Genomic DNA, 72,089 nt, shown 5'->3' on the forward strand with positions numbered 1-72,089 from the left:
TCTACGCACTCTTAACGTTCGCTTTACCTAGAACAAGTATAAAACTAGAAGTACTTTGTAGGTCTTTTTGGAAAGGTTTGCAAGATAATAAAGAGCGCATAAATAAAAAGTAGGGGCTGTTTAGATAAAGAAACAATAAAGTTGGTATAGCGAGTGTGGAAAAGTGGTGGTAGGAGTTGCGAAATTGTCCCTAAGCAATTTACTATGTTACTAGACCGATAGCAAGTTTTATGTGGGAGAGGCCACTACTAGCATGTCATCACTTACTTGGAATTCTATGCACTTATGATTGGAACTATTAGCAAGCATCCGCAACTACTAACATTCATTAAGGTAAAACCCAACCATAGCATTAAGATATATTGGTCCCCCTTCAATCCCGTATGCATCAATTTCTATGCTAGGTTGAAGCTTCTGTCACTCTTGCCCTCCAATACATAGTTCTATCAACATACAACTAACCCTATGGTGTGATCCACGCGCGCGCTCATATGATGGGCACCAAAGGATAGCAACATAACCAAAAGCAAATTAAACCAATCATAGTAATTTACCAATCCCCGATAGGACAACGAAAATCTACTCAGACATCATAGGATGGCAGCACATCATTGGATAATAATATGAAGCATAAAGCATCATGTTCAAGTAGAGGGTACAGCGGGTTGCGGGAGAGTGGACCGCTGTAGATAGAGGGGGGGGGGGAAGGTGATGGAGATGTTGGTGAAGTTGGCGGAGGTGTTGGTGTAGATTGTAGTGATGATGATGGCCCTCGGCGGTGTTCCAGCGCCACCGGAAGTGAGGGGGCGAGAGCCCCCCTTCTTCTTATTCTTACTTGACCTTCTCCCTAGGTGGGAGAAGGATTTCCCCTCTGGTCCATGGTCTCCATAGTGTGGGAGGGGCGAGAGCCCCTTCGAGATTGGATCTGTCTCTCTGTCTCTCTCTATTTCTGCGTTTTTTTATTCGGCCCTTTCACCGTTTCTTATATTCCCGGAGATCCGTAACTCCGATTGGGCTGAAATTTTAACACAATCTCTATCCGGATATTAGCTTTCTTGCGGTGAAAGAAGGGCATCAACTGCCTTACGGGGTGGCCACAAGGGTCAGGGGCACGCCTGACCCCCTGGGGTGCGCCCCCTGCCTCGTGGCCCCCTCGGGCGTCGTCTCGCGTTGATTTTTCTTCCCAAAAATCACATATATTCCAAAAAATTCTCCGTCAGTTTTTATCCCGTTTGGACTCTGTTTGATATGGATTTACTGCGAAACAAAAAACATGCAACAAACAGGAACTGGCACTAGGCACTGGATCAATATGTTAGTCCCCAAAAATAGTATAAAAAGTTGTCAAAAGTATATGAAAGTTGTATAATATTGGCATGGAACAATCAAAAATTATAGATACGATGGAGACGTATCAATCACCATGATCTTACGTGTGCGTAGGAATTTTTTTGAAATTACTACGTTCCTCAACAGTGGCATCCGAGCCAGGTTTATGCGTAGATGTTATATGCACGAGTAGAACACAAAGGAGTTGTGGGCGTGGGTACATACATATTTCTTGCCATCACTAGTTGATTGTTGATTCAACGGCATTGTTGGATGAAGCGGCCCAGACCGACATTACACGTACGCTTACGTGAGACTGGTTCTACCGACCTGCTTCGCACACAGGTGGCTAGTGGGTGTCTGTTTCTCCAGCTTTAGTTGAATCGGATTCAATGAACATGATTCTTTCTGAAGATCAAAAAGCAATCACTATATCGCGTTGTGGTTTTTGATGCGTAGGTAAGAACGGTTCTTGCTCAGCCCGTAGCAGCTACATAAAACTTGCAACAACAAAGTAGAGGACGTCTAACTTGTTTTTGCAGGGCATGTTGTGATGTGATATGGTCAAGACATGATGCTAAATTTTATTGTATGAGATGATCATGTTTTGTCACACAATTATCGGCAACTGGCAGGAGCCATATGGTTGTCGCTTTATTGTATGAAATGCAATCGCCATGTAATTGCTTTACTTTATCACTAAGCGGTAGCGATAGTCGTAGAAGCAATAGTTGGCGAGACGACAACGATGCTTCGATGGAGATCAAGGTGTCAAGCCGGTAACGATGGTGATCATGATGGTGCTTTGGAGATGGAGATCAAAGGCACAAGATGATGATGGCCATATCATATCACTTATATTGATTGCATGTGATGTTTATCTTTTATACATCTTATTTTGCTTAGATCGACGGTAGCATTATAAGATGATCTCTCACTAAATTTCAAGGTATAAGTGTTCTCCCTGAGTATGCACTGTTGCGAAAGTTCGTCATGCCGAGACACCACGTGATGATCGGGTGTGATAAGCTCTACATTCACATACAATGGGTGCAAGCTAGTTTTGCACATGTAGAATACTCACCAAGTCTCTAGGATATCTGAATATTCAATATTTCCTGCACAAGTCTCTGGGCTAATGGGCCTTGATGGGCCCTAGTGGAGAGAGAGGGGCCAGCCACGGCAGGCCGCGCGCCCCCTCCCCTTGAGTCCTAATAGGACAAGGAAAGGGGGGGGCCCTTGACTTTCCCGACTCCCACTCCTTCCTTCCCCCTCCTAGTGGGACTAGGAAAGGGGAGTCCTACTCCCACTAGGAGGAGGACTCCTCCTCTTGGCACGCCCTCCTAGGGCCGGCCAGCCTCCCCCTTGCTCCTTTATATACGGGGGCAGGGGGCACCCCATGGACACACAAGTTGATCATTGGTCTTTTAGCCATGTGCGGTGTCCCCCTCCACCATAATCCACCTCGGTCATATCATAGCGGTGCTTAGGCGAAGCCCTGCGTCACCACGCCGTCGTGCTGATGGAACTCTCCCTCGAAGCTCTACTGGATCGTGAGCTCGTGGGACGTCACCGAGCTGAACGTGTGCAGATCACGGAGGTGTCATACGTTCGGTACTAGGATCGGTCAATCGTGAAGACGTACGACTACATCAACCGTGTTGTCATAACGCTTCTGCTTACGGTCTACGAGGATACATGGACGACACTCTCCCCTCTCGTTGCTATGCATCACCATGATCTTGCGTGTGCGTAGATTTTTTTCAAAATTACTACGTTCCTCAACACCTTCATCAAGGTAACGACACAGAATGCCGCCATCGCCTGCCATCGGCTCGGTTTTCACTGGCAACTATGTCTTCCCGACTCGCAGCTGGAGCAAGATGATGGATCTCGAGATCTGCCCATCTAGCATCAGGCCGACCACCTCCTTCGAAGGAGATGGCCACCACTGCCACGTCCAGGGCTGGAGCCCCTGACGTCCTCGTGTTGCAGGTCTAACCCAGAAGCCGCTTGACTTCGCCGGATCAGCGGAGATGCACGACAGCGTGTGGAGCGGCCCGCTGAAGCCCATCTGGGCCCAGATCAGGCACCCTAGCCCCCGCCGCGGAGATCTCTCCGTCACCGTCTCTAGCACGCCGACCCTGGTCGCCGCGGCCCGCGCCACCTCCCTTGATCCGGCCGGAGTAGAGCGCTGCCACCCAGATCCAATCGCGGGCTGAGGAGGATTGATGCCGCCGCCGCTGCGGCCCACACACTACAAGAAATATGTCAACTTATGACCTTCTGTCAGTGACCCTCGAAGAATTGGTCATAAATTTATGACCATTTTAGACCAATTGGTCAAAAGCTGTTCAGGGGGCTCCAAACCCTAAACCATTGCGACCATTTTGGTCAGAAAGGTCGTAATTTCCTTACACGAAATGGTCACAAAGCAAACAGTGCTAGTCCGCTGCCTTATTTCTAGTTGTTAATGACCAATATAGATGGTCATAGCCTTGTAGATTGTGGTGGGTTGTGATGACTAGGCGCCATCTCATCAGTTTTGCCTATGTGTCATGTCCATGTGGCAGTTTTTGCCCTAGGTTGTGAAGCAACCTATATTTCTATCATTCCCAAAATTCCCAAAAAAATCTCATAAATTCTTTGGGGCATATCTTCATCAAATATATAAAAATCCTTCCTTGCCTAGTTCAAAACTAATTCAACAATATTCATTTTCCTATTCTGTTCACAACAACACTTTATGAAGGAAGTGCTATTTATATATTCTTGATTGCCCTCGGAATTTTTGGGCACTCTTTCCTATCCAAATCATTACCGCATGACAAAATTCAGCTCCATTTGCCTAGCAAATCTTCTTCGGCAAATTTCCAAAGTTTTTGTCCACCTAGAAGCATTGTGAAGGAAGTACCTTTTTTATCTCTAAATGACATGAAATTTATACAGTTCCTTCATATGTCCAAATTATCACCCTCCTCCAAATTGCAGCTCGGTCAAATCATCTATGTGAGCCCAGGTTCAATTTATATTTTATGGCCAAATTGGCACGTTGCAAAGCAAGTGTTATATAGACCCCTCCTATTAACCTCAAACTTTTCGGGCACTCTTCCATACCCAAATCATTGCCACATGATAATATTCAGCTCAATTTTCCTAGTAAATCTTTCTCGGGAAATTTCCAAAGTTTCTACCTCGAGAGAAGCTTTGTGAAGTAAGTACTAGCTAGGCTTACCCAAATGATCTGAAAATTTACCAGCGCATGACCATACCTAAGTAACTTACCTACACCAATTTTGAGCTCATTTCATTCATCCAATCTCTCTCATTAGTTTTCCCAAGTTTCTGTCCATAGAAGAGCATTGTGAAGGAAGTACTACTTTGGCATGTCCAAATGGTATCAATTTTCTACAATGCTTTCCTATGCCCAAATAACCATCCTTCACAAAATTTCAGCTCACTCCATTCATTATTTTGAGCCCAGCCTCAACATTCATATTTTTGTCCAGCGTGGTACTTTGCAAAGCAAGTACCACCTAGGATCCTCCTTTTGAGCTCAAAATTTGTGAAGACATTCTCCTTAGTAGATGATCATCCTCATCCAAAACTCACGCCCATTGGCCATGTACATTTCCCGTACCGCTAATCAAACACTTGGCTGCTAATTCATGTTTGAGCATCGATCGGTCTCCTCGTGAGAATCTTATGTTGTAATTTTCTTCCTAGCACCAACCTGGGGAGTGCCCAACCCACTAGACATGTCTAGGCCACCCAGAACACATGGCAACGCCACGGTCACGCGGTGACCACGCGGCGGGCATGCGAGTTTACGCGCTCTAGAGATGGGGCCCTCGACCACCGCCCAAACCTCGACGTATCGCCACCAAACCATGTTTTTATGATTAAATAGGTACTTATGTACCTAGAAATGATTTTTGGAAAAAATAAATAACAAACTATGAGGCAGCTGCAGTTCAAATTTGACCCGCTTCCAACTGAATCGGCGGAAATTTGTCTTTTTCACGAGAGGTGGATCAAAACTTTTTACACCCAACCATTTTTTCAATTGTGCATTAAATATGTCCTAGTATTTTAGAAAATTGATTCGGTCCAATTTTGCAACAATTATTTGGTAGTTCCTTCACAAAAAAACCTCCTTTCGGGCACTTGGAAAATGAAAAATGGTTTTTTCGTCCAAAGAAAATGAAAACTTCCTTAGGCAACATTGTTTGCCATTCCAATATGCACCCTTGTGCACAATATGAGATCATTTGAACAAACTATGCCACGAATGTGGCCATAAGATTGATCATTTGGCTTGAAAGCCATGAATCTTCAGAGATGATAGCTCATTTCTGAGAACACTTTTTTAAAATAATTGCCGTATTACAAGTTTGTTATTTTTCTTGGGAACTTGGCCACATATAATGACACAATGCGAAGGTTTCCCAATTTTTTGATTTTTTTGGAATTTTTTATGCCCGTTTCAAAATGCGGTCAAAACGGCGGGCTTGACCGTTCCTAGCTAGTGGTTGAATCTTGGAAAACTTTTGGTGTTTCTCTGATTAAATAGATACTTATGTACCTAGAAATGATTTTTGTAAAAAATAAATAGCGAACTATGAGGCAGCTGCAGTTCAAATTTGACCCGCTTCCAACTGAATCGGCGGAAATTTGTCTTTTTCACGAGAGGTGGATCAAAACTTTTTACACCCAACCATTTTGTCAATTGTGCATTACATATGTCCTAGTATTTTAGAAAATCGATTTGGTCCAATTTTGCAACAATTATTTGGTAGTTCCTTCACAAAAAACCTCCTTTTCGGGCACTCGGAAAATGAAAAATGGTTTTTTCGTCCAAAGAAAATGAAAACTTCCTTGGGCAACATTGTTTGCCATTCCAATATGCATCCTTGTGCACAATATGAGATCATTTGAACAAACTATGCCACGAATGTGGCCATAAGATTGATCATTTGGCTTGAAAGCCATGAATCTTCAGAGATGATAGCTCATTTCTGAGAACACTTTTTTAAAATAATTGCAATATTACAAGTTTGTTATTTTTCTTGGGAACTTGGCCACATATAATGACACAATGCGAAGGTTTCCCAATTTTTTGATTTTTTTTGAATTTTTTATGCCCGTTTCAAAATGCGGTCAAAACGGCGGGCTTGACCGTTCCTAGCTAGTGGTTGAATCTTGGAAAACTTTTGGTGTTTCTCTGATTGAATAGATACTTATTTACCTAGAAATGATTTTTGTAAAAAATAAATAGCGAACTATGAGGCAGCTGCAGTTCAAATTTGACCCGCTTCCAACTGAATCGGCGGAAATTTGTCTTTTTCACGAGAGGTGGATCAAAACTTTTTACACCCAACCATTTTGTCAATTGTGCATTAAATATGTCCTAGTATTTTAGAAAATAGATTTGGTCCAATTTTGCAACAATTATTTGGTAGTTCCTTCACAAAAAAACCTCCTTTCGGGCACTCGGAAAATGAAAAATGGTTTTTTCGTCCAAAGAAAATGAAAACTTCCTTAGGCAACATTGTTTGCCATTCCAATATGCACCCTTGTGCACAATATGAGATCATTTGAACAAACTATGCCACGAATGTGGCCATAAGATTGATCATTTGGCTTGAAAGCCATGAATCTTCAGAGATGATAGCTCATTTCTGAGAACACTTTTTAAAAATAATTGCCGTATTACAAGTTTGTTATTTTTCTTGGGAACTTGGCCACATATAATGACACAATGCGAAGGTTTCCCAATTTTTTGATTTTTTTTGAATTTTTTATGCCCGTTTCAAAATGCGGTCAAAACGGCGAGCTTGACCGTTCCTAGCTAGTGGTTGAATCTTGGAAAACTTTTGGTGTTTCTCTGATTAAATAGATACTTATGTACCTAGAAATGATTTTTGTAAAAAATAAATAGCGAACTATGAGGCAGCTGCAGTTCAAATTTGACCCGCTTCCAACTGAATCGGCGGAAATTTGTCTTTTTCACGAGAGGTGGATCAAAACTTTTTACACCCAACCATTTTGTCAATTGTGCATTACATATGTCCTCGTATTTTAGAAAATCGATTTGGTCCAATTTTGCAACAATTATTTGGTAGTTCCTTCACAAAAAACCTCCTTTTCGGGCACTCGGAAAATGAAAAATGGTTTTTTCGTCCAAAGAAAATGAAAACTTCCTTGGGCAACATTGTTTGCCATTCCAATATGCACCCTTGTGCACAATATGAGATCATTTGAACAAACTATGCCACGAATGTGGCCATAAGATTGATCATTTGGCTTGAAAGCCATGAATCTTCAGAGATGATAGCTCATTTCTGAGAACACTTTTTTAAAATAATTGCAATATTACAAGTTTGTTATTTTTCTTGGGAACTTGGCCACATATAATGACACAATGCGAAGGTTTCCCAATTTTTTGATTTTTTTTGAATTTTTTATGCCCGTTTCAAAATGCGGTCAAAACGGCGGGCTTGACCGTTCCTAGCTAGTGGTTGAATCTTGGAAAACTTTTGGTGTTTCTCTGATTGAATAGATACTTATTTACCTAGAAATGATTTTTGTAAAAAATAAATAGCGAACTATGAGGCAGCTGCAGTTCAAATTTGACCCGCTTCCAACTGAATCGGCGGAAATTTGTCTTTTTCACGAGAGGTGGATCAAAACTTTTTACACCCAACCATTTTGTCAATTGTGCACTAAATATGTCCTAGTATTTTAGAAAATCGATTTGGTCCAATTTTGCAACAATTATTTGGTAGTTCCTTCACAAAAAACCTCCTTTTCGGGCACTCGGAAAATGAAAAATGGTTTTTTCGTCCAAAGAAAATGAAAACTTCCTTGGGCAACATTGTTTGCCATTCCAATATGCACCCTTGTGCACAATATGAGATCATTTGAACAAACTATGCCACGAATGTGGCCATAAGATTGATCATTTGGCTTGAAAGCCATGAATCTTCAGAGATGATAGCTCATTTCTGAGAACACTTTTTAAAAATAATTGCAATATTACAAGTTTGTTATTTTTCTTGGGAACTTGGCCACATATAATGACACAATGCGAAGGTTTCCCAATTTTTTGATTTTTTTTGAATTTTTTATGCCCGTTTCAAAATGCCGTCAAAACGGCGGGCTTGACCGTTCCTAGCTAGTGGTTGAATCTTGGAAAACTTTTGGTGTTTCTCTGATTGAATAGATACTTATTTACCTAGAAATGATTTTTGTAAAAAATAAATAGCGAACTATGAGGCAGCTGCAGTTCAAATTTGACCCGCTTCCAACTGAATCGGCGGAAATTTGTCTTTTTCACGAGAGGTGGATCAAAACTTTTTACACCCAACCATTTTGTCAATTGTGCACTAAATATGTCCTAGTATTTTAGAAAATCGATTTGGTCCAATTTTGCAACAATTATTTGGTAGTTCCTTCACAAAAAAACCTCCTTTCGGGCACTCGGAAAATGAAAAATGGTTTTTTCGTCCAAAGAAAATGAAAACTTCCTTAGGCAACATTGTTTGCCATTCCAATATGCACCCTTGTGCACATATGAGATCATTTGAACGAACTATGCCACGAATGTGGCCATAAGATTGATCATTTGGCTTGAAAGCCATGAATCTTCAGAGATGATAACTCATTTCTGAGATCACTTTTTTAAAATAATTGCCGTATTACAAGTTTGTTATTTTTCTTGGGAACTTGGCCACATATAATGACACAATGCGAAGGTTTCCCAATTTTTTGATTTTTTTTGAATTTTTTATGCCCGTTTCAAAATGCGGTCAAAACGGCGGGCTTGACCGTTCCTAGCTAGTGGTTGAATCTTGGAAAACTTTTGGTGTTTCTCTGATTAAATAGATACTTATGTACCTAGAAATGATTTTTCTAAAAAATAAATAGCGAACTATGAGGCAGTTGCAGTTCAAATTTGACCCGCTTCCAACTGAATCGGCGGAAATTTGTATTTTTCACTAGAGGTGGATCAAAACTTTTTACACCCAACCATTTTGTCAATTGTGCATTAAATATGTCCTCGTATTTTAGAAAATTGATTTGGTCCAATTTTGCAACAATTATTTGGTAGTTCCTTCACAAAAAAACCTCCTTTCGGGCACTCGGAAAATGAAAAATGGTTTTTTCGTCCAAAGAAAATGAAAACTTCCTTAGGCAACATTGTTTGCCATTCCAATATGCACCCTTGTGCACAATATGAGATCATTTGAACAAACTATGCCACGAATGTGGCCATAAGATTGATCATTTGGCTTGAAAGCCATGAATCTTGAGAGATGATAGCTCATTTCTGAGAACACTTTTTTAAAATAATTGCCGTATTACAAGTTTGTTATTTTTCTTGGGAGCTTGGCCACATATAATGACACAATGCGAAGGTTTCCCAATTTTTGTTTTTTTTGAATTTTTATGCCCGTTTCAAAATGCGGTCAAAACGGCGGGCTTGACCGTTCCTAGCTAGTGGTTGAATCTTGGAAAACTTTTGGTGTTTCTCTGATTGAATAGATACTTATTTACCTAGAAATGATTTTTGTAAAAAATAAATAGCGAACTATGAGGCAGCTGCAGTTCAAATTTGACCCGCTTCCAACTGAATCGGCGGAAATTTGTCTTTTTCACGAGAGGTGGATCAAAACTTTTTACACCCAACCATTTTGTCAATTGTGCACTAAATATGTCCTAGTATTTTAGAAAATCGATTTGGTCCAATTTTGCAACAATTATTTGGTAGTTCCTTCACAAAAAAACCTCCTTTCGGGCACTCGGAAAATGAAAAATGGTTTTTTCGTCCAAAGAAAATGAAAACTTCCTTAGGCAACATTGTTTGCCATTCCAATATGCACCCTTGTGCACATATGAGATCATTTGAACGAACTATGCCACGAATGTGGCCATAAGATTGATCATTTGGCTTGAAAGCCATGAATCTTCAGAGATGATAGCTCATTTCTGAGATCACTTTTTTAAAATAATTGCCGTATTACAAGTTTGTTATTTTTCTTGGGAACTTGGCCACATATAATGACACAATGCGAAGGTTTCCCAATTTTTTGATTTTTTTTGAATTTTTTATGCCCGTTTCAAAATGCGGTCAAAACGGCGGGCTTGACCGTTCCTAGCTAGTGGTTGAATCTTGGAAAACTTTTGGTGTTTCTCTGATTAAATAGATACTTATGTACCTAGAAATGATTTTTCTAAAAAATAAATAGCGAACTATGAGGCAGTTGCAGTTCAAATTTGACCCGCTTCCAACTGAATCGGCGGAAATTTGTATTTTTCACTAGAGGTGGATCAAAACTTTTTACACCCAACCATTTTGTCAATTGTGCATTAAATATGTCCTCGTATTTTAGAAAATTGATTTGGTCCAATTTTGCAACAATTATTTGGTAGTTCCTTCACAAAAAAACCTCCTTTCGGGCACTCGGAAAATGAAAAATGGTTTTTTCGTCCAAAGAAAATGAAAACTTCCTTAGGCAACATTGTTTGCCATTCCAATATGCACCCTTGTGCACAATATGAGATCATTTGAACAAACTATGCCACGAATGTGGCCATAAGATTGATCATTTGGCTTGAAAGCCATGAATCTTGAGAGATGATAGCTCATTTCTGAGAACACTTTTTTAAAATAATTGCCGTATTACAAGTTTGTTATTTTTCTTGGGAGCTTGGCCACATATAATGACACAATGCGAAGGTTTCCCAATTTTTGTTTTTTTTGAATTTTTATGCCCGTTTCAAAATGCGGTCAAAACGGCGGGCTTGACCGTTCCTAGCTAGTGGTTGAATCTTGGAAAAATTTTGGTGTTTCTCTGATTAAATAGGTACTTATGTACCTAGAAATGATTATTGGAAAAAATAAATAGCAAACTATGAGGCAGCTGCAGTTCAAATTTGACCCGCTTCCACTTGAATCGGCGGAAATTTGTCTTTTTCACGAGAGGTGGATCAAAACTTTTTACACTCAACCATTTTGTCAATTGTGCATTAAATATGTCCTAGTATTTTAGAAAATTGATTTGGTCCAATTTTGCAACAATTATTTGGTAGTTCCTTCACAAAAAAAACCTCCTTTCGGGCACTCGGAAAATGAAAAATGGTTTTTTCGTCCAAAGAAAATGAAAACTTCCTTAGGCAACATTGTTTGCCATTCCAATATGCACCCTTGTGCACAATATGAGATCATTGGAACAAACTATGCCACGAATGTGGCCATAAAATTGATCATTTGGCTTGAAAGCCATGAATCTTCAGAGATGATAGCTCATTTCTGAGATCACTTTTTTAAAATAATTGCCGTATTACAAGTTTGTTATTTTTCTTGGGAACTTGGCCACATATAATGACACAATGCGAAGGTTTCCCAATTTTTTGATTTTTTTTGAATTTTTTATGCCCGTTTCAAAATGCGGTCAAAACGGCGGGCTTGACCGTTCCTAGCTAGTGGTTGAATCTTGGAAAACTTTTGGTTTTTTTCTGATTAAATAGATACTTATGTACCTAGAAATGATTTTTTTAAAAAATAAATAGCGAACTATGAGGCAGCTGCAGTTCAAATTTGACCCGCTTCCAACTGAATCGGCGGAAATTTGTATTTTTCACGAGAGGTGGATCAAAACTTTTTACACCCAACAATTTTGTCAATTGTGCATTAAATATGTCCTAGTATTTTAGAAAATAGATTTGGTCCAATTTTGCAACAATTATTTGGTAGTTCCTTCACAAAAAAACCTCCTTTCGGGCACTCGGAAAATGAAAAATGGTTTTTTCGTCCAAAGAAAATGAAAACTTCCTTGGACAACATTGTTTGCCATTCCAATATGCACCCTTGTGCACAATATGAGATCATTTGAACAAACTATGCCACGAATGTGGCCATAAGATTGATCATTTGGCTTGAAAGCCATGAATCTTCAGAGATGATAGCTCATTTCTGAGAACACTTTTTTAAAATAATTGCAATATTACAAGTTTGTTATTTTTCTTGGGAACTTGGCCACATATAATGACACAATGCGAAGGTTTCCCAATTTTTTGATTTTTTTTGAATTTTTTATGCCCGTTTCAAAATGCGGTCAAAACGGCGGGCTTGACCGTTCCTAGCTAGTGGTTGAATCTTGGAAAACTTTTGGTGTTTCTCTGATTGAATAGATACTTATTTACCTAGAAATGATTTTTGTAAAAAATAAATAGCGAACTATGAGGCAGCTGCAGTTCAAATTTGACCCGCTTCCAACTGAATCGGCGGAAATTTGTCTTTTTCACGAGAGGTGGATCAAAACTTTTTACACCCAACCATTTTGTCAATTGTGCATTAAATATGTCCTAGTATTTTAGAAAATAGATTTGGTCCAATTTTGCAACAATTATTTGGTAGTTCCTTCACAAAAAAACCTCCTTTCGGGCACTCGGAAAATGAAAAATGGTTTTTTCGTCCAAAGAAAATGAAAACTTCCTTAGGCAACATTGTTTGCCATTCCAATATGCACCCTTGTGCACAATATGAGATCATTTGAACAAACTATGCCACGAATGTGGCCATAAGATTGATCATTTGGCTTGAAAGCCATGAATCTTCAGAGATGATAGCTCATTTCTGAGAACACTTTTTAAAAATAATTGCCGTATTACAAGTTTGTTATTTTTCTTGGGAACTTGGCCACATATAATGACACAATGCGAAGGTTTCCCAATTTTTTGATTTTTTTTGAATTTTTTATGCCCGTTTCAAAATGCGGTCAAAACGGCGAGCTTGACCGTTCCTAGCTAGTGGTTGAATCTTGGAAAACTTTTGGTGTTTCTCTGATTAAATAGATACTTATGTACCTAGAAATGATTTTTCTAAAAAATAAATAGCGAACTATGAGGCAGCTGCAGTTCAAATTTGACCCGCTTCCAACTGAATCGGCGGAAATTTGTCTTTTTCACGAGAGGTGGATCAAAACTTTTTACACCCAACCATTTTGTCAATTGTGCATTAAATATGTCCTCGTATTTTAGAAAATTGATTTGGTCCAATTTTGCAACAATTATTTGGTAGTTCCTTCACAAAAAAACCTCCTTTCGGGCACTCGGAAAATGAAAAATGGTTTTTTCGTCCAAAGAAAATGAAAACTTCCTTAGGCAACATTGTTTGCCATTCCAATATGCACCCTTGTGCACAATAGGAGATCATTTGAACAAACTATGCCACGAATGTGGCCATAAGATTGATCATTTCGCTTGAAAGCCATGAATCTTCAGAGATGATAGCTCATTTCTTTGAACACTTTTTAAAAATAATTGCCGTATTACAAGTTTGTTATTTTTCTTGGGAGCTTGGCCACATATAATGACACAATGCGAAGGTTTCCCAGTTTTTTTGTTTTTTTTGAATTTTTTATGCCCGTTTCAAAATGCGGTCAAAACGGCGGGCTTGACCGTTCCTAGCTAGTGGTTGAATCTTGGAAAACTTTTGGTGTTTCTCTGATTGAATAGATACTTATTTACCTAGAAATGATTTTTGTAAAAAATAAATAGCGAACTATGAGGCAGCTGCAGTTCAAATTTGACCCGCTTCCAACTGAATCGGCGGAAATTTGTCTTTTTCACGAGAGGTGGATCAAAACTTTTTACACCCAACCATTTTGTCAATTGTGCATTACATATGTCCTAGTATTTTAGAAAATCGATTTGGTCCAATTTTGCAACAATTATTTGGTAGTTCCTTCACAAAAAAACCTCCTTTTCGGGCACTCGGAAAATGAAAAATGGTTTTTTCGTCCAAAGAAAATGAAAACTTCCTTGGGCAACATTGTTTGCCATTCCAATATGCACCCTTGTGCACAATATGAGATCATTTGAACAAACTATGCCACGAATGTGGCCATAAGATTGATCATTTGGCTTGAAAGCCATGAATCTTCAGAGATGATAGCTCATTTCTGAGAACACTTTTTTAAAATAATTGCAATATTACAAGTTTGTTATTTTTCTTGGGAACTTGGCCACATATAATGACACAATGCGAAGGTTTCCCAATTTTTTGATTTTTTTGAATTTTTTATGCCCGTTTCAAAATGCGGTCAAAACGGCGGGCTTGACCGTTCCTAGCTAGTGGTTGAATCTTGGAAAACTTTTGGTGTTTCTCTGATTGAATAGATACTTATTTACCTAGAAATGATTTTTGTAAAAAATAAATAGCGAACTATGAGGCAGCTGCAGTTCAAATTTGACCCGCTTCCAACTGAATCGGCGAAAATTTGTCTTTTTCACGAGAGGTGGATCAAAACTTTTTACACCCAACCATTTTGTCAATTGTGCATTAAATATGTCCTAGTATTTTAGAAAATCGATTTGGTCCAATTTTGCAACAATTATTTGGTAGTTCCTTCACAAAAAAAACCTCCTTTCGGGCACTCGGAAAATGAAAAATGGTTTTTTCGTCCAAAGAAAATGAAAACTTCCTTAGGCAACATTGTTTGCCATTCCAATATGCACCCTTGTGCACAATATGAGATCATTGGAACAAACTATGCCACGAATGTGGCCATAAAATTGATCATTTGGCTTGAAAGCCATGAATCTTCAGAGATGATAGCTCATTTCTGAGATCACTTTTTTAAAATAATTGCCGTATTACAAGTTTGTTATTTTTCTTGGGAACTTGGCCACATATAATGACACAATGCGAAGGTTTCCCAATTTTTTGATTTTTTTTGAATTTTTTATGCCCGTTTCAAAATGCGGTCAAAACGGCGGGCTTGACCGTTCCTAGCTAGTGGTTGAATCTTGGAAAACTTTTGGTTTTTCTCTGATTAAATAGATACTTATGTACCTAGAAATGATTTTTGTAAAAAATAAATAGCGAACTATGAGGCAGCTGCAGTTCAAATTTGACCCGCTTCCAACTGAATCGGCGGAAATTTGTATTTTTCACGAGAGGTGGATCAAAACTTTTTACACCCAACCATTTTGTCAATTGTGCATTAAATATGTCCTAGTATTTTAGAAAATAGATTTGGTCCAATTTTGCAACAATTATTTGGTAGTTCCTTCACAAAAAACCTCCTTTCGGGCACTCGGAAAATGAAAAATGGTTTTTTCGTCCAAAGAAAATGAAAACTTCCTTAGACAACATTGTTTGCCATTCCAATATGCACCCTTGTGCACAATAGGAGATCATTTGAACAAACTATGCCACGAATGCGGCCATAAGATTGATCATTTGGCTTGAAAGCCATGAATCTTGAGAGATGATAGCTCATTTCTGAGAACACTTTTTTAAAATAATTGCCGTATTACAAGTTTGTTATTTTTCTTGGGAGCTTGGCCACATATAATGACACAATGCGAAGGTTTCCCAGTTTTTTGTTTTTTTTGAATTTTTTATGCCCGTTTCAAAATGCGGTCAAAACGGCGGGCTTGACCGTTCCTAGCTAGTGGTTGAATCTTGGAAAACTTTTGGTGTTTCTCTGATTGAATAGATACTTATTTACCTAGAAATGATTTTTGTAAAAAATAAATAGCGAACTATGAGGCAGCTGCAGTTCAAATTTGACCCGCTTCCAACTGAATCGGCGGAAATTTGTCTTTTTCACGAGAGGTGGATCAAAACTTTTTACACCCAACCATTTTGTCAATTGTGCATTACATATGTCCTAGTATTTTAGAAAATCGATTTGGTCCAATTTTGCAACAATTATTTGGTAGTTCCTTCACAAAACAACCTCCTTTTCGGGCACTCGGAAAATGAAAAATGGTTTTTTCGTCCAAAGAAAATGAAAACTTCCTTGGGAAACATTGTTTGCCATTCCAATATGCACCCTTGTGCACAATATGAGATCATTTGAACAAACTATGCCACGAATGTGGCCATAAGATTGATCATTTGGCTTGAAAGCCATGAATCTTCAGAGATGATAGCTCATTTCTGAGAACACTTTTTTTAAAATAATTGCAATATTACAAGTTTGTTATTTTTCTTGGGAACTTGGCCACATATAATGACACAATGCGAAGGTTTCCCAATTTTTTGATTTTTTTTGAATTTTTTATGCCCGTTTCAAAATGCGGTCAAAACGGCGGGCTTGACCGTTCCTAGCTAGTGGTTGAATCTTGGAAAACTTTTGGTGTTTCTCTGATTGAATAGATACTTATTTACCTAGAAATGATTTTTGTAAAAAATAAATAGCGAACTATGAGGCAGCTGCAGTTCAAATTTGACCCGCTTCCAACTGAATCGGCGAAAATTTGTCTTTTTCACGAGAGGTGGATCAAAACTTTTTACACCCAACCATTTTGTCAATTGTGCATTAAATATGTCCTAGTATTTTAGAAAATCGATTTGGTCCAATTTTGCAACAATTATTTGGTAGTTCCTTCACAAAAAAACCTCCTTTCGGGCACTCAGAAAATGAAAAATGGTTTTTTCGTCCAAAGAAAATGAAAACTTCCTTAGGCAACATTGTTTGCCATTCCAATATGCACCCTTGTGCACAATATGAGATCATTTGAACAAACTATGCCACGAATGTGGCCATAAGATTGATCATTTGGCTTGAAAGCCATGAATCTTCAGAGATGATAGCTCATTTCTGAGAACACTTTTTAAAAATAATTGCCGTATTACAAGTTTGTTATTTTTCTTGGGAACTTGGACACATATAATGACACAATGCGAAGGTTTCCCAATTTTTATTTTTTTGAATTTTTTATGCCCGTTTCAAAATGCGGTCAAAACGGCGAGCTTGACCGTTCCTAGCTAGTGGTTGAATCTTGGAAAACTTTTGGTGTTTCTCTGATTAAATAGATACTTATGTACCTAGAAATGATTTTTCTAAAAAATAAATAGCGAACTATGAGGCAGCTGCAGTTCAAATTTGACCCGCTTCCAACTGAATCGGCGGAAATTTGTCTTTTTCACGAGAGGTGGATCAAAACTTTTTACACCCAACCATTTTGTCAATTGTGCATTAAATATGTCCTCGTATTTTAGAAAATTGATTTGGTCCAATTTTGCAACAATTATTTGGTAGTTCCTTCACAAAAAAACCTCCTTTCGGGCACTCGGAAAATGAAAAATGGTTTTTTCGTCCAAAGAAAATGAAAACTTCCTTAGGCAACATTGTTTGCCATTCCAATATGCACCCTTGTGCACAATATGAGATCATTTGAACAAACTATGCCACGAATGTGGCCATAAGATTGATCATTTGGCTTGAAAGCCATGAATCTTAAGAGATGATAGCTCATTTCTGAGAACACTTTTTAAAAATAATTGCCGTATTACAAGTTTGTTATTTTTCTTGGGAGCTTGGCCACATATAATGACACAATGCAAAGTTTTCCCAGTTTTTTGTTTTTTTTTTGAATTTTTTATGCCCGTTTCAAAATGCGGTCAAAACGGCGGGCTTGACCGTTCCTAGCTAGTGGTTGAATCTTGGAAAACTTTTGGTGTTTCTCTGATTGAATAGATACTTATTTACCTAGAAATGATTTTTGTAAAAAATAAATAGCGAACTATGAGGCAGCTGCAGTTCAAATTTGACTCGCTTCCAACTGAATCGGCGGAAATTTGTCTATTTCACGAGAGGTGGATCAAAACTTTTTACACCCAACCATTTTGTCAATTGTGCATTAAATATGTCCTAGTATTTTAGAAAATCGATTTGGTCCAATTTTGCAACAATTATTTGGTAGTTCCTTCACAAAAAAACCTCCTTTCGGGCACTCGGAAAATGAAAAATGGTTTTTTCGTCCAAAGAAAATGAAAACTTCCTTAGGCAACATTGTTTGCCATTCCAATATGCACCCTTGTGCACATATGAGATCATTTGAACAAACTATGCCACGAATGTGGCCATAAGATTGATCATTTGGCTTGAAAGCCATGAATCTTCAGAGATGATAACTCATTTCTGAGATCACTTTTTTAAAATAATTGCCGTATTACAAGTTTGTTATTTTTCTTGGGAACTTGGCCACATATAATGACACAATGCGAAGGTTTCCCAATTTTTTGATTTTTTTTGAATTTTTTATGCCCGTTTCAAAATGCGGTCAAAACAGCGGGCTTGACCGTTCCTAGCTAGTGGTTGAATCTTGGAAAACTTTTGGTGTTTCTCTGATTAAATAGATACTTATGTACCTAGAAATGATTTTTCTAAAAAATAAATAGCGAACTATGAGGCAGCTGCAGTTCAAATTTGACCCGCTTCCAACTGAATCGGCGGAAATTTGTATTTTTCACGAGAGGTGGATCAAAACTTTTTACACCCAACCATTTTGTCAATTGTGCATTAAATATGTCCTCGTATTTTAGAAAATTGATTTGGTCCAATTTTGCAACAATTATTTGGTAGTTCCTTCACAAAAAAACCTCCTTTCGGGCACTCGGAAAATGAAAAATGGTTTTTTCGTCCAAAGAAAATGAAAACTTCCTTAGGCAACATTGTTTGCCATTCCAATATGAACCCTTGTGCACAATATGAGATCATTTGAACAAACTATGCCACGAATGTGGCCATAAGATTGATCATTTGGCTTGAAAGCCATGAATCTTGAGAGATGATAGCTCATTTCTGAGAACACTTTTTTAAAATAATTGCCGTATTACAAGTTTGTTATTTTTCTTGGGAGCTTGGCCACATATAATGACACAATGCGAAGGTTTCCCAATTTTTTTTTTTTGAATTTTTTATGCCCGTTTCAAAATGCGGTCAAAACGGCGGGCTTGACCGTTCCTAGCTAGTGGTTGAATCTTGGAAAATTTTTGGTGTTTTTCTGATTAAATAGGTACTTATGTACCTAGAAATGATTATTGGAAAAAATAAATAGCAAACTATGAGGCAGCTGCAGTTCAAATTTGACCCGCTTCCAACTGAATCGGCGGAAATTTGTATTTTTCACGAGAGGTGGATCAAAACTTTTTACACCCAACCATTTTGTCAATTGTGCATTACATATGTCCTAGTATTTTAGAAAATCGATTTGGTCCAATTTTGCAACAATTATTTGGTAGTTCCTTCACAAAAAACCTCCTTTTCGGGCACTCGGAAAATGAAAAATGGTTTTTTCGTCCAAAGAAAATGAAAACTTCCTTGGGCAACATTGTTTTCCATTCCAATATGCACCCTTGTGCACAATATGAGATCATTGGAACAAACTATGCCACGAATGTGGCCATAAGATTGATCATTTGGCTTGAAAGCCATGAATCTTCAGAGATGATAGCTCATTTCTGAGATCACTTTTTTAAAATAATTGCCGTATTACAAGTTTGTTATTTTTCTTGGGAACTTGGCCACATATAATGACACAATGCGAAGGTTTCCCAATTTTTTGATTTTTTTTGAATTTTTTATGCCCGTTTCAAAATGCGGTCAAAACGGCGGGCTTGACCGTTCCTAGCTAGTGGTTGAATCTTGGAAAACTTTTGGTGTTTCTCTGATTAAATAGGTACTTATGTACCTAGAAATGATTTTTGGAAAAAATAAATAGCAAACTATGAGGCAGCTGCAGTTCAAATTTGACCCGCTTCCAACTGAATCGGCGGAAATTTGTCTTTTTCACGAGAGGTGGATCAAAACTTTTTACACCCAACCATTTTGTCAATTGTGCATTAAATATGTCCTAGTATTTTAGAAAATAGATTTGGTCCAATTTTGCAACAATTATTTGGTAGTTCCTTCACAAAAAACCTCCTTTCGGGCACTCGGAAAATGAAAAATGGTTTTTTCGTCCAAAGAAAATGAAAACTTCCTTAGGCAACATTGTTTGCCATTCCAATATGCACCCTTGTGCACAATAGGAGATCATTTGAACAAACTATGCCACGAATGTGGCCATAAGATTGATCATTTGGCTTGAAAGCCATGAATCTTCAGAGATGATAGCTCATTTCTGAGAACACTTTTTTAAAATAATTGCCGTATTACAAGTTTTTTATTTTTCTTGGGAACTTGGCCACATATAATGACACAATGCGAAGGTTTCCCAATTTTTTGATTTTTTTTGAATTTTTTATGCCCGTTTCAAAATGCGGTCAAAACGGCGGGCTTGACCGTTCCTAGCTAGTGGTTGAATCTTGGAAAACTTTTGGTGTTTCTCTGATTGAATAGATACTTATGTACCTAGAAATGATTTTTGGAAAAAATAAATAGCAAACTATGAGGCAGCTGCAGTTCAAATTTGACCCGCTTCCAACTGAATCGGCGGAAATTTGTCTTTTTCACGAGAGGTGGATCAAAACTTTTTACACCCAACCATTTTGTCAATTGTGCATTAAATATGTCCTAGTATTTTAGAAAATAGATTTGGTCCAATTTTGCAACAATTATTTGGTAGTTCCTTCACAAAAAACCTCCTTTCGGGCACTCGGAAAATGAAAAATGGTTTTTTCGTCCAAAGAAAATGAAAACTTCCTTAGGCAACATTGTTTGCCATTCCAATATGCACCCTTGTGCACAATAGGAGATCATTTGAACAAACTATGCCATGAATGTGGCCATAAGATTGATCATTTGGCTTGAAAGCCATGAATCTTCAGAGATGATAGCTCATTTCTGAGAACACTTTTTAAAAATAATTGCCGTATTACAAGTTTATTATTTTTCTTGGGAACTTGGCCACATATAATGACACAATGCGAAGGTTTCCCAATTTTTTGATTTTTTTTGAATTTTTTATGCCCGTTTCAAAATGCGGTCAAAACGGCGGGCTTGACCGTTCCTAGCTAGTGGTTGAATCTTGGAAAACTTTTGGTGTTTCTCTGATTAAATAGGTACTTATGTACCTAGAAATGATTTTTGGAAAAAATAAATAGCAAACTATGAGGCAGCTGCAGTTCAAATTTGACCCGCTTCCAACTAAATCGGCGGAAATTTGTCTTTTTCACGAGAGGTGGATCAAAACTTTTTACACCCAACCATTTTGTCAATTGTGAATTAAATATGTCCTAGTATTTTAGAAAATAGATTTGGTCCAATTTTGCAACAATTATTTGGTAGTTCCTTCACAAAAAAACCTCCTTTCGGGCACTCGGAAAATGAAAAATGGTTTTTTCGTCCAAAGAAAATGAAAACTTCCTTAGGCAACATTGTTTGCCATTCCAATATGCACCCTTGTGCACAATAGGAGATCATTTGAACAAACTATGCCACGAATGTGGCCATAAGATTGATCATTTGGCTTGAAAGCCATGAATCTTCAGAGATGATAGCTCATTTCTGAGAACACTTTTTTAAAATAATTGCCGTATTACAAGTTTTTTATTTTTCTTGGGAACTTGGCCACATATAATGACACAATGCGAAGGTTTCCCAATTTTTTGATTTTTTTTGAATTTTTTATGCCCGTTTCAAAATGCGGTCAAAACGGCGGGCTTGACCGTTCCTAGCTAGTGGTTGAATCTTGGAAAACTTTTGGTGTTTCTCTAATTAAATAGATACTTATGTACCTAGAAATGATTTTTGTAAAAAATAAATAGCGAACTATGAGGCAGCTGCAGTTCAAATTTGACCCGCTTCCAGCTGAATCGGCGGAAATTTGTCTTTTTCACGAGAGGTGGATCAAAACTTTTTACACCCAACCATTTTGTCAATTGTGCATTAAATATGTCCTAGTATTTTAGAAAATTGATTTGGTCCAATTTTGTAACAATTATTTGGTAGTTCCTTCACAAAAAAACCTCCTTTCGGGCACTCGGAAAATTAAAAATGGTTTTTTCGTCCAAAGAAAATGAAAACTTTTGACAACCAATCATTTTGTCAATTGAACATTAAATATGGCCTAATATATTATAAAAATGATCTGGTCCCATTTTGCAACAAATATATGGTAGGTCATTTAAAAAAACTCAATTTACGCACTCAAAAAATAGAAAATGAATTTTTTGACCAATTTAGATGGTGATAACGTCGTACTGTATTCTGATTGGTCCGTGGACGCATCACGCGGATCATGCATCGAATACCGTCGGATGATCGTGGATCCAACGGCAGTCATCAGCCCTTCCACACCATCCCCGAAACCCTACCTCTGCCCTGTTGTAATTTTACATCCACCCCGCCGCCTCCTTTCTTTCCCTCGCTCTCTCCTCCTCCTCTCCCCTTCTAGATCCGCCCACACACCACTCCTCCTCCCTTCCAGATCGCAGCCTCCACCTCCTCCTTTCTAGATCGCCGCCTCCACCTCCCTCCGGCCGAGCTCCCCGCCGTCCATGGCCTTCCCCATGCCCTCCTCCTATCTCCCATCCCCTTCCCTCACCGCGAGCCCTTCTTCCCCGCGAGCCCTCTCTCTCTCCCTCCCGCGACTCCTCTGCTCCACTCAATTCCGGCGAGTTGAGGCGGCTCTCGTCGGCGCGCAGCACACCCCGGGCTCCCCTCACGGAGCTCTTCCCCCTCCCGTCAGATCCGTGTCTCGCACCCTCTTGTGCAAGCCGGCAACATCACCCGTGGCTAGGGTTCCGGCCGCCACTTTAACTTCGTCGGGATCTGCCACATGCGACGACGGCGAGGCCAGAGGTGGCCGGATCTAGCACCGGTAAGCCCCTCCCCTCCTTCTTCGTGCAGCATCTCCTCACCTCACCTCGTCTCATGCTCCTTTTTGTAGATATGCGTTCACCGTGTTCCTGGTCTTCGGCTATGGTGAGGGGCGGGAGCATGCGCCGGAGTTCACCTCCTCCGGGCGGGCGGGCGGGCGGGGTGGCCTCCTCCTGCGGGAGGCGGCCGGGAACACTGGGCTTGGATCACGGACGTCGGCATCATCTTCTCCGACTCAGACTAGGGCACCGCTGCTCCCGTCTCCAGTCCCTTGCCATTAGAGCACGGACGCCACTGCTCCCGCCTCCAGTCCTGACAGGTGACAGCCGACGCCCTCATCTCCTCCAGCACTGGTTGTCCCTGTTTCCAGTGCCGATCCTGGCCTCGTGGGTGAGTTCTTGGAGAATCATTGCTTCCCGGTTTCCGCTTATACACTGAATCTCTGAACTTGTTGTCCATGTTATAGTGTGTGCTTGCTTGCACAGCTTTGTACTATCAAAATAGAGTGCGTGCTTGCTTGCTGTCCATTCAACATGGGAATCAGGCGGGTTAGCTTGGTTTATTTGGTTCTGTTGTTGCTTTGGGCTAGTTTGGTACGTATGGGTTCAAATGGGTGCTTAATAGGAACGGACTGGATTGGTCTATGTTGAACAGAAAATCGAACTGGACTGGGGTGGTTTGGTTTGATGCCGTACAAACTGAAATGGTCTGAACCCGGGGGTTCAACCGGCACTGCCGCACCAATCGCAACCCACATGAACAAACTAATCCCAATGCTCAAGTGTTTCTCTGTGTTGAGAGTGGATGTGTTGACGCCCAGGACATGTTAGTACTGTAACCTGTAAGCTGTAACTGATGTAATCCTGACGTAATGAAAATTGCTTTGAGGATCTGTCAATTATACAGAGCTCTCCATGCCCAAGCTGAGAAATTCTTGTTGTCAATCTGTTTGATGCCATCATTTTCTTACCATCATATTATATGTGCCGCTCAACATTCAACCTGCTTTAATCTGTACTAGTATTCAGTTTGTACCTCATCTAGCACACTGCCTAAAATTGCCACTATTCTTTCAATGAAATTAGTAGAATTACCTTGTGATTCCTCTGTTTGCTTCACATTATGGTTTCTCTACTGCTAGTGTCTTACTAGCTTGTTTTGACTCATCGTGTTCCCGCTTGTAGTTGATTTTCCATGTGCCTAAGTATATGGGTAGTAAACGTGCAAGCAAACATTTGAACTCAAACCCATCCATACTATGTACTATACTATACTGAAGAAGTAATGTAGATGAATATATATGCAGTTTTTGAAACCATCCTCTAATCTTTGCTTGTTTTTACAGTTTGGTGCTACAGTTTAAACCATCACCTAATCCGTGCCTTATCTAGAAATTTTGGCATGAAATTAAATCTGGCTGCTTGTTTACATTCAAAGTCCATATATATGATGCTGAAATAAATGAACACCATATATAGAGAACTAGTACTAATTTATGTTCTGAACATGCATGGTTTGAAATGTCTAAATCAAAGTCATCTTGTATTGTTTCTGGTTGATTTTGTTGTGCTGACTGCTCACAAAAAATATATATCTTTCAGACTCGATACATAAAGGACCGCAAGAGATTATATGGCAGGATACTGGACAGTAACCGTGTCAAGTCCTCCATTCAAGCAAAGTCCAAGGATCGGTCTGAGATGGAGTAGTTTGTCCTGCTTGTGCAATGTTCTTTCCAGCATCTCAGCTGTGTACTCTAATTACTGGAGTATTCTGTAGATTCTTTTCAATTAAACTACTCCAGAGATGAGTCTTTTCCATTAACTAAATCTAAATGAAACATTAGATGAAACTTGCCAGAGATTATTTAAATATTGCAGTAACTATTTGACACACATATTGTCATGCATCAGTAGTAGCATTAGTTGAAACTTTTATAGTAGGACTTGCTGTTATAGTGGGACTTATCTCTGTAATTTAGCCAAACTTCATGTCACATGTACTAGTGTGCTAAAACTACTACTTTGTTTTAAACAAGTACTAATGTTTTGGTAGGACAAGAAGTTTCAAATTCTTATGCTGGTTTATGTTCTCTTTTTAGGTTATGAGAAGATATGCTGTTGGAAATAACTTTTGCTGATAATCCTTTGTTTTAAACAAGTACTAATGTTTTGGTAGGACAAGAAGTTTCAAATTCTTATGCTGGTTTATGTTCTCTTTTTAGGTTATGAGAAGATATGCTGCTGGAAAGATGCTCTTAGTAAACTGGAAGGGTTGCAACCAAATCCAATTGACAACATGGCAGTGGTCTCTGAATATCTAAGCTAGTGATCATCTTTTCAGCGATTCCTTTTCTGTTTGGCCTTCTCGTAGGTAGTGTACATTAGTTGTCTGTTGGAGTTGTGATGGCAGTATATCTTCTTTGTTGCTTCGCTGTCGTTTGATATAGATGGCATTCTTTTAGTTGCTATTGCTTATGTATAGATAATCTGATGAAGATGTACATATGATATATGATTGTACGACGAAACAAATATTGCTTTGATAGCAAAATAAAAAAAACTCATATATTTCTCTGTTGTCCAGTCCTATGAATTAGCGGGCTGAAAATATTGATGGGTTGGAAGAGGCTTTGGCCCAAACAATGCTGGACAAAGATGGAACAAAAAAAGTCTCAAAAATAGAAAATGGACCGCAAAAAGGCTGAGGCCCAGAAAATGGAAAAGGCTTAGAAAACAAAAAACGCCATGTTGGGCTAGGCCCATGTAGCTAGCGAAAATTAACTGAAAAAAAACATAAAATGGGCTGAATTAATGGGCTCGGCCCATGTAAAACCCCCAATTGGACCGGGCTGATTTTAACCAACGACCTTTTCAATTCGTCGCAATTTTGCCACGTCAGATTGCCACGTCGGATCCGACATGGCCTGGGGAGAGAGCTAGCGACCAAAACAGAAGGTCATAGGATCAACGACCTTTTGTTAAAGGTCGCTATAGTTAGTTTACGACCGCCAGCTTTTGACCTTCTGTTTTTGGTCACAAAAAGGTCGTAAATGGAAATTTGTGACATTTCAGTGACCAATAGTGGTGGTCACAAGTTGACATATTTCTTGTAGTGACAGGCTTAGCCTGTGGTGCCCTCGGCGACGGCGGTAGGAGGTGAGGGTCGCTTGTGGCTACTGGAGGCGGCCGGCGGGGTTGCCCCGGTGCGGCACGACGCTGCCGCACGCGGGGGGGGGGGGGGGGGGGGGAGGTGCCAGATCAGCATATCATGTGTGAGTAATTGGCATGCCGCTTGTGTGGGGTGTTTTGTAAAACTCTAAACTCTATTCTCTCCTTATTTAATGGATGAAGCCAATCTTATGCCTCCGTTTCAAAAAAACAAATAGATAATTAATTTCCAAAATCATACTCATTAACCATTGTAGAATCTCAAGTAGTTGGTCACACCCCATAGTTTAATAGTACACTACACCTTCGGTTCCTTGTTTAAGATGATACGAAATCATATGTACTTTGGTAAGAGTTTCCGTTTTCTTGTCATTCCCATCTCTTCAGGGGATTGGTTGCAAGTCCCTGCCAATGCCTGAAAATCTCTCATCTCTTTTGGACATTATTATATATCAAGTGTCGATTAGATAGTGCTTGTTCTTTCTCATGCTCCTAGGTGGCTCCATCATGCACACGTGGGTGTTAGTACTATTTAATTAGCTGAGTCAACATACCGTTTAACAATCACAATTATACAAGAAAAGTTAGCGTGTCAATCTCCAAAATTAGCGTTGCCTGACGGAATCAGTTAATTATTATGTCCGGAATGTGGCGTGGCCAGCTGTACAACTCCCTCTAGACATGTCAGCTATACAGCTGGGGAGCTCTTTTGGTTCCTTTTTGGGATTATCCATGTCATCGTGTCGACTACTTAATGGCAAATGATTAGGAACCTTCGCAACGAAAATAGTTAGATTAAAACAGTTTGATCGAAACGATCAACGGACATGCCGACTGCATGTGTGCCTAATGCATGTTATATTAGTTAGGATGATTCTGATTAAGCTCTTCAATTAGCTCTTGTAGTCATGATTTATCAAAGCTCTCAATCCTTTACCAGCCTAAAACTTGTGTAACACTACATTGATCTTGTGGTAACTTTGGCTGCTTTTTCCTTCAAGGTTCACAACACCTGTTGATATCACCAAAACCTTTCTGGAACCGATTCTAATTCCAAAGCAGCAAGCTAAAGCTACACCCTCAACACATGCCAAGTCAGACTCACAAACTAACCTGTTTTAACTTATGCACTAGTTAAACAATGGTTCATATAATACTAGCGGTTGCGAGTGCGTTATCAATCACACTTTCTTGGAACGGAATTCGTAACCTGAAATGTATTCAAGTCATTGTTAATAGGTCGTTGGCGCCCGAATTTTCAACGTCGGCATCTCACGGGTGAAACTACTTTGACTACAAAATTTAGGGGGGCGTATTTGTGATGTATGACCATATGTTTAATATGGAAAGCTATTGCAATCGGGTGCATCCGCGAAGTGTACGTTTAAGTAGGTGGCACTGTCATACTTGTTGCAGATAGGCTACTTATAGCCAATGAGCTGAAGGTACTTTTTTTGGTGATTTAATTAACTAAAACCCTGAAAATTGAAAAAGACTCGGTCAGCAAAAAATCACTTTGTATATGCAGTAAAAACCGAGATATATTTGTCTCTTCACACTTGCATCTAGGAAGGAATATATATGTGTAGTGCATGTTTTGGTTAGTGGTTGCATCAGATTTCCGCAGTTTGCTACGGATGTGCATTTTGTCCATTGTTGTTGGGGCCTACTTCCCCACTTAGTTATGCTAAGCAGTTTCCCATTCCATTTGCATAAATATGTGCTTGCTTTGCTAAACCAAACAAGGGCTATCAATGTTACATATTTGGGTGGAAGGGTTGATCAGTTTTAGTTATATTCTTAGGGCTAGTTATAGGAACGTCCAAGCAGTAAGCCTTTTAGTTTTTTATGAGTGTTAATTCTGTTTTGCGACAATGAGCGAATTTTATTGACTCAACATGAGGCATCAAGCAGGAGATACATACACAATGGGCACAAACCCAACTTTTGCATAGCTAGGATGCAGACAACCAAAACCAGCGCGCGCACACACACACACACACAAAAGAACGCCAGAGAAAAGCCAAGTCATACCAGAACAAAGCTATGCATGAGTGTTAATTCTGCTCTACGCAGCAACACTCTTGTACATTTTCTAATGCTGGTAGCTGGCGCAGCTTCAGTTAAGTTGAGCAAAGTATTGACCATATATATGCTATAAGATGTTCACTCGCAAACAGTTGAGCAAAATATTGACCATTTGTACATGTAAAGACAAGACTGGAAGGACCAGTATTATAGCAACTAATATATTCACAGGTTTGACTTTTTTTTGGTTCTGTAATCTAGTCTCCTAAATGCTTCTATGGTTCATGTTTTCTCCGGTCTCCTGGAAAATCGTTGTAGAACCCATTTTGTGAATATAAACTGTTCACCCTTCTACCTTTTGTTCTGCAAGTACAAATTGAATGTACCAGTGAAGGACAGGACACCGGACACCCCTTGGAGAGCGCATGCGTTTTGCTTAGTTACATGTGTACATCAAACGTACGTAGCAGTTAATAGTGCAGAGCAACATCCCTGCAGGCCACATGGTGATGGTCACATTTACGGCGCAGAGTGCATATGCATGTACCGATCTACTGTTCTCGCTCACCTCAAGATATGCATGTTACTCCATACCACCCATACAAAACGAACAGTGGGCGGCATGGAACGCTTGAATGCATCCCATTTCTGCAGCACATCCCATGCTGCAAAGGTTTGCAGGTTTTGGGCTTCTGCTCTGCAGGATGCAGGCAGCCAACCACCTTCCTTGTGTGTGTGCTAGCTCATTGGCCATTACTACGGCTGCTGTTTTTGTGTATGGCTGTAATGGCTGGGATAGAACGGTTTGCCCTCTTGGGGGTGCACCCAGATGTTGACCATAACAACCTCTCTCAACTTTTTCATCTGGTGTAAATGAGATGCGTACATATGGAGGAATTATTGTACTACATGGAACATAAGATCATAAGAAAAAAGTCCCGTTTGATCTGTGATGTAATATAAATAGGTGTCAGAACAAACGGCATACGTAATTGAAAAGAAGCGTCAAGAACACGTACAACAGGGCAGGGAGTTGTTTAGATAAGATCGTTTGTTAAGAAAGTTGATGATGTCTTTGCGTTGCATATGGAGGAGGGGAGGGGGGAGAATATTGTTAGGGAAGTTAGAGAAGAAGTACAAATATTGCAGCTGGAAGTAATCCGGCCGGGGATAGGTTTGTGTTGGATGGGGGCTGTGAGAGGAGTGGTCTCTGGCGAATAGCCAAACGGGGCAAGTTGGTGGGAGATAGAGATGACATGGACACACGGTAGCTAGCCCTACACACACGCACGAGAGAGAGAGGGAGAAAGAGAGATGTTGAATACTCCATTAGCGGTGTATGTGAGCGTGCATGCATCATTCACAGCCCCCCCCCCCCCCCCCCCCCCCCCCCCTCTCTTGTCGTGTAAAACTAAACTAAAAGGACCTCTTCCCCAAACCCTAGCCCAATATGCGTGTCATTACCTGCGTGCGTGTGTGTGGGTAAAGCTAACACACACACCATAGCCTTCTCTCTCACTCTACCTCTATATACATACGCGCCTCTGACTTGTGGCCATTAGCTCATTACGGACCAAAAACGCATTAGCTTCCTCTCTCTCAAGCGCAGCTCGGAGCTCTCTCGTCGGCCAGGCTTCGATCCTCCGCCTTTTCTCCGGCCGGCAAAGGCCGATGGCGGCGTCGTCGTCGACGACCAACACGTCGGAAGGCGGCGGGAAGCCAGCGTCCTTGTGCCCGAGAGGCCACTGGCGGCCGGGGGAGGACGAGAAGCTGCGCCAGCTCGTGGAGAAGTACGGCCCCCAGAACTGGAACTCCATAGCCGAGAAGCTCGAGGGCAGATCAGGTGGGTGAAACTGCCGGCCTATCTCGTTGATCGTCGATCTGTTTCCAACAAGAAATGTTTCTTAATTTCCTTTTTCAGATGACGTTGATGCATATAACCTTGATGAGAAATTGACTTTGGTTGATGCGATTTGTGCTCAGGAAGTAGATGATCTACGCACCTTGGTTCAGTTTGCCATACTTTTTTTTTGAGGGGGGTTTGCCATACTAATTTCTGCACGGGCAGCAGGTTGTTTTAGCTGCTTGTGCCATCTACCAAGAAAATCCTTCCTCGAGGGGAATGATATTTGCGCTGGGCTTAGTTTTTGGGTATCTTGAAAATAGAAGATTATTTAGATATAAGTTAATTAAAATTATGCCTCGTTAGTGAGTTTTTGTGTTATACCCAAAAAACAGTAGGATCATATAAGTTGTTCGTTAATGTGCACGATGACGAGTTGAATCTGTTTTGCGGTACCTATATAGTTCTCTTGCTGTGCTTATGGATGTAACTTTTTCTATCTTTCAAGGCGCTTCAATGGAATGATACACAATTCTCCTAATATTTTCGGAAATTTGGAAAGATTAGTGTTACTTTTCTTAGACCAAAGATAAATCTAGTCTGATGGCCATAAAGGCAAACAGGTACGATTAAGTGATCTTTGTCTAATTGATAACATACAAATTTTTAGCAGTTCGGAATTAGTTATATCTCTGAAATACTTGTTCTAGATTGAAGAAGAAATTATGAACACAAGGTTTTATTTGCATGACTACTAGCTTGCAAAATTCATGAACAAGGTGAAATTAGCATGCATGCAACTTTATTCTAAATCTCCTCTTTTAGTTTCACTTAACTAATTTTTTCCCAAAACATATACAGCTGCATAATATTTTTCACAAAAAAGTTACATAGTATGAGGTAAAGGGAAGCAACAACATAACTAAAACCCTGTACAGTTCCTTAATGTAAAAGATGCGGTAGGGTGTGTTCTTACTAGCAACACTGAGACAGCATTATAATTAGATAATCACCAGGCAAAGCACGGTTAGTTTTATGTTTATACATGTGAAAAATCCATGTATATATGGATGCATGTGTCAAGAGTTGATCACCTACACGGCTTAGCCTAATGAGAAGATTTCTTCACTCGTCTCTCTCAGGCATGCATGCAGGTTGATGCAACTAAATCGATTTGTACGCAATAACCTTTATGTGCCCTGACCTACTCTCTTGAGTGCGTTAATTATGTAATTACTCGCCCGATTAATTTGTCCCACAAATCCTACAACATTACAGTGCTATATCAGAATTTCACGTCCTTGCAAAATTGCACTACTTAACCATGAATTCCCCATATTGGCCAAAATAAATAAAAAACTACGAATTCTTCATTCGTCAATGAATTGCACTGAATTATGATTTCTTTCATTATTAATAATTGCTAGAATGTATTTCCCTGACGTGCTAAATTTTCAATTTTATTTCGAATATTTAAAACTAGTTTGTGGTAATTAATTGTAGGCAAGAGCTGCCGTCTCCGGTGGTTCAACCAGCTTGACCCGCGGATCAACAAGCGGCCGTTCACGGAGGAAGAGGAGGAGCGTCTGCTAGCGGCGCACCGAGTCCACGGCAACAAGTGGGCTCTCATCGCCCGCCATTTTCCTGGCCGCACTGACAACGCCGTCAAGAATCACTGGCACGTCGTCAGGGCCCGCCGCAGCCGTGAGCGCTGCAGGCTCCTCGCGAAGGCCGCCTCGTCCACCTTCCCGTCCTACTACAGCGGCGGCGCCCAGCTCGACTTTGCCGGCGCGTCGGCCGGCTCCTTCTGCTTTGGCTTCTCCAAGCCTAGTGGTGGCGGTTTCTTCGGCTCACCGCCGGCTGCGGCGGCAGTGGCGCCTTCTTCTACTCCAGTACTGTTCAATGGCTACGGCGCTTCAGGAAACCAGAGCTTGCTGTCAAGGTACAGTAGCTACCTGGACGGCGGCAAGCAACCGGCGGCGCCGTCTTCTCACTCCATCGCCTTCTCCTCCCCACCTTCAAGAGAAGCACTAGCGTTGGATGGCCGTGGCGGCCCTGACCATCAGCACAGGAAGGATTACCATGTCGACGGCGATGAACCACTGAAAACGAAGGATGCGCCACCGTTCATCGACTTCCTCGGCGTCGGCGTGTCCTCGTGAACCATGGCAATGGAACGATCGATCGCAGGAAGCAGCCGGCTGCAGCCTCCATCAACTTGTCGATCGATCTGTGTTGTTAGAGCATTGCATCGCCGTTAATTGGTAATTAACTGGCTAGATAGGCGCATGCATGCACTGTTTATGGCAGAGATCAAGGAGGGCCTTAATTAGAACTGTGATGATCATGTGTAATGTGTTGAACTGTTGAACATGATCATGTGTTGAACTGTTGATCGATCAAATAAGGTTTGTGGCACATCGTTGGTTTTTTCTGGTTAATAATTTGAATTTGTGTTGTGTGCTAATCGCTGCTTATTAAAGGCCGATTGTTGAGACGCCAATTGTAAAAAAAAAAGTGCTAATCACCATCAGACGTGTAAATTGTGATAAAAAAGGCAACAAGATCCCGTCAAAAAAAAGGCAGCAAGATCACATTCACATGGAATACACATTTTGCAAACTAAAGGGTGAATATCGTCGTCCCGCTAGTCAGAAGTAATTACTAGTAATTGGGAGGGACTATATATGGCTAAATTACCCAAAAAAAGACTATTTATGGCTAAATCGACTTAGAAACAGTTATTTCTAGACAACTACTCATAGCCATAAGATCAAGATTTTCTCATCATATATGTTCATGCATAACTCATGAAAGATCGAGCAGTCATCAACACTGACTTGTAATAAATAGTCACCTTTCTGAAATAACAAAATCGCTTTATGCAGCTTTTGTCCACACATAACAGTGAAAAAATGTTGGCCTGTTTTATATACATGCAAAAACTGCAACATAGAACTTCGATTGTAATTTCCTTTTTGAGTTTGTCAGTGAACAGTTTAAATTCCAGAAATATTATGAAGCACTTTTCATGATATTAAATCTAATTATATCTGCCAAAAAACTAAGAATATATTTTTATTAATAATCCAGTAATATTTTTATATATTAGTAGTCCATGATAAAGAATTTTACTGTCTGGTAGTACATGGACAAATCTACATTGTCGACTGAATGTTAAAGTTACTCTAGAAAGAAAATAGTGTGAAGTCTATTCACATGATGGAACTGCATGAACAACCTGCAAAAAATAGACAAACCATCCAACCGTTGGTTTAACTTATGTAGTGATCGCCTTTATTCCGTTTGTGCACCAACCTGCAAAAAATAGACGAGCATGTTAAATAGACGAGCATGTTAAAGTAAGGTATAAGTACACCAAGCGGTTGTGCAGGGAGTTCAAATCTGAAGCCTTTACTTCTTTGGCAACTAGACTGCAGGTTGTTGCAACTCCATGATATTCTTAAGCCTTAGCATACATAGTAACTGCATGGCTTTTGCAAGCAAAGAGGAAAGCTAGACTTGACAAAATGTGTAAAGATGTCTGCTTCAAATATTCGGCATTGATATGGGGATATAGAAATTGTGATAATGACATAGTATATTTCTATATCCCCATAGCCTACACACATAACCCAACATAGTATATTTGATGAAATATTTTTGCATTGGTTTAACTCTTTTTTTTGTGTGAAAAGGCTAAAGTCATATATATGAAAAATATAGACCCTTACAAAAATAACCGTACAATTTTTTTAATCATCCGAACCCTTGGGGTGCCGAAGTATCCTTTCCTCGTACATCCGCCCACGCGTGTTGTTGTCGCCTCAGAATCTCCATCTCAGCGTAGAAAACTTGTTGAAACCCAAAAGCTTGTATAAGTAGCCGCTAAGAAATCATCAATGTAGACAAGATGATGCCAGTGACCGCGATCTACGTAGCAAATCATCGCCCCGAAGAAGAAAAGCATAATCATTTCCATGCCTTTAGTTGTGTCCCACCCGTTTGATTTGCCATTAGTTTCAAAAAAATCATTGTCATGTCCAAGCCACTTTGCTACTTTTATGGTTTTGCCACTATGTCATGGTTTCGACCGGTCTGCGTCGGTTGACCGTAACCGGCGCTACACTTTGGGCATCGTTTGCCCCCACTTGACCCCTCTAGCTCTGCCAGTGGCGACCGATTCATAGCAAAATTCAAGCACTTGGTCGATGACGTAAGAGAGATTTGAGAAGCACTTGCTGAAGGAAATATGCCCTAGAGGCAATAATAAAGTTGTTATTTATATTTCCTTATGTCATTATAAATTTTAATTATTCATGCTAGAATTGCATTAACCGTAAACTTAGTACATGTGTGAATAAATAGACAAAACAGAGTGTCCCTAGTATGCCTCTAGCTACTTGACTAGCTCGTTAATCAAAGATGGTTAAGTTTCCTAACCATAGACATGTGTTGTTATTTGATGAACGGGATCACATCATTAAAGAATGATGTGATGGACAAGACCCATCCGTTAGCTTAGCATTATGATCGTTTAGTTTTATTGCTATTGCTTTCTTCATGACTTATACATATTCCTCTGACTATGAGATTATGCAACTCCCGAATACCGGAGGAACACCTTGTGTGCCATCGAACGTCACAACGTACAGGGTGATTATAAAGATGCTCTACAGGTGTCTCCGAAGGTGTTTATTGAGTTGGTATAGATCAAGATTAGGATTTGTCACTTCGTGTATCGGAGAGGGATCTCTGGGCCCTCTCGGTAATGCACATGTAACATCATTCAATGCATATCATATTTCTTTGCATTTTGGAGTTTTAAAATATTCAAATAATATTTTTCCACTTGAGAAAAAAAACAAATGAGAGGGGATAAGACGACTTCCTCAAAATATAAAAGAGTGAGAAATTTTATTTTGAATATTATTTGAAGTTTTGGAGTTTATTGGTATTTATTTTATTTGCAAAAAGTGCATTAATTGCATTAGGAAAATATTTTCAAAATTTTCCGTGCTGAAGTTAATGTTCATTAGGCTCTAAATATTGTACAATATTTTATAAATTATTGTGGTGTTTTTGCAAATTAGTTTGAATTTATTTAGGGCCACTTTAGTCTTCGGTTTTTTTAAAAACACGCACTCACCAGCCTGGACCGAAACTGGGTTTGGCCCAGGAGTGCCCCGACTGGCCCAGCTGGCCATTTGGCCCAAGGCCAGCGCCCTCCAGCGCCCCAGCGCTCGACGCCTCCGCGTCGGTCGACCGTCCCGCACGCGCCCTCGCTCACCTCCTCTCGCCGCCGCTGCCAGGCGGGCCCTGCTCGTCAGCTCGTCCCCAACCTCCCGCAGCCCGCGGGATAAACATCCTCGACGCGCCCCCGCAACCGCCGCTCGGCTCCCTCGCGGATGAGGCTTATCCGCAACCCCGTAGCGCTCCTAGCGGCGCCTATATAAAGGCCAGGACCCCCTCTTCCAACCTCGCCTTCCCGCTTCTTCCCACGCCGCCCCTACTGCTTGCTGTCGCCGTTCGCATCTCGCCGGAGCCGCGCCACTCCATCGTCCATTTCGTCGTCTGTGGCACCCCTAGCTCTCCTTCCTTTGTCAATTGGATTCCCGCGACAACGAGCATCTGTTTGACACGTTTTTTTGCTCCTAGGTACCGTCGGAGCCACTGCACTGTCGACGCTGGAGTCGCCGGAGCACCGAGCCCCGCCGTCTTCGCCTCGCCCCGTCCCGACGTCGCTGACGAACGCCGACACCACCTTCGCGATGCCCTCGACGCGCCACACCTCCCCGTATTCTTCCTCGATGCCGAGGACCGCCGTAGCCACTGCCCCGCCATCGCCCGATGTTGCGCCGCTGTCCTCTGCTCGTCGCCGACGTCGCCAGCCGCTGTAAGCCGCCGCACCTCCTCTTGTTAGTTAGATCGAAGATCCACGGCTTAGATTAGATTAGATTAGTTGTTGTTTTTTTAGTCGAACCGGTATGTGGTTAACCGCGGTTTTTATTTTAAAAACTACCGGTCGGTTCCCGTTAAACCGTGCGGTTTTATTTAAACCGAACGTTGGTTTTTCTTTAGTTAGCCGTCGCCGTTGTTTTTCTTATTTAGCGGCCATTCGCCGTATAGCCTCCGCAGCGGACGCTGCTCAGCCACCCGCAATCCGCCACGTGGCCAGGGACATGTTTGCGATAGTTTTCTTCTCTGTTTAGTCCCTATGATTAGCAGATTAGTCCCTGAACTTTGAGTAGCCACAACTTTTTAACCATAGATCCAAACTCGATGAAACCAACGGTAAATTTTTCGTCATGTTTAGATCTATCCAGTGGTATCCTTTCTGCAAAGTTTTGTCAGATTCAAATTTGAATTTATTCAGATTTGAATTTGAACTTCAAATGGCCATATCTCCCAAACCGTAGCTCCGATTAAGTTGATTCTTTTTACGCTTTGTCACCGTAGCCAAACCCTATCACCTGGACCTTTGTCACAATAATTTTTCACACACTAGAATCTGTCCAGTAATATTTTTACTAGTATGCATAGTATGCACTATAGTTCACATCACTTTTTGAACCATAGGCTTATGTTGTTTTGCATTTAGAATATTTTTGTGGTAGCTAAGTGTGTTGTATGTTCATTTGGTTTTTCTGAGACTTCTTTCTTCGCACGTTCTTCTTGGTTTTCTGAAATGTTTGCTTATGTTTGTTTATCTTCTTTGTGATAGATCGCACGAAGTGCGAAGCAGAATATTATCAGTCTTTAGAATTCAACCAGCAGTACCAAGGCAAGTTGCATCTTGATCATGTTTCATTACCTATGTTTTTATTATGCACTTAGTTCTTTGCGGTAGGACTGCATGGTAGGAATTGATGCCGCATGACTATGCTTTTCACCCTGTAGTTCATTGAGGTAGGTCTGAACCATATAACATTGTCGCCATCGTTTTAAATTATGTTGCTTCACTAAGTAGACGTGGATTGGGGAGTGATCATTGTAAAGTTTGAGTGAAAATGTAGTAAATAGGACCTAAGATAATTAATGAACTGCCTGGGCGGAAACTTGTTGGAATGTTGGCGAAGTACAGTGGGGCACGCATGGGAAATCCATGGTGGTGCACCACTAGTGGACCGTCCGCTCAGGCTCAAAGAGATCAATCGTATTCTTATGTCTAGAAGCTTATGTGTGCAGTCACAAGCCAATATGGGCTCTGGCTTAGTTGAGTAGTTAGTGTGACCCCTTCCGGGACGGGCTAGGAGATGTAGAATGAGTAGGTGTACTGGCCTATCCGTGGGTTAAGGGGGAATACTTTCGATAGACTATGTCTCGGTCACCCTGTTCTCAAACGCCAGGAAGTGCGAGAACTTCAAGGGAGGCGATCGAATCTTGTGGGAAAAGTGCGCAAACCTCTACAGAGTGTCAACCTAATCGATTAGCCGTGTCCCCGGTTACGGACAACTTGAGCATCTAGTAGTGGAAATGTCGGGAGATCTCCTCACCTTTAATCAAACAGTTGGGTTTTAAATGAAACTTGGGAATGGATGGAGTTGGGTTTGCCAACTCATCCTATGCAAATGTGTAGTAGTAGAATAACATCTTTTCTAATAGGGAAAAACTAGCTTTATGCAAAAACTAAACATAGAGCTTTCCACCAGCCAAATTGCATGTACAAGTAGGTTCATTACACTTATGATGTGACTTGCCAGTACATTCAATGAACTGACCTATATGGCTATAACTTATCACGTTGCAGACATATCCGACGAGGATTAAGGTGCGATAGGTCGATGTTCTACACTCAACCTTGCTGGTGGAGTTGGACTCATTTATTACTTTGCTTCAGTAGTATTTGCTTATTGGCTACATGCCCTATTTTGTAATAAATGTATTGCTCCTGGACTATCGATGTAATAAAGAGATGTGTGTTATTTCTGTTATGTCTTCGAGTACTGTGTGTGCTAGCAAGTCGATCCAGGGACTAGCACGGTAAGCACTGAGACTTCGACTCTTATCGAGTCGGGTCGCTGCAAGATGGTATCAGAGCACACGTTGACTGTAGGACGCGACCCCTAGAAAATGGAAAATCCATAGGATAAAAACTATGTTTTCACTTTCCCTATATATCCTTTGGTCTCGTACCTTCTCTGCTTCAATACTAATTTCTTCTCTCTTTCAAAATGTAGATGTCATCCGCCCTTGTTGAGTTCGAGCAGCCCGATGAGACCATGCCCTTTGGACGGCAGCTGGTGAAGATCGCGAAGCACCTGAAGATTGGGCTTCCCACATTCACTGGAACCTTCACAGCCACCCTGCCCGAGGAGACACGTTGGAGGATCGATGCTCATATCCCCGGACGCATCCTCGGAAACTGCACCAAGTCCATTGATTTCCATTTGGATACCGCAACATGGGGCTTGGGCAGGACCGGGGTATCGCTGCTCACATTGCTCTCGGACGCATTCGAGAGGTGTATGATTAAGACCTCAAGAGGACCTCCTTCGTGATGTACGGACGCCGCGACGCAAATGGAGATGTGGTTCGTACCCTGGAGGACGAGACGATAGCATCCCATATCCAGGACATGGAGGAGCACATTCGCATGATGGAGCTAGAGCTGTCCGACAACATGATCGTCATCAAAAACCTCATGACCCGCAAGGCCGAGCTCGAGGAGGAGCTCCAGGACGCTCGCATCGAGCATGAGGGAGAGCTGGATGCACTGCAGGAGAAGATCGACAACCTGAAGCTTGAGCTTGAGGAGGCCGAGGAGAAGCTGGATGAGGGAGAAAACATCCAAGAGGATCACTCGTACGGTGCCTATGTCAGCCAAGAGAGGGACCAAAATGATGAGCTCGGAGATGACGACACGGAGAGTGATGCAAGGACACCCGATGTTGACATGGTTGACTGGTCCTCATGTAATGAGAGTTAGATTTTATACCACCATGAGAGTTTAGAAATTTGATTTCGTTATCCGATTAGTTTATTTCATCTGTAAGACCTTGTCAAATCTTGTGACATGGCTTACCTTAGGTTTGATTATTCATGTGAACCTCTTTGTTTGAAATTGAATTGGAGTGATTTGAAATTTTATTGCTACCATGTGCATATGGGTAGTGTGATTTTACTCACTAGGCCTTATTCTATTCTAACTCCTCATCCACTCTAAACCCATCAGATGCCTCCAAGACGTGACCCCGGATTCAACTTTCCGCCGGAGCTCACGCAATTGATCCAGCAGCAGAATGCTCTTATGCAGATGCTCATTCAGAACCAGAACCATTACCAGAACAACAACAACAACCCACCGCCGCCACCCCCAGTTGACAGTCTTACCCGTTTTCTGAGGCTGAACCCACCCGTGTTCTCCAGCAGCACAGAGACGATTGTCGCAGATGACTGGCTTCGCAAGATAGGAAGGGAGCTGGCCACAGCAGGATGCAATGATGCTGAGAAGGTGAAGTTTGCTGCCCACTAGCTGGATGGACTGCAACTGCTTGGTGGGAGAACTACACCACCACATACCCCATGGAGAATGTGACTTGGACTCAGTTCCAGCAGGCGTTCCGCACTGCTCATGTCTCAGCTGGAGCCATGAGTCTGAAGAAGAAGGAGTTCCGCAACTTGTGCCAGGGAGGACGCATAGTATCTCAGTATGTTGATGAGTTCAGTAAGTTGGCCCGTTATGCCCCAGAGGACATGGCCACTGATGCAGCCAAGCAGGAGAAGTTTCTGGAGGGACTGAATGATGAGTTGGGAGTTCAGTTGACTGTGGCAACCTTTGCGGACTATCAGGAGCTGGTTGATAAGACTACCATTCTCGAAGGCAAGCACCAACAAATGGAGCATTGTAAGAGGAAGTACGGTCATGGGAAGTATAACTCTGGAGTTCAACAGAAACCCCACTACAGCCCGTACTCAGGAAGTTCTGGATCAGGCACTAGCAAGTTTGGAGGGAATCACCATAACCATGGAGGCCACATTCATCATGGAGGAAATGGATACAACCACCATGGTCACAAGCATGTCAATGGCAATGGAGGAAATGGCAATCAGTAGCATTTCAACTCTTCTACACCAATGAAGAAGGATCTGAGTCACATCACCTGCTTCAAGTGCAAGAAGAAAGGTCACTACTCCAATGAGTGTCCTGAGGCGCAGAATGGAAATGGAAATGGCAATGGGAATTCTGGAGGCAAGAAGCCCAACCCTTTCACTAAGGGGCATGTGAATCATGTCAATGTGGAAGAGGTTTATGAGTAGCCTGACGCAGTGATTGGTAAGTTCTTGGTTAATTCATTTCCAACACTCATTCTTTTTGACACTGGTGCATCGCATTCATTCATATCAAGGGGATTTGTGGATAAACATAAGTTGCCTACCATAGCTCTTAAGTCACCCATTCTAGTGAGTTCCCCAGGAGCCGAGTCTATGGCTAGTCAGGGATGTTTCCAGTTTCCTTTGAACATAGGGGGACATGTTTTTCCCACAGATATGATTATACTAGAGTCGCAAGGGTTGGATGTAATCCTAGGGTTGGATTGGATGTCCAAGTATGAGGGAAACATTGATTGTGCTAGTAGATCGATTTTTCTCACCACCCCAGAGAAAAAGAGGATCAAGTTTGTATCCAGGCTTAAACCTAGGAGGACTTAGGTGAACTCTCTTACGGAAGTTGTCCAGGAAGAAGTACCAATGGTGAAGGATTATCCCGATGTATTTCCGGATGAGTTACCGGGTATGCTGCCAGATCGGGAGATTGAGTTTTTGATTGAGTTGCTGCCAGGCACAGGACCTATCTCCAAGAGGTCGTATCGGATGCCCGCTAATGATTTGGAGGAAGTCAAGAAACAGATTAAGGAGTTGTTGGAGAAAGGGTATATCCACCCGAGTTCATCACCTTGGGGAGCCCCAATACTCTTAGTGGAGAAGAAGGATGGAACCTTAAGGATGTGTGTGGATTACCGCTCTTTGAACGAGGTGACAATCAAGAACAAGTATCCCCTCCTGATGATCAATGACTTGTTTGACCAGCTAGAAGGAGCTAGTGTTTTCTCCAAGATCGATCTTCAATCGGGTTATCACCAATTGAAGATCCGTGAGAAGGATATACCCAAGACAGCTTTTACCACAAGGTATGGGCTTTATGAGTATACAGTCATGTCCTTTGGTTTGACTAATGCCCCTGCCTATTTTATGAGCATGATGAACAAGGTATTCATGGAGTTCTTGGATAAGTTTGTTGTGGTATTCATTGATGACATATTGGTTTACTCCAAGAATAAGGAGGAACACGCCGAACATCTGCGCTTAGTTTTGGAGAAGCTCAGAGAACATCAATTTTATGCCAAGTTCAGCAAGTGTGAGTTTTGGCTCAAGGAAGTCAGATTTCTTGGACATGTAGTGTGAGGTGAAGGGATTGCAGTGGACCCTACCAAGGTAGAGTCAGTCACATAATGGAATGCACCCACCACAGTTGGCGAGATTCGTAGTTTCCTTGGACTTGCAAGATATTATCAAATATTTATTGAAAATTTATCCTAGATTGCAAGGCCCGTGACAGCGTTGTTGAAGAAGGACACCAAGTTCATTTGGACTGAAGAGTGTGAAGCCAGCTTTCAAGAGTTGAAGAAGAGTTTGGTTACAGCTCCAGTGCTAATCCTGCCTGACGTACACAAGGACTTTCAGGTGTATTGTGATGCTTCACGTCAGGGACTTGGAGGTGTTCTTATGCAAGAGGGAAAGGTTGTAGCTTATGCTTCACGACATCTTCGACCTCATGAGTTGAACTATGCCACGCATGATTTGGAGTTGGCAGTTGTAGTGCATGCACTCAAGACATGGAGACACTATCTTATTGGGAATCGTTCTGATGTTTACACGGATCACAAGAGTTTGAAGTATATCTTCACGCAGAAGGAGTTGAATCTCAGACAAACGAGATGGTTGGAACTTATAAAGGATTATGACATGAGTCTACATTATCATCTAGGAAAAGCCAATGTTGTGGCAGATGCTTTGAGCCGTAAGAGTTATGTTAATACCCTTACAGCAGGAGGTTTACCTCAGGAGTTATGTGATGAGCTTAGAGACCTTTAGTTGGAAATAGTTCCCAGAGGTTATGTTGCCGCACTCGAGGTGTGTAAGTGCACCTAGTGCCCCTTAGTGATTTTGGTGTATTGAAGACTTATAGGTTAAGGGACTAATGTGTTTATGAGTGTACACAGGTCTATAAGTCTATGAGGAGTTTGATATTTACAGAGAAAGTCGACCCCTAAAAATGAAGTTCTTCGTCTGAAGACTTTGGTATTCTGAAGACATTATGAAGACTTTGAAAGTGAAGAAAATGGTGTGACCTTGAAGACTTGGTATTCATTCGAGGAACATAAAGCGTGAAGACTTTTGTTTTCATAGTTTCATTTTCTCTTTCTTGAGTCATAGGAAACACCGTACTGTTAAAGGGGGTCGAGGAAATACTAAGGAAAAATTTCCATGTGATGCTCAACTCAAAATCCTACACCTACCAATCCCTTCGAGTGAAGCCATTGGAAATCTCATACAGTCCAGTCATATTCTTCACTGACAGAGACGAAGTTCTTCTGGTCTCTGAGGAATTTGTTCTGACTGAGGAGTTAGGAATTCGCCAGTGCGGATTTCCTACACAGTGAGGAACATGATAGCCCTGAGGATTTTGCTACTCAAAATTCCGACCGTTGCTGTGCTATGCGCTAGTTGTCCCAAAATATCTATCCACCTAACGGTCATATCATTGAAGGGCATTTATGTCTTATCATGTCGGGCTGCTCCCTAGGCTATAAATAGCCGCCCCTACAACCACTAGCTGGTTGGCTACTCCGAGAGAAACTGACACTTGTCATTTGAGAGCAACCCATCCTCCAAGGACTTTGAGAGAAAATCATCAAGTGAGGAAAAACCAAAAACCCAAAACCCAAACACCTACAAACCCCAAGTGATTGAGCATCACTGAAGAGATTGATCCTGCGTGGATCGGACGCTTGTTACCTTTGAAGACTGTGCTTATTCCAGACGGTTAGGCGTCATGGTCTAGAGCATCCAAGAGGAATTGTGGATCGCCGAGTGACCAAGTTTGTGAAGGTTTGGAAGTCACCTGAAGACTTACCACAAGTGATTGGACGAGGTCTGTGTGACCTTAGTTCAAGGAGAATACAGTGAGGACTGGGTGTCCTGAGCTGCGTGTTCAGGACTGGGTGTCCGGGACTGTGTGTCCTTGAGTTTAAATACTCAGCCGCTCCAACCAGACGTACAACTGAGACAACAGTTGGAACTGGTCTACCAAATCATTGTCTTCACCAAGCTTACTGGTTCTATTTCCTCAACTCTTTCATTTCCTCATAACTGTGTTGTTTGCTTGTTCATATCTGTGTTTGAAGACTTTGACTGAAGACTTTCTCAATTTCCTCAGTTCAATTTCTTCAGTCTGTTTGTCTTCATCCTGTGTTATCCTGTGTTTACGCTTCTGTACTCTGTGCCTGTCTTCATTTCATCATGATGACTATGCTTGTATTCTGTTATGTTTACTTTTGAGTACTCATTCCGCTGCTGGTAGTTCTTCGCTAAGGAATTTCCTCACCAGCAAATTCCTCAGTGAAGAATTTCATAAAAATCGCCTATTCACCCCCCTCTAGTAGATATAACGCACTTTCAATTGGTATCAGAGCAAGGTACTCCCTTGTTCTGTGTGATTTTGGTTTAACCGCCTGGAGTTTTAGTTATGTCGACCACAGGTATGATCAAGGTCTCTGCTGGGTGTCCTACCTTCGATGGGACGGACTACCCCTACGGGAAGAATAAGATGCGAATGCATCTTGAAGCAATTGATAACGATCTCTGGTATGTTGTGGAAAATGGTGTTCCCTTAGTCACACCTTCTCTGAATGCTGCTGATGTGAACAGATTCAAGCAACTCGACTCTCAAGCGAAGAATATCATATGTGGCCATCTGAGCAAAGGACAGTATGGCAGAGTGAGTGCTTTGGAGACATCGAAGCTTATCTGGGACAGGTTGTCCAAAGTGAATGAAGGAGTCTCAACTCAGTGTGACTCTCGAGTTGATGTTCTTCGCAATCTCTTCAACCGCTTCAAAAGACTCGACAATTAAAATGTTCCACAAACCTTCGATCGCCTCACTGACATCTCAAATGAGCTTCAAGCACTTGGTGCCGCTGACATCACCGACCATGAGGTGGTGAAGAAATTGCTGAGATCACTTGATTCCTCATTTGACACTCTGGCATTGATGATACAAGAACGTGCTAATTACAAGTCACTTGATCCCGCTGATATTCTCGAAAGGCTAAATACTCATGAGTTCCAACTTGCTGAAAAGAGAGATCTCTATGGTTCAAGCTATGGCAGAACACGTGCACTGAAGGCCAAGGCCGTATATGAGTCCGAAGATGAAGACTCTGGTAGAAGCCTTGGTGATCCTGAAGAACTAAGCCATGATTTGGCTCTGCTTGTGAAGAAGTTCCAAAAGTTCTCAAGACATGGTCGCTTTGGGAGACCCTCAAGGAGCAGTGATTCCTCATCAAGTGACTACAAGAGGAGGCTCTGCCACAAATGCAAGAAGCCTGGACATTACATTCAAGATTGTCCTCAATGGGAAAAGGAATCAAAGAAGAAGAAATACAAGGATTACAGTTCTGATGATGCGAAGAAAAAGAAGAAATCCACAAAATCCTCATCATCGAAATCCTCAAAGCCTTCATATCACAAGAAGAGCAGCTCCAAGAAGGCCAAGGCATTCATTGGCAAGGGAATGGACTCTGAGGCTGAATCTGAAGAAAATGAGGAAGAGGAGTCATCTGAGGAGTCCGAATCCGAAGTGGCGAGCCTAGCTCTCGCTACTGCATTCGTCAACAAGTCTATCTTCAACACTGAAGAAAATAACCTCACCAACAAAGCTGATGAAGGGGATGATGACTACGCTCCCACCTACTACTTCATTGCAAAGGGTGCCAAGGTACTCAAATATACCTCATCTGAATCAAGTGAGAATGAATCTGATGAAAATCTTAAGCCCAGCTATTCTAAACTTGCTAAGATTGCTGTAAAACAACAAAGGGCTTTAGAAAAGGTTCAAAACATGCTAGACAAAAGTGATGATATGTTGGGTGAAGAATTGGATCGCACTAAAGCCCTGACTGAAAATCTTCAGAGGTTTCAGACTAGGTTTGACAATCTTCAAAGTCATCATAACACTCTCTTATCTGATCATGAGAAGCTTTCTTATGAATTTCTTCAAAGAAAGCAAGACCTTGAGAAGCTAAGAGTGAGTTATGAAGATCTTCAGAAGGAGCGAGATTCATTACTTGCTCAACATATCGGCGCTTCTCAGGAAGAATTTGTTCCTCCATGCTTGAAGTGCATTGAACGTGAATCTGCTAATTCTTCACCTAAATGTTCAAATGCTGCTAATGTTTCAAATTCTTCACATACCTCTGCTATCACTAATTCCTCATCTGAGGACATTGCTAGTATCACTGATGATGCAGGGTTGAAGGAATTGTACACGACAGGCATGTACAAAAGCCTCAAAGGGCATCAGGCTCTTTGTGATGTGCTTAAAAAGCAGATCCTCAACAGGAACCCTAGGAAAGAGGGTATTGCCTTTGAGAGGAAACTCAATGTTGATGGTACATATTGGAAGCCTGAGCAGTACCCCAAAACTACATGGGTTGCTGCAAAGGGACCTCCAGTTGATCCATCTAACTTATCTGGATCTGCATGTGAATCTCCTCATTCTGATGATGAGTCAATTGACTCCAACTATAAACTGTTCAAAAATCAGAATGGTGAAGTATTTGCTAGATATGTTGGCACTAACTACAGGAACGGCTCCCCTATGAAGAAAATCTGGGTTCCCAAAAGATGCCTTGAAAATCTTCAGGTGAATGTCATCATGACACCACCTGTGAAGAATAGGAACCCTAGAACAAATTCTTCATATGGACCAAATTCTTCATATGGATTCAAGTCCTCGTACGGACCAAATTCCTCATATGGATCAAAGTCCTCATATGAACATCATCGCGCTAACCTGTAGGATCAAAAGTATGTCTAGAGGGGGGGGGTGATTAGACTACTTGACCAAATAAAAACTTAACCTTTTCCCAATTTTAGTTCTTCACAGATTTTAGCTATTTTAGGACAAGTCAAGCAATCATCACATAATTTAAGCAAGCATGCAAAGAGTATATAGGCAGCGGAAAGTAAAGCATGCAACTTGCAAGAATGTAAAGGGAAGGGTTTGGAGAATTCAAACGCAGATGGAGACACGGATGTTTTTTCCCGTGGTTCGGATAGGTGGTGCTATCCTACATCCACGTTGATGGAGACTTCAACCCACGAAGGGTAACGGTTGCGCGAGTCCACACAGGGCTCCACCCAAGGGCAACGGTTGCGCGAGTCCACACAGGGCTCCACCCACGAAGGGTCCACGAAGAAGCAACCACCCACAAAGGGTCCACGAAGAAGCAACCTTGTCTATCCCATCATGGCCATCGCCCTCACAGGACTTGCCTCACTAGCGGTAGATCTTCACGAAGTAGGCGATCTCTTTGCCCTTACAAACTCCTTGGTTCAACTCCACAATCTTGTCGGAGCCTCCCAAGTGACACCTAGCCAATCTAGGAGACACCACTCTCCAAGAAGTAACAAATGGTGTGTAGGTAATGAACTCCTTGCTCTTGTGCTTCAAATGATAGTCTCCCCAACACTCAACTCTCTCTCATAGGATTTGGATTTGGTGGAAAGAAGGTTTGAGTGGAAAGCAACTTGGGAAGGCTAGAGATCAAGATTCATATGGTAGGAATGGAATATCTTGGTCTCAACACATGAGTAGGTGGTTCTCTCTCAGAACATATGAGTTGGAATGATGTGTGTGTTCTGATGGCTCTCTCATTGAATGAGAAGAAGGTGGAGGGGTATATATAGCCTCCACACAAAATCCAACCGTTACACAGTTTTCCAATCTCGGTGGGACCGAATCAATAAGCTCGGTCGGACCGAAAATGTAAACCTAGTGACCGTTAGTGATTTTCGGTGGGACTGGCATGCAAATCGGTAGGACCGATATGGTTATGGTTTGGGCATAGCGTAATCTCGGTGAGACCGATTACACAAAGTCGGTGAGACCGAATTTGGTAATTAGCTAACCAGAGAGTTGGTCAGGCAAACTCGGTGGGACCGATTTGCTCTTTCGGTGAGACCGAGTGGAACTCGGTGAGACCGAAAAGTTACAAAGGGGAAACACTGAGTTTACATTGCAATCTCGGTGGGACCGATTCGCGCTTTCGGTGGGACCGAAAAGTTACGAAAGGGAAACAGAGAGTTTGCAACCCCATCTCGGTGAGACCGAGATCCCTATCGGTAGGACCGAATTGCTAGGGTTTGGCAGTGGCTAATGCCAAGTGAAACTCGGTGGCTCCGGATAGGAAGAATCGGTAGGACCGAGTTTGGCTTAGGGTTTAGGTCATATGTGGATATGGGAAAGTAGTTGAGGATTTTGGAGCATATCACTAAGCACATGAAGCAAGAGGCTCATTAAGCAACACCTCATCCCTCCTTAATAGTATTGGCTTTTCCTAAAGACTCAATGTGATCTTGGATCACTAAAATATATAAAATGAAGAGTCTTGAGCTTTTGAGCTTGAGCCAATCCTTTGTCCTTAGCATTTTGAGGGTTCCACTTTCACATCCATGCCATGCCAATCATTGAGCTTTCCTGAAATAATCATCTTGGAATAGCATTAGCTCAATGAGCTATATGTTGTTATGAATTACCAAAACCACCTAGGGATAGTTGCACTTTCAATCTCCCCCTTTTTGGTAATTGATGACAACATATAGATCAAAGCTTCGACAAAAGATAATAATCATGAAATATATCGTCGCTTTGAGAAGTATGTGATAAGTAAGAGCTCCCCCTAAATTTGTGCATATTTAAAATTTTCTTTGGACTGCAAATGCACAAAGAGTTAGAGTCATGGGTTACTCTTCCATGTCACATACATCTTGGTGGAGCGCTTAAAATGATAAGAATGAAATACATGCACTCATCACCAAGAATAATGAATGATCACATAAGATAGATAAGATAATAGCATTAAGCAAGCATTAAGTGTAGCTTATGATCAAACACATGATCATCAATGTCTCACAAATAAGGACGTAGTATCTCAAGCACTCAAAAGCAAACAAGTTCGAAAAACCACCAAATAAAGCAAGAGAGAAAAGCAACACTCTCTCTCTCGAAGCCTATGATCTATACATCTTCTCCCCCTTTGGCAACAAGTTACCAAAAAGTTCCTAGAAAATGCATAGTGCTAAATCGACGCTCAGGCTTGATCTTCAGGTGGTGGTGGAGTCCGGATCACTCCAAGGACGAAGGCTTCGGTAGATGCTGAAGTATACGCTGGAGTTGGAGCTGAAGTAGATGCTGGAGCTGGTGGAACTGAGGCTGTGGCTGGTCCTGAGGTGGTGGCTCTTGTGTCAGCAACTGGCACGGCAGATGACCTCGGGCCTCGTGGCACTCTGGCAATGGCATGAGTGGTAGTCCTGCCTCTCCTCTCCTGCATGTCCTCCTGGAGCTGCTCCACTGCAGACTGAACTTCCGTTACTTTGACATCCAAGTCATAGAACTTCTGTTCCATGATTCTCTCTAGGCTCTGCTGATTTTGAGTGAGGGTGGCCAGACTTTGCTCAATCCTCAGCGTGGATGCAATCAAGTAACCAAGCTGCTCTTGTTTGGTCTTCAAGAAGTATTCAGATGCCTCCTCTTGAGTAGGCATCTTGGCAGCTTTCTCCTTCCTCGCCTTCTCCTTCTTTGCATATGCTTGTGCAGACGATGGCTCGTTCTCAGTCATCACAACTTCATTGTTCTCAAAATCTGGATGGATGGGCAAATGTTCCTTGTCCAATAAATATATGCCCGTGCCCATCTTGGAGTTGATGAGCTCCTGAAATCTGAGGGGCATATCTGCAGCTCCTCTTCTGGTCTGCTGCAGTCCTCTTGATTGTTTCCACTATGAGGCTCATCACCTTGAACTTCTGAGGCACATCAAACACATGTAGCAAGTTGATAGCATGGCCTCTGATCATCTTGTGATCTCCAGACTTGGGCAGTAAGGTGTGCCTTAGTATCCAATTGATCGTCGGCAGTCCTGACAGAAGGTAATGCACAGACCCAAATTTGAAGGTGTCAAGAGCTTCATTGGGAATTTCCTTGTACATATTGGACATGGAGTTATGGTCCATCTTATTCTTGGCATAGATATCCAAGTCATCATCTCGCTCCTCTGGGGCATTTATGATCTGTGCCCACTCAGCAACTGTGGATTGGTACCTTGTACCCTCAGACATCCATGTGATCCTCCCATCTGGATAAAAGTGAGCTGTGGAGTAGAACTGCATGATGAGTTCCTCGTTCCACTTTGTGAGCTTCTGCCCAACAAAGTCAGCTACTCCACAAGCATTAAAGCTGTCATATACTCCTGGGTAGTGCTCCTCCTTCTCCTTGATGTAGGTCCAGTCAACCCATCTCATGTCACAGACAATTGGCTTCTTATCTAGCAAAACAGTCTCATAAAAATCCTGCTGCTCCTTGGTGTGAAACCTGTAGTCTACGGCAGTCCTTCTCCTTGAAGCATACGGGTCTGCTTCTCTCCACTTTCTCATCCCTGAATCTCTCCTGAGCTTCATGTCCTCAGCCACAGGATGAGCATCGTTGTGGTCTGGGATCTTGGGCTTTAGCTTCCTTAGGACATTTTCTTCCTCTTCTTCAGCAACAGTCTCAGGCACTGGGGCCTTGTTCTTTTCAGCTGCAGGAATGCTTCTTGTGTTCCTCTTTGGCTTTGGCTTTGGAGCTAGCTTGGCCTTGGAAGCAGCTCCCCCTGATTTTATGGCATCTCCCATTAGCTTGGGTGCCTTGGGCGCTGGTGCAGCTACCTCTTCTTCCTCTTCCTCTTCCATGATGGAAGCTTTGCCAAGCACTCTAGCCACAGTCTTCTTCACCCTTTCCTTTCTTTTCTTGCCCTCAGCTGCAACTGGCTCTTGGGGAGTGGGCTTCTCAGTTGAGGCTCTTGCCTTTGACATGGGCTGCCTGCCTGCTGGCCTTTTGATTTTCAGACCTGGCTTAGTGCCTTGAGCTGGCTCAACTCTCTTGGAAGTGGCCTCTTCCTCTGCCACATAGTCCTCATCTTCGGAATCTGAAGTCCTCTTCTTCCTTTGTCTCGTGGCAGCCTTTGGCAAATTGCTAGGAGTGCTCCTGCTGCCTTCATCAGATGAACTGGAGGGACTAGTGCCCTCACTCATCACCACTTGCTGCTCTGACATATTTTGGCTATCACTCTGGTCTGACATGCTGCAAACTGACTGCTGACCCTGTGAATAGTTTATAGAAGAGATAGAGTGGATGAGCATCACAAAATGCAGAGATTTTTGCAAAAAGAATGATCCAAAAACTTAGTTTTAGTTTCCCACTGAAATCATCTCGGATCTACCGATTTTCAAACTCGGTGATACCGAAGCAGTTTTGGAACCTAAACTAGTGAACTCGGTAGGACCGAGTCACAGTTCGGTGGCACCGAGACTGCTAGGGTTTCACTGAGTTCAAAAATCGGTCACACCGATAAGTAATTCTCGGTCAGACCGAGTCTCACTTGTGCAATGGCATAAGCCAAATCGGTGGGACCGAGTTTTTCAACTCGGTGGGTCCGAGATAGTTTCGGCGGAAACCTAAACCTAGAATTTTCGAATCAAACCTAATCTATGAGCGTTTTCACTGGATAGAAGTTTATCAAACGTGGCTAGAATCAATATGATCACAATGTGCTAGGAATCAGATTGAGGAATAGCACAAAGATCAAGTCCATACCCTAGTTCGGCGGGGACTTGCTACGGCGGCAACGGCGGGGCAGAATTCCCGTTGACGGCGACGGAGACCAGCGACTGGAGGCGGCTGGCGGCGAGAAGACGATCCGGAGACCACGAGGGCAGAGCAGGCTATCGCGCGGGCGAAGGGGTTCGGAGAAATTTCCAAATTTTGCCCGTGACTATATATAGCCCGACCCTGTCGGTGTGACCGAGTGGAACGACTCGGTGGCACCGAGATTCATAACTGCGTGCAGTTACTGAAACTTGGTGTGACCGAAAGGTTCAAATCAGTTGCACCGAGATCAAAAACCTAGATCAACTTAATGATCTCGGTAGGACCGAAAGTGGAGTATCGGTCAGACCGAGAATCATAAAGAGGTTTTGGAAGTTTAAGTCTATGATGAATCGGGGACTCCGAGCGCTCCTCACACAGAGTGGTTCGAATCTAACTTGATCAAATTTTGTGATGCAGCATGAATAGAGTTTGAGACGAGAAAAGCATAGATAGCTAGAGGAGGTTCTTAGGCATTCTTGTCCATCCACTTGGCAAAAAGAAATAAAGCCGAACAATCAAAACAACAAGTGTATGTCCTCGAATGAGTAAAATATGCAATCAGCATGCTCACACAATAAGATGGCAAATGAAATATGTGACAAGGCATGCACAACCAATTCTAGCATCTATCAAGCAATTTGCGATGACTAGGTCATCTATATATGAGTATATTGACATAGGAGTCAAGTGAGATCACTTGATCATAGGTCATACTCATCGTTTAAGCTCAAGTGGGGTTACCACTTTTACATAAAGCATTGTTGTGTTCACATCTTTAGAGTTGCTTTAGCTCAAGTCTTAGAGTAAAGCTCCCCCTAGATGTGATATCCCCCCTAAGAGGGATGAACTAACCTTGGGTTTTGTCGATGATGACTTCATGTAGATATTGAAGATGTGGATGCTCAATGTTGATGTAGATCTCTTGGAGCTATCCATTTGAGTGAATTGCACTTTCAATACCTACATGAAGAAATGAACTTTCATTTCTCATGTCCTCATATTGCTTTATCAGTTCTTTTACTTGATGAAATTGATTTGATGAATTGATGTCATATTCTTCACTGATGAAGTATGAGTTTGTAAGCTGCACTAATTCATCTGCAGGATGATCAACCCAAAGCCACTGAGTGAGTTCTCGATAGTGGATGTACAAACCACATGACTGGTGACAAGAATCTATTGATGGATGCTCCATTATCTCCGTCGCATCTGAAGCATATCATCTTTGCTGATAAAGGCAAAAGTCAGGTATTGGGTCTAGGTAAGGTTGCGATTACAAAGGATCGACACATGGACAAAGTCATGCTTGTTGAGTCCTTAGGATACAACCTTATGTCTGTCTCAATGCTTTGTGATCTTGATACGGTTGTTGTCTTTGGCAAGTACCATTGTGTTGTGGTTATGGAAGCTGACAATTCCAAAGTCTTCAAAGGCTTTAGGAGAGGAGACCTGTATATAGTTGATTTCTCTACAGGACCACAACCAGCCATGTGCTTACTTGCAAAAGCTTTAGAAGGCTAGCTCTGGCATCTAAGACTTGGTCATGCAGGCATGAGGAATTTGCACACGCTTGCAAAGAAGAAGCACATCATTGGCATCGAGAATGTCAAATTCCTCAAGGATCACCTATGCGGAGCCTGTGAAGCTGGGAAGATGACCAAGGCCAAGCATCCAACGAAGACTATCATGACCACCACTCGCCCATTTGAATTGCTTCACATGGATCTCCTTGGTCCTAATCATTATTCTGCTATTTCAAATGAATCATCTCAATATGGCTTTGTTATTGTTTATGATTATTCTCGCTACACATGGGTACACCTTGTTACATACAAACATGAAGTGCAGGAAGTCTTCAAACGATTTTCCTCGAGGGCTTCAACCAACTTTGGTGTGAAGATCAAGCACATCAGAAGTGACAATGGCACTAAGTTCAAGAATTCTTGTCTCGATGACTATCTTGATGAGCTTGGTATTACTCATGAGTTATCTGCTCCTTATACTCCCCAATAGAACGACATTGTGGAGCGCAAGAATAGGACTCTTGCTGAGATGGCTCGCACTATGCTTGATGAATACAAAACGCCTTGTCATTTCTAGACTGAGGCAATTGATACTGCGTGCCACATCATCAACAGAGTATATCTTCACAAATTCTTCAAAAAGACTGCCTATGAACTCCTCACTGATAAGAAACCCAATGTAAGTTATTTCAAAGTCTTCGGTGCTAAATGTTGGATTAGAGATCCTCATCACAACTCAAAATTCGCACCGAAAGCACATGAAGGTTTTATGCTTGGTTACGGAAAGGACTCGCACACCTACAGAGTCTTCAACAACGTTCTTCACAAAGTTGTTGAAACTGTAGATGTGCGGTTCGATGAAACTAATGGCTCGCAAAGAGAGCACCTACCTACTGTGATAGATGAACCGGCACCTGAGGAAACTATCAAGTTCAAGGCTACTGAGGTTGTCATTCCTACGGAAGAATCTGCTGAAGAATTCATTCCAGAACATGAAGAACATCGAGCTAATGCACCTAAAGAAAATGCTGAAGAAAATGGTGCTGAAGAAAACGCTGATCAAATTCTTCAACGACAACCAGCTCATCCTCGCATTGCAAAAGAATTGCAAGTTGAAAAGATAATCAATGACATCAAAGCGCCAGGTCCTCTCACATGCTCAAAAGCTTCACATTTGTCTAAATTTTGTGGGCACTATGCTTTTGTCTCTATTACAGAGCCCACTAAGGTAGATGAAGCATTTCTGGAGCCTGAGTGGATTCAGGCCATGCAAGAAGAATTACATCAGTTCGAGCTCAACAATGTCTGGGAACTGGTCAAACGTCCAGATCCTCGCAAGCATAATATCATCGGCACAAAGTGGATCTACCGCAACAAGCAAGATGAAAATGGCCTTGTGGTGAGGAATAAGGCACGGCTTGTAGCTCAAGGCTACACATAGGCTGAAGGACTTGATTTCGATGAAACTTTTGCACCTGTTGCTAGACTTGAGGCTATTCGCATATTACTTGCTTATGCTAACCATCATGATATCACTTTATATCAAATGGACGTGAAAAGTGCATTCCTCAATGGTAAGCTTGAGGAAGAAGTATATGTTGCTCAACCCCCAGGTTTTGAAGATCCAAAGAATCCTGACAAAGTCTTCAGACTCAACAAGGCCCTCTATGGCCTCAAGCAGGCCCCACGGGCTTGGTATGATACTTTGAAGGAATTCCTCATGACGAAAGGCTTCAAACCCGGTTCACTCAACCCTACCCTTTTCACTAAATCTTATGATGGTGAATTGTTTGTGTGCCAAATATATGTTGATGATATTATCTTTGGCTGTACTGACCAACGTTATAGTGATGAATTTGCCTATATGATGAGTGAAGAATATCAAATGTCTATGATGGGAGAGTTGAAATTCTTCTTAGGTCTTCAAATTCGTCAACAACGCAATGGCATATTCATATCTCAGGAGAAATACCTCAAGGATGTACCGAGGAAATTCGGCATGCAAGATTGCAAAGGCGTCAAAATTCCTATGCCCACAAATGGCCATCTGTGCACTGATTGAAATGGTATTGACTTCGATCATAAGGTATACCGCTCCATGATAGGTTCTTTATTGTACTTATGTGCATCTAGGCCAGATATAATGCTTAGTGTTTGCATGTGTGCCCGATTTCAAGCTACACCGAAGGAATCACACCATAAGGCTGTGAAGCATATTCTTCGATATCTAGCTCACACACCAACACTTGGATTATGGTACCCCAAGGGCTCGGCTTTTGATCTCATTGGATATTCTGACTCTGACTATGCTGGTGATCGTGTGGACCACAAGTCAACATCTGGTACATGTCATTTCCTCGGACGATCTTTGGTCTGTTGGTCCTCGAAGAAACAGAACTGCGTATCACTATCTACTGCTGAAGCTGAGTACATTGCCGCTGGTTCTTGCTGTGCCCAATTGCTATGGATGAAGCAAACTCTCAAGGACTACGGCGTCAACATGAAGAATGTGCCTCTCTTCTGTGACAATGAGAGTGCCATCAAGATTGCTCACAACCCAGTTCAGCACTCGAAGACAAAGCACATTCAGATTCATCATCATTTTCTTCGTGATCATGTGTTGAAGGGCGACATTTCTATTGAGCATGTGAAGACTGAAGAACAGCTAGCCGATATCTTCACAAAGCCCTTGGATGAGAAGAGATTTAGCAAGTTGCGGTGTGAGCTAAATATCCTAGAATCTTCGAATGTTCTTTGAAAAGGACACTCATCCTAACACTTATGCAAAATTGATGACTTAGATGTGCAACACATGAAGAAACGTTTTTCTTCAATCAATGAAGAATAACACTCTTAGTGTGAAGAAATTAATGAAGAATTTGATTCTCAGAACCCTACGATAATTGTACGCGGTGTCTGAAATCATCATTCTTATACGATGGATCATGCCACCACCAAAAGTTGAAATTCCTCAAATTATTCATATTCTTCAACTTTGCATAGTCTTCACTGGTTCCGTCGTTTTTCTTCATTGGCTATATATATATATGAGTTTATGTCCTCTACATCATTCACTTATTGCTATTTGTTCAAGTTGGTTTTCTACTAAGTGAATGTGATCGGACCCTTCCCCTCTATGCTGTACTCAACCCAATCTGTTCACAAATTCTTCATGTGCGTTCTATTTGAAACTCGTTCAAAATCTTCACTGTGTCCTTGTCAGTTGAAGAAATTGCGAACGGAACTTTAAAACCTATCTTATCGAAATTTTCGGCTTTGCTGCTCAAACTGTTCCGCATCCCACGATACACTTATCCACTCACCCACGATCTAACATGATCTCCACCTCTCACTACGTGGGTGACACATGTCATGCGAGTGAGAAGGGTTAGGGGCACGTTCGTCCAATTTCTTAGGGTAAGCAGTTTTTCACCTTGGCTATAAATACCCCTCCTTCCCTCCCTCACTTCTTTTACTCCGTCGATCTCTCTCTAGCTAGAGCTTCTCAAACCCTAGCGCCCCCGCTACTTCATCGCCGCCGGTGAGGAAGAGCTTCACTGCCTCGACCTCGTCGCCGACGTACTTGCGCCGACCACGGAAATCTTCACTCCGCCGCCGCCGTAGCCGTCTTCCTCCGCCAAGTTAGGGCGTGGAAGATCTGCATAGACGAACTTCACATCTCCTCACTCCAGTTCGTCGTGTTCTTCATCCAGGGTAATTAAAAGTTACTTTTACTACCCTCGTTGATTCGAATGATTATCTTAAAAATCTTCAAAGGTATTTTTCTTCATAGATTCACACACCGAACACCTCACAGGTCATCTGTTCTTGATTCGTTTCTGTAAGCCATGTTTTTCTTCAAGATTCCTCAAATGTGTGGATTTTTTATCTACACATCTCTGGAACCTAAGACAAAGAATGCTTAGTGAAATTCTTCAAGACTCATCTGGTCAAATTCCTCTAACTTGTTCTTTTTACAAAACCTTCTGAGAACGCATATGGCCTCTCCAAATTCCTCGCAACTATACTCTGTTCACACGTACACATGTCAGCTGCTGAATCACTAGGTTCTCATCAACTTAACTCATTTGCAGCATTCCTCGAAGAAAAGTTGCATACTTCTTCAGAGAATTCAATTGTTCAAATTCCTCAACTGAAGAAAATGGCTGATGGTAAGAAGCCACAGAAGGGAGGAAAGAGGCCTGAGGTAAATACAGCGTTTGAGATCCCTGATGAAATATATGCTGGGTACTGCACACCTAATGAGGAAACCAAGAATGAGCACAAAGTGCGCATTCAGAAGATAGAGAGGAGATGGGCAAGAGAGTGGAGGGAATACAGATATGTCACTCCTAAGTACATGAAGAAATTCGCACTCAATCCTCCATGCCCAAGACCTCCATTGGCACCTGGCCAAATCGCTGATCCCACCAGCCTCAAGCACGGTGAGGACTATCCTGATGAATGGGCCAAGCGCCAAGCCAAGTTGTCTAAGCAAGCCAGAGAAGCAATGAGGAAATTCAATGAAGACTCTGCTGCTGCTGCTGCCTCTGCTGAGGCCTCTGCTATCAAGCCAAAGAAGGCTATGCCAAAGAAGCCTGCGCGCAAGCCAAGTGCTTCACCAACAATGCCCTCACGGCCAAAATCCTCAAAGCCCTCACAACCAATTCCTCATGCTGCTCCTGTTCCTCCAAAGTCCTCAGCTCCTTCACCAAAGCCCTCAGCTGTTCCGACTAAATCCTTAGCACCTGTGCATCTCGCCTCGTGCCAAAGGACTTCAGACATCTCCATTGCCTCAGGTGTCTCAGCTAGTTCCTCAGCTGCACCAAGTTCCTCAGCTGGCCCCTCACTGCTGAAGACAAAGGCCACTGCTGGACGAGGTCCTCGCCTAAGTCCTCAAAAGAAACAAGTCTCTTTCCAAGTAACGTCTGAAGAAGACAAAGCTAATGATGATGAACTTGCAGAAATCATCAAAGACAGGCAAGTCAGGGTCGCTAGAGCCAAAGGATCAGAGGTGCCACTGCTTTTGGATCCCAAGTTGATCCTCGACTACATTGATGTCTGGCACAAGGACCCCAACACTCCCTTGCCTAACTTCAAGCTGACTCCTGGCCAGAGTCACATGCTGACCCACTTCATTCAAGAAGAAAAGTGGAAATTTTAGAAGGCCAGGCAGACCAAGAAAGCGCAATACAAGAAAGAGCGCTATCTGAAGAAAAACGTTGTCTCTATGACAACTGAAGAACTTGTCACTATTCAGACTGATATTAAGAAACTCAGTGATGACTTTGACGCATATCGCGCTGATTGGCTTGGAGCCAAGGTTAGTTTTGTGAAACTTGCGGATAACTTCACTTCCAATCTTGCAGCCCCAACTTAACATGAAATTCCTCAGGCTGAAGCATCTGCTCAGCCAACTGAAGAAAATGCCAGCACCGCTGATGACAATCAGGCTGCTGAAGAAAATGTGAGTTCTAGGGCTGATGACTGCATTCCAGCCACTGAAGAAATTGCCAGGGCACCCACTAGTGGTCTGCCTGAAGAAACTAAAGAACTCAGGGCAACTGCATCAGTTGTGCCTAAAGAAAATCAACTAGATTCCTCAGCTGCTCCTGCACCAACTTCAACTCCAATCCTTCCATCTGCATCGTATGTGAAGAAGACCAAGGCTGTAGAGCGTGCTGCAGTGAAGAAAAGGAAAGCATCAGCAGCTTCAGATTCTTCAGCTCCGAAGAAAATGAAGCCTATGACAAGTTCATTTGCTAATCCAATTGATGATGTTCCCATCTCAACCAGGCCATCAAAGGACCTTGTTCCTTTTCATGAAGAATATGTGATCCCCAGCGGATCTGATGAAGAAACTCCTTCTGCTGCTTCATCTGAACCGTTGGATGAAGAAATTGAAGTGGATGCGATCCCTTCAACACCTATCATCTCCTCGCCTATGCCTCAGTTCACAGCTGAAGAGGCTGGCGTTGAAGAAATGGAAGATGAAGATGTGGACATTGGCTGCTCCACACCCGTAATCAATGATGAATTCTGGGAAAGTCAGCATCCAAAATCACCAATGTTCACCCCTCTACAGCAAATTCCTCAGTCCCCCACACAAACTGTACATATGGGCTCTAAAGAAACTCATCCCACTGCATCTGTCCATGAGGAAATTCCAGCCACTAGCGCTGAAGAAACTGCTGGTGCTGAAGAACCAACGACGCAGACTATCACTGAGGAGGCACCAGAAATTCCTCAGCCTGAAGAACCTGCGATTGAGATTCCGAGGTCGTGATGCAACTCACTGACACTCCTCTGCCGAAGCCAAAGGACCCATTCTCACGCAAGCAAAAGTTCAAGGCTGATGATTTCTTCGGCGAGCACGTATTCTTCAAAGATTACAACCCATATATCTCTGCTCGCATTAGGAAGAGGCGTTTCTGGACTGATAGTCAAGCCAATTTCTATTCCTCAGTGATGTTCAACAAGGAGAAGATCTTCTACCATGAGCATATTCCTCACGTGGATATGGAATCTCTGCCGTGCTTCTCACCAGTCCTCAGTGTTCTTCACAACGCTGGGCTGCTAAACTTTTTCTCTGACATCTGCGATTGGAATGAAGAACTGATTCTTCAATTCTATGCAACGCTGCACATCACTGGAGATGCTGAAGATGTGAATTCCTGGGTGTTGGATTGGATGTCTGAAAACACTCACTACACTGCACCAGCCTCTGAATTGCTTCGTGCTCTACCACTCAGTCCTTCCCTTGAAGAAGCTCGCTGCATCTACAGTGAACCTGAGCTCACACATCATTACATGCAGGTGCTAATGAAACCTTTGAAGCCAGGTCAGGCACCAAGAACCAAATTCCTCATGAAGGAATTGCTGTATGTGCCCAGAACTGTTTATCGTATTCTTACGAGGACAATCAGTCCTATCTAAGGCCACGACTCATCTGATGAGGAAATTGTTGGCATCATGAAGAATCTGGTATTCAACATCCTTCATGGCATTCCTATCAATTATCACGATTTCTTCATGAGGACTATGGCCAATGTTGCACTGTCTCCGTTTGAGATGAAGCCTTATGCACCTTGGATTATGAGATTCCTCAGGAGAAGGTCTTCACTCAACTACAAAGCTGATTTCCAGAATCACCTTAGCTACTTGCCCCCAATTGAAGTCCTCAAGCAGACATATTCCTCAGTTGATGGAAAGGGCAAGGAACCAGCTGTAATAGATGAAGGCATTCGTCCATTGGATGGTCAGTTTCGCAAAGCTGCATCTTATTCCACCAATGATGACTCTGCCACACATGACTCTGCCAATGCACCCAAGTCCACTCCTCAAGCCACTGCTCCGCGCGTGATGACTGACCGTGAACTTCTGCTTAGTCTTCACTAGAAGGTGGATCGAAATCACAAATGGGTTAAGCGTTAGTTTGGTTCACTTCTTCACAACATGACTGCCACACATAATGCAGTGAAGAAAAACCACTACTACCTCCATCAAGTCTTCGGTCACACCTGGGCAATCCTGTCACATCTGTATGGTGAAGAAGATCTGAAGAACATGGGTCTCAAAGAAGATTTTGACTGGTCTGCACCTCCACCGAAGAAATTCAAGAAGATCAAGGTTCCTTCTCTGGTGGCCAGCTCATATTCTTCATCGCGTGACACTGATGAAAATGAAGACTTGGACGACACTGCGGCAGGCCCTACTACAACGAACGACCCCAACAACGCTGGCGCTCCTTCATCAACTTGATATTATTCAGGGGCGTTAGTCCTCATATTCGTTCCTTTTGGTCATTTGATGACAAAGGGGGAGAATTTTGAGTTAGTCTTCAAGCGGGTCTTTCTATATGGGCGTTTTTGTTAAGTTACAACTCTCGTTCTTCTGCGACTTTATTGGATCGAGTTGTAAACTTAAACCCGATGGTGCTCTGATACTCTTGATACGTTTTTTTGCATGCTTATTCCTCGTTAATATTACTGCACGCATGCTGAATTACATCAGTCACCATATTTCATCATGCATTTCGAATTCTTCACTGTTATATATCAAATGCGTGTATGAATTACAAGATATAGGGGGAGATCTCCATGATTCAACTCTTCAAGTGTGCATTGCTTCAAAAGCAAATTCCTCACTATGCACATCTTCAGGGGGAGTTCTTCTATATCTTGCAATCAAATTCCTCAATATTAGTAGTTACACTTCATATGTTTATCCCCGTTGAAAACTTAACCTATATTGTCATCAATCACCAAAAAGGGGGAGATTGTAAGTGCATCTAGTGCCCCTTAGTGATTTTGGTGTATTGAAGACTTATAGGTTAAGGGACTAATGTGTTTATGAGTGTACACAGGTCTATAAGTCTATGAGGAGTTTGATATTTACAGAGAAAGTTGACCCCTAAAAATGAAGTTCTTCATCTGAAGACTTTGGTATTCTGAAGACTTTCTGAAGACTTTGAAAGTGAAGAAAATGGTGTGACCTTGAAGACTTGGTATTCATTCGAGGAACATAAAGCGTGAAGACTTTTGTTTTCATAGTTTCATTTCTCTTTCTTGAGTCATAGGAAACACCGTACTGTTAAAGGGGGTCGAGGAAATACTAAGGAAAAATTTCCATGTGATGCTCAACTCAAAATCCTACACCTACCAATCCCTTCGAGTGAAGCCATTGGAAATCTCATACAGTCCAGTCATATTCTTTAGTGATAGAGACGAAGTTCTTCTGGTCTCTGAGGAATTTGTTCTGACTGAGGAGTTAGGAATTCGCCAGTGTGGATTTCCTACACAGTGAGGAACATGATAGCACTGAGGATTTTGCTACTCAAAATTCCGACTGTTGCTGTGCTATGCGCCAGCTGTCCCAAAATATCTATCCACCTAACGGTCATATCATTGAAGGGCATTTATGTCTTATCATGTCGGGCTGCTCCCTAGGCTATAAATAGCCGCCCCCTACAACCACTAGCTGGTTGGCTACTCCGAGAGAAACTGACACTTGTCATTTGAGAGCAACCCATCCTCCAAGGACTTTGAGCGAAAATCATCAAGTGAGGAAAAACCAAAACCAAAACACCTACAAACCCCAAGTGATTGAGCATCACTAAAGAGATTGATCCTGCGTGGATCCGACGCTTGTTACCTTTGAAGACTGTGCTTCTTCCAGACGGTTAGGCGTCATGGTCTAGAGCATCCAAGAGGAATTGTGGATCGCCGAGTGACCAAGTTTGTGAAGGTTTGGAAGTCACCTGAAGACTTACCACGAGTGATTGGACGGGGTCTGTGTGACCTTAGTTCAAGGAGAATACGGTGAGGACTGGGTGTCCTGAGCTGCGTGTTCAGGACTGGGTGTCCGGGACTGTGTGTCCTCGAGTTTAAATACTCAGCCGCTCCAACCAGATGTACAACTGAGACAGCAGTTGGAACTGGTCTACCAAATCATTATCTTCACCAAGCTTACTGGTTCTATTTCCTCAACTCTTTCATTTCCTCATAACTGTGTTGTGTGCTTGTTCATATCTGTGTTTGAAGACTTTGACTGAAGACTTTCTCAATTTCCTCAGTTCAATTTCTTCAGTCTGTTTGTCTTCATCCTGTGTTATCCAGTGTTTACGCTTCTGTACTCTGTGCCTGTCTTCATTTCATCATGATGACTATGCTTGTATTCTATTATGTTTACTTTTGAGTACTCATTCCGCTGCTGGTAGTTCTTCGCTAAGGAATTTCCTCACCAGCAAATTCCTCAATGAAGAATTTCATAAAAATCACCTATTCACCCCCCTCTAGTCGATATAACGCACTTTCAAGGTACAGTCCACCTTGTTGGGAAGAATCAGAGAAGCCCAGAAGTTGTACGAAGGTATTGCTGAGATCAAGGAAATGATGAGCAAAGGGAAAGCAAAAATATTCCGTGAGGATGAACGTGGAACCATATGGTTCGAGCTACGGATTTGTGTACCCAATGACCCGGAGGTCGGGAAGTTGATTCTTTAGGAGGCTCATGACTCACCATATTCGATACATCCAGGCAACACCAAGATGTATTTGGACTTGAAGGAAAGTTTTTGGTTGGCCGGTATGAAGAGTGAAATTGCCAAGTATGTGGCAATATGTGATGTATGTCAGAGAGTAAAGGCAGAACATCAGAAACTAGCAGGATTACTTCAGCCGTTGCCGATACCTGATTGGAAATGGGATAAACTTGGTATGGACTTTATTACGGGGTTACCCAGGACTCGTTCAGGTTATGATTCCATTTGGGTGATAGTTGATCGTTTGACCAAGGTTGCTCACTTCATTCTAGTGAAGACCACCTATACAAGTGCTAAGCTGGCAAAGATATATATGACCAGGACCGTATGTCTGCATGGAGTTCCGAGGAGCATCGTATCAGATAGAGGAACACAGTTTACCTAAAAGTTTTGGAAACAGTTACACGAAACTTTGGGTACTAGGCTAGAGTTCAGTATAGCCTTCCATCCACAGACTGATGGGCAGACAGACAGAGAGAGTCAATCAGATTATGGAGGACATGTTGAGAGCTTGTGCGCTAGACTATGGGTCTAGCTGGGATGATAACTTACCCTACGCAGAGTTCTCGTACAACAACAACTACCAAGCCAGTTTGCAGATGGCCCCTTTCGAGGCATTGTGTGGAAGGAAATGCAGGACACCTTTGATGTGGAATGGAGTTGGAGATCGCAAGTTGTTTGGACCTGATTTGATCAGGGATTCTGAGGAGAAGGTCAAGTTGATTCGTGACAGACTTAAGATAGCTTAGTCAAGGCAGAAGAGCTATGCCGATGCTAAATGCAAGTAAGTGATCTATGAAGTGGGAGATAGAGCATATCTTCGAGTGTCTCCACTTCGAGGTATTGAGAGATTTGGAGTCAAATGAAAGTTAGCACCACGATTTGTGGGACCATACAGAGTTCTGGAACATAGAGGAGAGGTTGCATACCAGTTGGAATTACCAGAGGCTTTGTTAGGAGTTCATGATGTGTTTCATGTTTCCCATCTAAAGAAGTGTCATGCAGAGATGGCGGACATTCCTTTGAGAGATACAGTGCCACTGGAGGCAATCCAGTTGGAGAATGATCTGACTTATGAGGAGAAGCCTATTAAGATTCTTGAGACTGCAGAGAGGACCACTCGCACCAAGATCATCAAGTTCTGCAAGGTTCAGTGGAGTCACCACACCGAGGAGGAAGCCACTTGGGAACGAGAGGAAGATCTTAGACAGGACCATCCGCACCTTTTTGCTGCCCAACCCGAATCTCGAGGACGAGATTCATCTTAAGGGGGTAGGTTTGTAACATCCCAATTTTTTATTAAATTTGGATGTTAATAGAATCATTCAATGCATACCATATTTCTTTGCATTTTGGTGTTTTTAAAATATTCAAATAATATTTTTCCACTCGAGAAAAAACAAATGAGAGGGGATAAGATGACTTCCTCAAAATATAAAAGAGTGGGAAATTTTATTTTGAATATTATTTGAAGTTTTGGAGTTTATTGGTATTTAATTTATTTGCAAAAAGTGCATTAATTGCATTAGGAAAATATTTTCAAAAATTTTTGTGCTGAAGTTAATGTTCATTATGCTCTAAATATTGTATAGTTATTTTATAAATTGTTGTGGTGTTTTTGCAAATTAGTTTGAATTTATTTAGGTCCACTTTAGTCTTCGTTTTTTTTTCTAAAAACATGCACTCACCAGCCTGGACCGAAACTGGGTTTGGCCGAGGAGTGCCCCGACCGGCCCAGCTGGCCATTTGGCCCAAGGCCAGCGCCCTCCAGCGCTCCAGCACCCCAGCGCTCGATGCCTCCTAGTCGGTTGACCGCCCCGCACGCGCCCTCTCTCGCCGCCACTGCCAGGCGGGCCCTGCTCGTCAGCTCGTCCCCAACCTCCCGCAGCCCGTGGGGTAAACATCCTCGCCGCGCCCCCGCAACCGCCGCTCGGCTCCCTCGCGGGTGAGGCTTATCCACAGCCCCGTAGCGCTCCTAGCCGTGCCTATATAAAGGCAAGGACCCCCTCTTCCAACCTCTCCATCCCGCTTCTTCCCACGCCGCCCCTACCGCTCCCTGTCGCCGTTCGCATCTTGCCGGAGCCGCGCCACTCCATCGTCCATTTCGTCGTCTGTGGCACCTCTAGCTCTCCTTCCTTTGTCAATTAGATTCCCGCGACAACGAGCATCTGTTTGACACGTTTTTTTGCCCCTAGGTACCGTCGGAGCCACTGCACCGTCGATGCCGGAGCACCGAGCCCCGCCGTCTTCGCCTCGTCCCGTCCCGACGCCGCCGACGAACGCCGACACCACCTTCGTGATGCCCTCGACACGCCGCACCTCCCCGTATTCTTCTCCGACGCCGAAGACCGCCGTAGCCGCTGCCCCGCCATCGCCCGACGTCGCGCCGCTGTGCTCTGCTCGTCACCGACGTCGCCAGCCGCTGTAAGCCGCCGCACCTCCTCTTGTTAGTTAGATTGAAGATCAATGGCTTATATTATATTAGTTTAGTTGTTGTTTTTTTAGTCGAACCGTTACGCGGTTAACCGCAGTTTTTATTTTAAAAACTACCGGTCGATTCCCGTTAGACCATGCGGTTTTATTTAAACCGAACACCGGTTTTTCTTTAGTTACCACCACCGTTGTTTTTCTTATTTAGCGGCCGTTCGCCGTATAGCCTCCGCAGCGGACGCTGCTCAGCCACCCGCAATCCGCCACGTGGCCAGGGACTTGTTTGCGGTAGTTTTCTTCTCTGTTTAGTCCCTGTGATTAGCAGATTAGTCCCTGAACTTCGAGTAGCCACAACTTTTTAACCATAGATCCAAACTCGATGAAACCAACGACAAATTCTTAGACATGTTTAGATCTATCCAGTGGTATCCTTTTTGCAATGTTTTGTCAGATTGAAATTTGAATTTATTCAGATTCGAACTTCAAATGGCCATATCTCCCAAACCGTAGCTCCGATTAAGTTGATTCTTTTTACGCTTTGTCACCATAGACAAACCCTATCAGCAGGACCTTTGTGACAATAATTTTTCACACACTAGAATCTATCCAGTAATACTTTTACTAGTATGCATAGTATGCACTATAGTTCACATCACTTTTTGAACCATAGGCTTATGTTGTTTTGCATTTAGAATATTTTTGTGGTAGCTAAGTGTGTTGTATGTTCATTTGGTTTTTCCGAGACTTCTTGCTTCGCATGTTCTTCTTGGTTTTCTGAAATTTTTGCTTATGTTTGTTTATCTTCTTTGTGATAGATTGCCCGGAGTGCGAAGCAGAATATTATCAGTCTTTAGATTTCAACCAGCAGTACCAAGGCAAGTTGCATCTTGATCATGTTTCATTACCTATGTTTTTATTATGCCCTTAGTTCTTTGCGGTAGGACTGCATGGTAGGAATTGATGCCGCATGACTATGCTTTTCACCCTGTAGTTCATTGAGGTAGGTCTGAACCATATAACATTGTCGACATCGTTTTACATTATGTTGCTTCGCTAAGTAGACGTTGATTGGGGAGTGATCATTGTAAAGTTTGAGTGACAATGTAGTAAATAGGACCTAAGATAATTAATGAACTACCTGGGCGGAAACTTGTTGGAACGGTGGCGAAGTATAGTGGGGGACGCATGGGAAATCCATGGTGGTGCACCACTAGTGGACCGTCCGCTGAGGCTCAAAGAGATCAATCGTATTCTCATGTATAGAAGCTTATGTGTGCAGCCACAAGCCAATATGGGCTATGGCTTAGTTGAGTAGTTAGTGTGACCCCTTCCGGAATGGGCTAGCAGATGTAGAATGAGTAGGTGTATCGGCCTATTCGTGGGTTAAGGGGGAATACTTTCGAAAGACTATGTCTTGGTCATCCTGTACTCAAATGCCAGGCAGTGCGAGAACTTCAAGGGAGGTTATCAAGTCTTGTGGGAAAAGTGCGCAAACCTCTGCAGAGTGTCAACCTAATCGATTAGCCGTGTCCCTGGTTACGGACAACTTGAGCATCTAGTAGTGGAAATGTCGGGAGATCTCCTCACCTTTAATTAAACAGTTGGGTTTTAAATGAAACTTGGTAATGGAAGGAATTGGGTTTGCCAACTCATCCTATGCAAATTTGTAGTAGTAGAATAACATCTTTTCTAATAGGGAAAAACTAGCTTTATGCAAAAACTAAACATAGAGCTTTCCACCAGCCAAATTGCATGTACAAGTAGGTTCATTACACTTATGATGTGACTTGCCAGTACATTCAATGTACTGACCTATATGGTTGCAACTTATCACGTTGCAGATATATCCGACGAGGATTAAGGTGCGATAGGTCGATGTTCGACACTCAACCTTGCTGGTGGAGTTGGACTCATTTATTACTTTGCTTCCGCAGTATTTGCTTATTGGCTCTATGCCCTATTTTGTAATAAATGTATTGATCCTGGACTATCAATGTAATAAAGAGATGTGTGTTATTTCTTTTATTTCATCGAGTACTGTGTGTGCTAGCAAGTCGATCCAGGGACTAGCACGGTAAGCACAGAGACTTCGACTCTTATCGAGTCGGGTCGCTACAACACATCACTATAAGCCTTGCAAGCAATGTGACTAATGAGTTAGTTACGGGTTGATGCAATACAGAACGAGTAAAGAGAATTGCCGGTGACAAGATTTAACTAGGTATGAAGTTACTGACGATCGAATCTCGGGCAAGTAACATACCGATGACAAAGGGAATGACGTATGTTGTTATGCGGTTTTACCAATAAAGATCTTCGTAGAATATGTAGGAACAAATATGAGCATCCAGGTTCCGCTATTGGTTATTGAACGGAGATGTGTCTCGGTCATGTCTACATAGTTCTCGAACCCGTAGGGTCCGCACGCTTAACGTTCGATGACGATTCATATTATGAGTTATGTGTTTTGGTGACCAAAGTTTGTTCGGAGTCCCGGATGAGACCATGGACATGGCGAGGAGTCTCGAAATGGTCGAGAGGTAAAGATTCGGGTATCGGAATGGTTCCGAGTGATTCGGGTATTTTTTCGGAGTACCGAGGGGTTACCGGAACCCATGGGGGAAGTGTTGGGCCTACATGGGCCTAATGGGAGAGAGCGGGGGGTGGCGCGCGCCCCACTCCTAGGGAGTCCGAATAGGACAAGGAGGAGGGCGCGCGGCCCCCCTTCCCTTTCCCTCTCCCTCTCCTTCCTATTCCCTCAGGTGGAGAAAGGAAAGGGGGGGGGCGAATCCTACTTGGACTAGGAGTCCAAGTAGGACTACCCCCTTGGCGCGCCCCTCCTGGCCGCCGGCCTCCTCCTCCCCCCTTTATATACGGGGGCAGGGGCACCCCGAAGACACATCAAGAAATCTCCTAGCCGTGTGCGGTGCCCCCTCCACAGTTTACTCCTCCGGTCATATTGTCGTAGTGCTTAGGTGAAGCCCTGCGCGAATCATATCACTATCACCGTCACCATGCTGTCGTGCTGACAGAAAACTCCCTCGACCCTCTACTGGATCAAGAGTTCGAGGGACGTCATCAAGCTGAATGTGTGTTGAACACGGAGGTGCCATACGTTCGGTACTTGGATCGGTTGGATCATGAAGACGTTCGACTACATCAACCGCATTAACCTAACGCTTCCGCTTTCGCTCTACGAGGGTACATGGACACACTCTCGCCTATCTTTGCTATGCATCTCCTAGATAGATCTTGCATGATGCTACCTCTTGAGCACTGTGTTGGTTTTCCCTTGAAGAGGAAAGGGTGATGCAGTAAAGCAACGTAAGTATTTCCCTTAGTTTTTGAGAACCAAGGTATCAATCCAGTAGGAGACCACGCGCGAGTCACCTCGTACCTACACAAACAAATAAGAACCTCGCAACCAACATGATAAAGGGGTTGTCAATCCCTTCACGGCCACTTGCAAGAGTGAGATCTGATAGAGATGATAATAATAAGATAAATATTTTCGGTATTTTTATGATATAGATTGAAAGTAAAGATTGCAAAATAAAATAGATTGGAAACTTGTATGATGGAAAATAGTCCCGGGGGCCATAAGTTTCACTAGTGGCTCCTCTCAACATAGCATAAGTATTACGATGGGTGAACAAATTACTGTCGAGCAATTGATAGAAAAGCGAATAATTATGAGAATATCTAGGCATGATCATGTATATAGGCATCACGTCCATGACAAGTAGACCGACTCCTGCCTGCATCTAGTACTATTACTCCACACATCGACCGCTATCTAGCATGCATCTAGAGTATTAAGTTCATAAGAACAGAGTAACACCTTAAGCAAGATGACATGATGTAGAGGGATAAACTCCTGCAATATGATGTAAACCCCATCTTTTTTTCCTCGATAGCAACAATACAACACGTGTCGTTTCCCTTTCTGCCACTGGGATCGAGCACCGCAAGATTGAACCCAAAGCTAAGCACTTCTCCCATTGCAAGAAAGATCAATCTTGTAGGCCAAACCAAACAGATAATTCGAAGAGACTTGCAAAGATAAACTAATCATACATAAAAGAATTCAGAGAAGATTCAAATATTGTTCATAGACAGACTTGATCATAAACCCGCAATTCATCAGATCTCGACAAACACACCTCAAAATAAGGTTACATCGAATAGATCTTCAAGAGAATCGAGGAGAAGTTTGTATTGAGATCCAAAGAGAGAGAAGAAGCCATCTCGCTACTAGCTATGGACCCGAAGGTCTGAGGTAAACTACTCACACATCATCAGAGGGGCCATGTAGTTGATGTAGAGGCCCTCCGTGATCAATGCCCCTCCAGCGGAGCTCTGGAAAAGGCCCCAAGATGGGATCTCTTGGGTACAGAAGGTTGCGGCGGTGGAAATAGGGTTTCATGGTGCTCCTGGTTGTTTGCGGGGTATGTGAACATATATAGGAGGAAGAAGTAGGTCGGTTGAGCCAAAAGGGGCCCACGAGGGGGAGGGCGCGCCCATGGGGGTAGGCGCGCCCCCTACCTCGTGGCCGCCTTGTTCGTTTCTTGACGTCCACTCCAAGTTCTCTGGATCACGTTTGTTCCAAAAATCATGTTCCCGAAGGTTTCATTCCATTTGGACTCCGTTTGATATTCCTTTTCTACGAAACACTAAAATAGGCAAAAAACAACAATTTGGGCTGGGCCTCCGGTTAATAGGCTAGTCCCAAAAATAATACAGAATTGTAAAATAAAGCCCATTAACATCCAAAACAGATAATATAATAGCATGGAAAAATAAAAAATTATAGATACGTTGGAGACGTATCAAGCAAACCCAAGCTTAATTCTTGCTCTTCCTTAAGTAGGTAAATGATAAAAACAGAATTTTTGATGTGGAATGCTTTCTAGAATATTCTTCAATGTATTTTTCTCTATTGTGGCATGAATGTTCAGATCCGAAAGATTCAAGATAAAAGTTTATTGTTGACATAAAAATAATAATACTCCAAGTATGTTAATCAAGCAATTATGTCTTATCAAAATACCATAGCCAAAGAAAACCTATCCCTACAAAGTCATATAGTTTGGCCATGCTTCATTTTCGTCACACAAAATGCTCTCATCATGCACAACCCCGATGACAAGCCAAGCAATTGTTTCATACTTAGCCTTTTCAAACTCTTTCAACTTTTACACAATATATGAGCGCGAGCCATGGACATAGCACTATGGGTGAAATAGAATATGATGATTGAGGTTGTGTGAGAAGACAAAAAAGGGAGAAAGTCTCACATTGACGCGGCTAATCAATGGGCTATGGAGATGCCCACCGATTGATGTCAATGCAAGGAGTAGGGATTGCCATGCAATAGATGCACTAGAGCTATAAATATATGAAAACTCATCAAAGAAACTAAGTGGGTGTGCATCCAACTCGCTTGCTCACGATGACCTAGGGCATTTGAGGAAGCCCATCTTTGGAATATATAAGCCAATTTCTATAATGAAAAATTCCCACTAGTATATGAAAGTGACAAAATAAGAGACTCTCTATCATGAAGATCATGGTTCTACTTTGAAGCACACGTGTGGAAAAAGGATAGTAACATTGTCCCTTCTCTCTTTTTCTCTCATTTTTTCTTTCTTCTTTTTTTGCCTTATTTTTTTATTTTGGCCTCTTTTCTCTTTTTTTTTGTCCGGAGTCTCATCCTGACTTGTGGGGGAATCATAGTCTCCATCATCCTTTCCTCACATGGGACAATGCTCTAATGATGATCATCACACTTATATTTTCTTACAACTCAAGAATTATAACTCGATACTTAGAACAAAATATGACTCTATGTGAATGCCTCCGGCGGTGTACCGGGATTGCGATGAATCAGGAGTGACATGTATGAAAAAATTATGAACGGTGGCTTTGCCACAAATACGATGTCAACTACATGATCATGCAAAGAAATATGACAATGATGATGCGTGTCATAATAAATGGAACAGTGGAAAGTTGCATGGCAATATATCTCGGAATGGCTATGGAAATGCCATAATAGGTAGGTATGGTGGCTGTTTTGAGGAAGATATAAGGAGGCTTATGTGTGATAGAGCGTATCATATCACGGGGTTTGGATGCACTGGCGAAGTTTGCACCAACTCTCAAGGTGAGAAAGGGCAATGCATGGTACCGAAGAGGCTAGCAATGATGGAAGGGTGAGAGTGCGTATAATCCATGGACTCAACATTAGTCATAAATAACTCACATACTTATTGCAAAAATCTACAAGTCATCAAAACCAAGCACTACGCGCATGCTCCTAGGGGGATAGATTGATAGGAAAAGACCATCGCTCGTCCCTGACCGCCACTCATAAGGAAAGCAATCAAAGAACACCCCATGCTTCAAATTTGTCACATAACGTTTACCATACGTGCATGCTATGAGACTTGCCAACTTCAACACAAGTATTCATCAATTTCACAATTACTCAACTAGCACACCTCTAATATTACCACCTTTATATCTCAAAACCATCTATCAAGCATCCAACTTCTCTTAGCATTTAAAATTTATAACCAAAGTTAATTACCATGCTGTTCTAAAGGACTCCCAAAATGATATAAGTGAAGTATGTGAGATCAATTGTTTCTATAAAATAGAACCACCGCCGTGCTCTAAAAGATATAAGCGAAGCACTAGAGCAAAAACTATACAACTCAAAACATATAAGTGAAGCACATAGAGTATTCTAAGAAATTCCAATTCATGTGTGTCTCTCCCAAAAGGTGTGTAAAGCAAGGATGATTGTGGTAAACTAAAAAGCAAAGACTCAAATCATACAAGACTCTCCAAGAAAAACACATATCATGTGGCGAATAAAAATATAGCTCCAAATAAAGTTACCGATGGACGAAGACGAAAGAGGGGATGCCTTCCGGGGCATCCCCAAGCTTAGGATTTTTGGTGTCCTTGGATTTTACCTTGGGGTGCCTTGGGCATCCCCAAGCTTAGGCTCTTTCCACTCCTTGTTCCATAATCCATCAAATCTTTACCCAAAACTTGAAAACTTCACAACACAAAACTTAAAAGAAAATCTCCGTGAGCTCCGTTAGTAAAAGAAAACAAACCACCACTTCAAGGTACTGTAATGAACTCATTCTTTATTTATATTGGTGTTAAACCTACTG

General features: G+C 42.3%; 1 protein-coding gene across 1 annotated transcript; it reads left to right on the forward strand.

Annotated features, from left to right (window-relative positions):
* Positions 1-29,556: 29,556 nt before the first annotated feature.
* Positions 29,557-32,354, forward strand: LOC125550890 (uncharacterized). The gene is made up of 2 exons (XM_048714003.2): positions 29,557-29,936; positions 31,440-32,354. The coding sequence occupies exons 1-2, from the start codon at positions 29,765-29,767 to the stop codon at positions 32,096-32,098; spliced, it is 831 nt and encodes a 276-aa protein (XP_048569960.1). The 5' UTR covers positions 29,557-29,764; the 3' UTR covers positions 32,099-32,354.
* The last annotated feature ends 39,735 nt before the right edge of the window (positions 32,355-72,089 follow it).

Source organism: Triticum urartu, chromosome 4A (assembly GCF_056163025.1).
Source record: "Triticum urartu cultivar PI428250 chromosome 4A, HENAU_Tu73, whole genome shotgun sequence".
NCBI classification, from domain to species: Eukaryota; Viridiplantae; Streptophyta; class Magnoliopsida; order Poales; family Poaceae; genus Triticum; species Triticum urartu.

Coding starts and splice junctions, on each gene's coding strand:
- LOC125550890 (XM_048714003.2), top strand. CDS start 29,765: ATGGCGGCGTCGTCGTCGACGACCAACACGTCGGAAGGCGGCGGGAAG. Junction 29,937..31,439: donor GAAGCTCGAGGGCAGATCAG/GTGGGTGAAACT, acceptor AATTAATTGTAG/GCAAGAGCTGCCGTCTCCGG.